We start from the raw sequence: 69366 nt of genomic DNA on the forward strand, positions 1-69366 counted from the left end.
GAGGGACATACGGCCCAGACAGAGTGGAGAGCAGCTGGCGTGGACGCCCCTCTGCAGCCAGCGCAGGGCAGGAAAATCAAAGCTTACACGGAGTGGGGAGGGGAGGGTTACGGCCCAGGCTTGGGTCACCAGGGCCTCCACCACGTGCAGAGCCAGGGTGCCACCTACCTTGATGCCGTCCTGCACCTGGGGGTCCTGGGCCTGCTTGGTGGTCTGGGGACTCCATTCCTCCGCGTCATGAATGTGCAGTCTTGCTGGGGGTCATCTCAGCAATGATTCCGAATCAGTCCGTCCTGAGCCAGTATCGACAGCTGTGGCTTTCCGGGCTGTCCCTGGAAATCGTGTTCCGATGCGAGTGTGATTCGAGCCCCTTGGTTCCAGTCGATTCGCGCTCCATGTGGGCAAAGCGCGACGACGCTTCGCTCCTTGCTTGACGCGCGCGGACACTGGGTCCTGCGAGGGGTCGGCTCTCGGGCCACAGAAGGACCCGCGTCCCCGCAGCCCGGATCCGGGCGAGGATCGGGTACCTCGCGGCCGGGGCGCAAGACCGGAGGAGAGAAGGCAGAGACCCGGGCGGGGTCTCCGCGGCCCGGCTAGGGACGCCCACAGGACCCCAAACGCCAGACGCAGGATCCCTGCCCCCAGGCCGGCCCAACTCGAGTGGGACTGGCTGGTGGAGGTGATGCCCCCAGGGCGCCAGACCTCGGGATGGGCGGCCGCGGCGGGAGGAACGGACGGAACCGACGTCTGGGGAGAGGGGTCGGTGCAGCATCGGGAAGGCGGCCCCTGCGGCAGCGGCGGTAAGAGGGAGAGTGGGCAGGAGAGGGGGAGGGAGGTAAGACCCGGCTCGGCCCCGCGGGATCCCGCGCTGTGCCCTGCGCGCCCGCCGCCCAGCTTCCTCCCCGGGCGGAGCGGCGGGTGGGCCAGGGGAGCCCCCGCCCCAGGCAGATGCGCGGGGCAGCCCCGGGGGGCGCAAGCTCGAGTGGGAAGGAGACGGAAAACCGCCCGTCTCGGTCCTGCGAGGCCTGGGACCCAGAAGGGACCCTGCTGCCACTCGCCCCAGGTTCCGGGACGCGCGAGGCCTCGGACAGAGCGCGCTGCTGGCCGCTGACTGGCGCCGGCGGTCGGGTCCCGGGGGGCGGGGCTCGGGGGCGCGTCCGGGCTCGTCCTCCGCCCACCCGGGGCGGCACGGAGGCGGAGCCAGGGCGGGTGAGCGCCCCCGGTGGCCGGCGGGGCGGGTCCCGGCGACAAGATAAGAGCCCGGAGCGCAGCGGAACCCGAGCGGGAGCTTCCGTGGACGCTCGGTGTCAGGACCCCAGCAGAACCGAGGCTGGGGCGCACAGGTGAGGCCGGGCCGCCCCGTGGCCCGCTCCCCGCACAGGTGCCCCTGCGCATCCTCCGGGCGCTCCGCTCCCGCCTCTGAACCCGAAGGCTGCGGCCGGGGGGCGCCGGGCCGGGGCGAGCACCGTCGGGGAGCGCCGTGTCCCGCAGGCTGCGGCGTCTCCAAAAGTCGCCAACAGTTGGGGTGCACAGCGCCGCGACAGTGCCGTTGGCGATCTTAAGGTGAGGTGGCCGAGAGGTGCGAGCCCCGGAGCGGGCACGGGGCTGATGTGCGCCCCCGTGGCCCCTGGCCCCATCCTGCCCCAGGCTCGGAGAGACGGGGCAGGGGCCGGCTGTCCCGGCTTCCCTGAGGCGCTGACTCCTCCCTGCTGAACCAGACCTGCCCGGGGTTGGGGAGACGTGGGCAAGCGGCCCCCAGAGCCAGTAGTGGTGATTTTCTCAGCCATCGCTTCTTCTCACAGGGCTTAGTCTTTGACTTTTAAGGTGGGGCAGGGGTGCAGGGTTGTGGGGCGCTGAGCGTCCAGGCTGCAGGGTCGGACTGCGGCTCTGTTTCTGTTCTCGGTGCAGAATCACACTTTCTAAGCACCACATTCGCTTTCTGTACCCAAACCTGGCCTCTGAGGCCGGGGCTTCAGGGGTGGGGTGAGCTCACCCCAAATGCAGAGCCGGGGTCTCCCTGGCAGGTGGTCCCCGATGCGCCTGCGAGGGCCGCTGTCAGAGCAAACCGGCCGGGATCTGGAGCCTGCGCAAGCCCGGCCCTCTCCGCTGGACCCCACTGCAGGCCCGTCCCTCCCGCTTCTCCCCACCCCCGAGTCCCTTCTGTCCCTTTTCATTCATCTCAGGAATGTGCTGCTGTGTTTGTCACAGAGACGTGGTGCATACGATGACGTGTTGTGGGTTTCTGTTCAAACTTAGATGCAGAGGAAAATAACCCCTTTACCACTACCATCCTGCTACCTGCTGCTTCAGAGTGTGTGTGTGTGTGTGTGTGTGTGTGTGTGTGTGTGTGTGTGTGTGCGTGTACACGTGCAAGCGTCTGCGGTTGAAACATCCAAATGCCAGAAGAAGTCATATTTGAAGCTGCCCTGGGCCTCGAGGGCCGCGTAATTTTTGTGTTACGCACTGTGTGTAATTCCTTCTGTTCTCCTTGATTATATTGCCCAGAGTTTCAAGAAGGTAACCTGGAGATGATTTCCCTGGTAAAGCTACGTGCAGGAGCTAGTCCTGTAAACCCCCAGGTAAATCCTGACTGGAAGGATTTACCTGACCGGGAGCTCTTGTCCCTGCCCAGCCCTTCCAGGTGTGGCCACAGGTGGACATGGAACGTGCAGCCATTCCTTGAAGGAAACTCTTGTAATCCTTCCTTTGAAACTTTGAACTCCCGTGGCTGACTCTGGTTTTAGAATTTTGCTTTTGCCTTTGGTCTCTGAGTATAAAGAATGTACGTGCACTGTCGTATTTGAAGATTGTCGAGATGCGGCAGGGGTGCAGGGTTGTGGGGTGCTGAGCGTCCAGGCTGTAGGGATGCTGCCAGTTACTCCCTGGCCATGTGGGGAGTGCGGAGGTAGCATCTTGCATTATTACTAGATTAGAGAGGACACAGCCTGGCACTTTGATGGGAGTGGAGAGGGGTGCGTGGGAAGGGGGGAGGGGAGCAGAGTCTGTCCTGAGGTCTCCACGGCCTGTCTCCCAGCCCCACGAGGAAGGCAGCTCATCTCCTACCGTCCTCAGCCCTGGCTGTGTCCTCCTGGGTGCTTGGAGTGCGTTTGCTCTGCCCCCCCAAAATGGCTGGAAATGCCTCAGATCTGTGCTCAGGCCACCGGGTGCACCATGATCCGGCTACTAAATCAGTGCATCCCTGTGTGTTTCTCTTTCACGCTGGCTGTAGACCAAGAGGGAGGAAGCTCTGAGTCCAGGAGGCCATGAGTAAGAGCAGGTGCTCTGTGGCACTGATGTCTTCCGTGGTGGCCACAGCTAAGGAGGCCAATGCCACCGGCCCGAAGGCGGTGGAACTCGTCCTGGTCAAGGAACAAAATGGGATGCAGCTCACGAACTCCACCCTCCTCAACCCCCCGCAGAGCCCCGCGCAGGCCCAGGATCGGGAGACCTGGAGCAAGAAGGCCGACTTCCTCCTCTCGGTGATTGGCTTCGCTGTGGACCTGGCCAACGTCTGGCGGTTCCCTTACCTGTGCTACAAAAATGGCGGGGGTGAGTGCGTCCCCCCTCCCCCGCGCCCTCCTGCCAGCCAGGGCCACACGGCTGGCATCTGGAGGAATGCGGCGTAAGTGGGGCGCAGTTTCCCCAGATGAATGTCCTGGAGCCGATGCTGAGGCCAGGAAGGCAGGTCCCCGAGCGAATGGTCAGAGGCACCGTGGCTCCGCTTTCTGTTTCCAAAGGTGACTCTCACTTTGGAAAAGAAAATTCTCCAAGGCCCAGAGAATGGTATCTTTGGCTGATTTAACCCGTGTTTACAAGCATGCAGAGGCCCTTGGCCGTTGACAGCACCAAAGATGCCCTGGGAGTGTGCCCGTCCCCCTCCCCCTGCACAGCCGGGAGTGTGCCCGTCCCCCTCCCCCTGCACAGCCGGGAGTGTGCCCATCCCCCTCCCCCTGCACAGCCGGTCCCAGAACTCCCGTGTGTGGGCTTGAGGCAGAAAACTAAGAGATGGGCCAGGGTCACCACAAAAATTCGAGCTGAGAAGCAGTTAGGTTGGTGCCTGTTTCCCGTGAGCCCCCCGACTCTGCCAGCCCCTGTCGGGGGTCACTCCATGCCACACACCTGGGGCTTCGGCAGGCTTCCTTGGGGAGGGCCTTCCAGGGTGCCTGGGAGTGGGTCGGCGTTTTGGCACCCCACTGGAGACCTAAGCAGGTACAGAAGTTGCCCCAGGACAGGCATCACTCTGGGGTCTCCCTGTCTCCCCCGCCCTCCCTGGAAGAGAGCCGAGACAAAGCCCTTATCTGAGGGGGAGCCAGACGGCTTCAGGAGGCTGAGCCTGCGGGCCCTGAACTCTGTGCCCTGAGCGAGGCTGCAGGCTCCACATGCCAGGGGCCGGGCAGGGTCACATCCCGAGGATTCACGGCTCAAGAGGGGGCAGGGGGACACAGGGCAGGCCCTGCCGCGCAGGTGGGGAAGGGACGGCGCCCAGGAGCAAAGCCACGACCTGGGCTGACCATGACTTGGGGAGGGAGCTGACCGGAGTCTTGGACAGCGGGGGCCAGGCATGGAGGCAGGAAGCTCACCGCCCCTGCCTGCAGGGAGCTTCAGGGAGAAACAGGGACAGGAGACGGATGACAAGGGTCGTGCCCAGGACACACGTGGTCGGCTGGGACGGCCGGGCCGTCACCCCAATGACAACAGGCCAGCCCGTCCTCGGCCGCAGGCTGAACACGCTGTCGTGTCCCCCAGGTGCCTTCCTGGTCCCCTACCTGCTCTTCATGGTCATTGCCGGTATGCCGCTTTTCTACATGGAGCTGGCCCTCGGGCAGTTCAACAGGGAGGGGGCTGCCGGCGTCTGGAAGATCTGCCCTATCCTGAAAGGTAACGGCGGGGAGGGCCCCTTGCACCCAGCGCGGTGTGGACCAGGGCAAGCCTGGAGCAATTCTGAAGCAAGTCAACCCCAGCTGTGTGCGTTCAGTCCTGCTTTGCTGGGTGTCTAGACACGTGGACACATCCTTTTAATGTTGGTCCTACTTTAAAGCTCTGTAATGACTAAGGATTTGAGTGTGTCTCCTTGTTCCCAGGTGAGGCCAGCCTGCAATGGATGAGTATTGTTGTTTTGTCAAAGTGCTAAAATAGTAGAAAAGATAAAACATACTCCTAGCTCTAGGTCTGTCATCCGTCATCTATAATCTGCCATTCATCTATCTCTCCATCTGTATTAGTTTGCTAGGGCTGCCTTATGAAGTGCTGCAAACTGAGTGGCTTAAATAATAGATGTTTGTTGTCTCAAAGTTCTGAAGTCCAAACTCAAGGCGCTGGTGAGGTTGATTCCTTCTGAGGGCTGGAGCGGGCGGCGCTGCTCCAGGCCTCACTCCTTGGGTCGTGGGCGGCTGTCTTCTCCCTGGGTCTTCACATCCTCCCTGCATGTGTGTCTCTCCATCCAAACTTCCCTTTTTACAGGGACATCAGTCACATGGCACTAGGGCCCACCTCTGTAAAGACCCTTCCTCCAAATAAGGTCACATTCTGAAATACTGGGGGAAAACTTCAACAAATGAACCTTGGAGGCCACGATCCAACCCATAGCACGATCTGTCTACCATCTGTGGTGGAGTTCTTCCTTTTGATGGCCTGCTGGGTGAACCCTAAGGCATGAGCCCCTTTCTCCTAGGCTAGATGATGCGCAGCTCACCCAGCCATGCAGCTGCAGGGAACCCCTGGCCCAGCTCACCCCACACGCCTCTGCAGGGCGAGGCAGCAGCTCTGGGTTCAGGTGCCAGTGCTGGGCGTCCCCTTAGCAGGATTTGCTCACAGCAGTCAAAGCTTAAGTAAGTCACTGGAACGGCCTCTGGTGCGCTCGGGGTTCCCGAGGGTGAAAGTGCAGGAAGCTGAGACTGCGGGCGCCTCTTCAGAGCCGGGCAGGTCGAGGGCACGGCTGGTGTCTGCGGGCAGGGCCGATACCGTCAGGGGCGGCGAGTCCACCCTGACACTTCAGGACGCGTGAGTTCATCCTGTCCTCCGGGCCTGCAGGGCAGCCAGCATCTCCCGCGATGGGCTGCACAGCAGTTGGTAGTTACACAGCACGAAGGTGCCGGGTCGGACGTGAGGCGGGCCTGCCCTCAAGTGACCGTCCTGGGGGCGCCAGGGAAGGACGCCGGCTGTGCGACACGTTTACTTCGGCCTCTTTCCCGAGAAAAAGGACGCTGACCCCAGGGCTGCAGGCCCGCAGACAGAAGCACATTTCCAGCTGTGTGTCCTACCAGAAGAAGCATTGTCTCCAACAAAACTGCCAAAGTGAATCTCTACACTGCAGTTTGTAGAACGTCAATGAGGGGTCTCCAGGGGTCTCGAAGGACTAGTTAAGCCGGAAGCATTTGGTTACTGCAGAACATCCGACTCGAACAGCGAGAGTGTCAGCCCCTCCACGGGGAAGTTACGCGTGCAGCTGCGGGGCAGTCAGCACAGCCTGGCCTCGGAGCCTGGAGACCCGGGCAGACACCAGCTGGCTCCGAGCTCTACTCCAGGTCATGGCCCATCCACGCTCCTGCCTCCCAGGTCTGGAAACTCATCCTCCTGGAGGGCTGTGCGGGGCCAGTGAGGCCACATGGAGAAACACGCTGCAGCGCCCGCGGGCGGAAGCCCAGCCGGAGCCTGTAACTGGCGATTTGGGGAAATCGCACATCACAGAACGTCAGCCGTCGAGCCTTGGAATCTTGGTGTTATCAGCACAGGGCTGTTTGTTGCAGATCAGAGAATCAACGCAAGAACTTCTGTGTGTGAAGAAGAGACACCTTGAATGGTTTGATACTAACGAAGCTACGATCCCTAGCAGGTGATCACCTGCTCATTCAGGTTAAGTTTCTCCATAGGATGCCCGTTGGACGGGAGGTCGGCATCGCTCCTTGAGTGAGGTGAGGCAAACCGTGCTGTCCTGGATACCCTGATACACGTCTTCCTTTCCTTCCTTGTCTTCAAAAAAAGTTTAACTAATAAAATTGCACATACTTTCATGTGTCATCAAATAGACATCAGTTAAAATGCCCCAAACGGTCATCCTGGGGCTGCAGGTCCTCCAATGGGCGATTGGCGCATCCGGGCCCTGCGGAAGGGAACCCAGCTCTCTGGGGAGCCCTCTTCCCCGTCTTTCCCTTCCCTGGACCCGGGAGTCCTTCCATGGGCCTGACAGCACTGAGATCAACCCGAGAAGGCCAGGCAGTGACGCCCACGGTCAGGGCGAGGGCCCTCAGAGGGCCGTGCCGTGTCCTTGGTCCCCGGCACTGTCCCTCCAGAGGCTGTCGGTGATGCTGAGAGCAGCCAGTGTGACCACGGGGCCTGGGACGGGGTCTCTCCAAGCTCTCCCTCCCTCCCTCCCTCTCCTTCCTCTCTCTCTGTCTCCCCTCTCCCTCTCCCTCTCCCTCTCATTCCCTCCCTGCCCCTCCCCTCCCCCTGCCCCCTCTCTCTCATAGACACACACACACACACACACACACACACACACACACACGTGCGCATACATACGTGCACACACACACACACACACACACACGCCAAGTAGATACGAAAGGCACTCAGACCCACAGCGGAGGAACTCTCTCCTGTTTTCTTCAAAGACCTGCCAATGAGTCTTGCAAGGAATGGGAGCTGCCCCATCAGGGCGTGTCCTCCAGCCGGGGTCCTGGAATTACTGTTTGGCCCCGACCCCCTCTTCCTGCGGAAGCCAGCTCCGGGGCACGCTGTGGAGTGACCTGGCTTTAGTGGTGGAGGAGGGGGCTGTTGTCCCCCTTGAGGCCCGAGGATGCCCCGTTTCAGGTTGTCTGGTTAATTGCCTAAGATCACCCCCACTGTGTGTACGGCATGGAAAACACCTATTTTAGCGACTATCAAATAATTTATTATATTTTGTGGTCAATAATATTTTAGTGTGGTTTACCAAACTCTTCCTCTTTCTAAAAAGGAATTTTAAGTGGCTTGAAAGAAAACAAAATGCATGCAGGGTTAATATTAAAAATACTGAACGAACTGAGACTTAAGAAAATTGACCTAAAAGCTGTGATCGAAACTCACACTCGGTCTCGAGCCTCCAGGACAAAAGAGGAACACATCAAGCTTTCATTCATATTTTCACTGGAAGTATTAGAGGGGACCGAGCCTGCCACCTCCTTGGGAGGGACGTTTCCCGTGGCACAGAACGATAGAAGAAGCGTATCAGGTGGGGCTTGATTTAGCGTATGTGATGACGTATGAACCCTGATCGTTCACTGAACAGGAGCGTTCTCAGAGCGAACAGGGCAGTGGATTTCCTGTGGCTGGGTCTTCAGTGACAGAAAGGAAGAACTTGAAGGGAGGGTCGGTGAGGGGCTGCCCTTGGGCGGCCCAGGGCCAGGGCTTCCTGGGGCTCTGTGGTCCTGGAGGACAGAACTCAGAGGGACCGAAAGAATGGCTGGCGCTCACAGCCACATTCCTGGGAAATCGTTCCTTCACGCAGGCCTTTGGGGCAGCTGGACGGCAGCGCCCTTGGATGGGGGACCCTCCGGGGCTGGTGTGCTGCGGCTGATGGGGCAAAGCCCACGTGTCCTAGGGGCCACATCAGCCCGGGGCACCCTTGTCCCTCTGCTGTGACAGCGAGAAACCTGGCCTGCCCCGCGGAGGGCTGTCCACACGGCGGCGGGTTCTGAAGGACCGGAAGCGGAGGCAGCTCTCTCCGACCCCGGATTGCACCTGCTTTAGCGTTTGATCAAAGGCTCCGTTGAGTTCCCCCAACTTCAAGTGCAGGATTTGTCACCTTCCCAAGATTTCCGGGCAGGCACCCACAGCCGCTCACCGCCACGGAACACCTTCCGTGACGCACTTCCCGCCGACGTGGCTGCCGGGGCGAGTTCACGGGCAGCCAGCCTCTCCTAAGGAGCTCAGGGAGCAGAAGTGCAGTAAAGAGTTATTTCACATTGATGAGTCCACTTTGCAGAAGGCCTTCTGAAGGAACAGTTTGGGTTTTGCCATCACTGCTACTGAGCGTGTTTTCCAAGAGGGACCACGTACCAGGGACTGTTTGCTTTTAAATAAATCACTCCTGATACTGTATCTGTTTAATATCTACACATAAGTAAATTGTAGTCCCTCTCTTTTTGCTTTCAGAAGAGGAAAGAGAATTTTAGTGAAGTGTCCTGAGCAGGAAAATAGCTTCTCCTAAGGGCTAGACCCATAAAAAAACAAGCCAAGCCACTCCGCGAAGACGCCAGCTTGAAGGCAAGCTCCTCCCTGGACACAGGCGGGCAGGGCGGGGCAGGGCGCCCCCCAGGTTCTAAGACAGTGAGGTTACAGTCAGAGCCCAAACTAGTCCTAGCAGCAACGCCGGGAAAGAATGCTGAAACGAGAGCTCTGCATGGAGCCTGTTACAGTCAGCCGCAGTCACGGGACCGACAGTGCTCGTCCAACGCTGAATAGGGAAGAGGTCTCACTGCCAGACCACCCGTCCACCACAGCCAGGATGGCGCGTCTCCAAAGACTGCTCACCACTCTGTTCTGCTCCAGGAGCCAGGAGCCCCTCAGGGACCGTCAACAAATTCCAGGGCTTGTGATCCTGGAAAGGGACTCTGACAAGCCCTGGGGGCCCCAGCGTGGTCATAGGGGACCCTTGGAGACCCTGGATGGTCATGCATGGTCCTGGGTGATGTTGGGTAGACCCAGCTGACTCTGTTTGCCCTGAGTGGCCTAGAGGGGCATGGCTAGCTATGGTGGCCAGGCCATGGGTGCCCTGGACAGCTCTAGGTAGCCCAGGTAGGCATGGATTGTCTTGGAGGCCCTGGGTGGTCCTGGATGAGCCTGATGGCTGTGGAAGAGCGTGAAAGACCCTAGTTATCCCTTAGTGACTATTGGTGGCCCTGCATGGCTCTGGGAGGCACTGGGCATCCCTGGGTGACCCTGGATGGCCTTCATGGCCCTATTGGCATGGGTGGCCCTGGATGGCCTTAGGTGACCCTGAGCGGTTTGGGGTGGCCTTTGTCGACGTGATGTTTTGTACCCTTGGGTGTTCCTAGATGGCCCTGGCCGGGCCTGGGTGCCTGCAGACGATTCTGATGGTTTTGTTTGGCCAGCGGCCCTGGATAACCCTGGGTTGAGTTGCCCTGGGTGACCCAGCGTGGCCCTAGATGACCTTAAGTGAGCCTGGATGACCCGGACTGGCTGTGAGTGATGGTGGACAGCCACGGATGGCCCTCAGTTATCCCGTATGTCTGCGGGTGACCTGGCTGTACCAGGGCGTCCCTGGATAGCCCTGCATGTCTGGGTAGACGTCAAGGGCCACGGATGGTTTTGGAAGTGGGCAGCCCCTTCTCTGACCATGACGCGAAGTCTGGGACCCACCCTTTCCCTCGTCTTCTGGCGTGTCTAAAGGCGCTGCCTGGTTTCAGGACAGCCCAGGTGGAGCTGCGACCCGTGAGGGGAGGGGCAAGGGTGAGCTGCTAATGGGGCCATGCTCTCCCCACCAGGCGTGGGCTACACGGTCATCCTCATCTCACTCTACATCGGCTTCTTCTACAACGTCATCATCGCCTGGGCGCTGCACTACCTCTTCTCCTCCTTCACCACGGAGCTGCCCTGGACCCACTGCAACCACACCTGGAACAGCCCCCGCTGCTCCGACGCCCGCGCCCCCAGCTCCAGCCCTGACCCCAATGACACCTTCAGGACCACCCCTGCCGCCGAGTACTTTGAGTAAGTGGGGGCCTAGGGGTCTGATGACACCCCCGGGGGTGGGGAGGGGGACCCGGGCCAGCCACCTGCCCCTGCTGCCTCCCGAGGATGTGGGGAGGACCCCTCCCTGGCCAGTGCCGCGTCCTGTTCCTCTGGGCTCTTGTGGGCTTATTTCTGACCCCACCTCTAGCAGCTCAGCACGGCTCCTGCAGGGAGACCTCGCAGGGAAGGGAAACTGGATGGGCTGCCCCACCTGCTCCCTGCAGCCCTTTGGGGTCTGTTGGGGGGGATGACCTGTGACCCTGCAGATGCCGCAGGGAGGAGGCGTGTGGGGCTGGGCTCCGGGGGCTGCAGCACTGCCTCCAGAGGGGGCCGGGCTCCCCTTTCCCAGTCACCTTCCCCATTCTCCCTCCGCTCATGGCCCAGCCTCCAGCCGGAGGCGGGACCATCAGACAGTTGCCCGAGGTCTTCCCTGAGGGAAGGCACCGTCCCACTCCTGGGGCCTGTGGAGCTGGGTGAGACAGCAGGTGTGCAGGAGAGAAACTGAGCCTTCGGGCACTGGGAGAATCTGTCGTGTGGGGGTAGGAGTGACACCGCCAGAAGGGCAAGGGATGTTCATGGAACCTGCAGACATTCAGCATCTGAAGTTGCGTGTTTCAGATACTCAGGGTCTAAGTCCTTTGCTCTAGAATCCCCGCCACACGTGGGGAACGTATCTCCAGGACTGGCTGCTTCAGAAAGTGGCAGCGATGGGCAGGAACGGAGTGAGGCGGGGTTTGGGGGGCCTGGGGGGACCGCCGGAGGGATGGGGTGCCTTTCTCAGGCATTATTAGGAAGAGCATGGTTAGCGTGGGGACGAGGGTTGTGTGTGATGGGACTTGTTTAATTTTTTGGAAGATACTCTTTCTGGCAGTTTGGGATTAGAGAGCGAAGGGGTCTGGGGAGGGCAGGGAGGGAGGTTCCGCAAAGCGGGGAAGAGAGGGGCCACTGAGAACCCGCCTGCCCGGAGGAGGGAGAGTCCAAAGCTGGGGGGTGAGAACCTGGGTCTCCAGGAGCTCTCAGGAGGGGGCGAGCGGGTTTCAGAGGACGGACTGGAGACGAGAGTCCACCTGGGATGGGTCCCATTAGATTGCCTGAAAGACACCAATGCGGACGTACCCGCGAGAAATGGAAACCCAGGCCCTGTCGCCTGAGTGTGTGGGCAGGACTCAGTGACAAGCAAAGATGATAGATTCGTCCAAGTAAAGGAGAGCAGAGCGTTCATCAGAGTCACCTGTGCTTTCTCAGGGGCTTGTTGCCAGCCGGCTCATTACTGCATTTCCCAAACCTAAGAGCATCTCACGGACAGGTCAAAGCCCGGGCTGCAAGTACTCTCACCAGTGGCCCAGCTCTCAGGTTTCGTGTGTGATGGGAGACGGGGGACCAGAAAAGAGAGAGGGAGGGGTGGGGACCCCTGCACCAGAAAGCAGACATGGCTGTGGGCGAGCGCCTGGGAGCATCCCACCCGTCCCACCACTGACAGACGTGCAGAATCAGCTCTCGCTAGAGTTGGGATTAAGTTATCATTTCACCAACAAAACGATGGCTAAGTTTTCAAGCTAGTGTGTCTTTTACAATTTTAAGATGGATTGTGGTGCAATTTAGAATGTTTAGAAAGCTTTAAGAGATATCAAATGTGTCAGGTGAGGCCATTTGGGGATACTTACCTTTTGTTTGGGAGGTGTGGAAAGAGTTGATTTAACTAAATGATTTTTCAGGTGGGAAAAATAGAGGGAAAAAACTGATTAGTCAATGATTTATTATTAAGAATGCTAGAAAGAAACATATGTGATAGGTGAATTAAAAAAAATTTAAAAACCCAGAGAGCTCACTAGTGAAGTCTGTTTGGAAATTCCAAATCTGGAGGAGAAAGATTGAGCTGGAAAGCTGCCTGAACCCTCCACGTAAAGGGCTGTTAGCAGGAGCAGATGTCCAACCGTATTTGGAGGTGACCCTGGGACAAAGGCGGGGCCTTCAAAGGTTTACGACAAAGTCATAGATCATTAACGACACGATGAGTTATTAAACTGAACTGATGACACGCCAGGTGATTTCACTAATGGTGGTGACTGGGTTTCCCTGAGACAGTCCCCACTGACTGTCAGGTCTGCAAGGGTTTTCTGGAATGTAAACCCACTTTATAAAGCGGATCTTTGTGGAAAGCATTACATGTTCTTGAAGGCACATGTAATTAGGGAGCTCACATCCCAGCATGAAATTCCAGGATAACTATAATCATTGAAGTAGTAAAGCTGTAAGTGCTACAGAGTGCATGTGGGCTTCGGAAACCCCAAAAGATTGGCCCCTGTAACTCCAACTAGTGTTAAATTTCCCTCAACTCCATAAACACTTATTAAAACCACCTTCACCTACTTTCTAATATAAATTAGAACGCGATATATTTAAAGCTACAAACTTGCCTCTAAGAGACTGCTTTAGCTGCCTCCTGCACGTTTAATATGTTGTGTATTCAAGTATTCCCTGATCTGCCTTGTGATTTCTTCTTTGATTCCCAGGAGATTTTTAGAAATTTGTTGTTTGACTTTAAAATATTTGGAGGTTTTCTAGATATATTTCTGTTATTGATTTCTAATTTAATTCAGATTTGGTGAGATAATATATTTTAAAACCTCATTATTCCTAAATATACTGAGATTTGTCATATTGCCCAATATATAGTTTATCCTGGTAAGTATTCCACATGCACTTAGAATGTGTATCCTGCTGCTGTTGGGTAGACATGTTGGCTAGGTCCTGTCAGCTCCTAGTGCTGTTTAAGTTTTCTACATCCTTACTGTTTATTTGTTCTATCAGTTACTGTGAAAGGGGTGTTGAAATCTCAATTATAATTGTGGATTTGCCTATTTCCCTTCACAGTTCTATCAGTTTTTGCTTCATTCATGTATTTTAAAGCTCTGTTCTAAAGTGCACACATGTTTATCAAATCTTTTAATTGAGCCCTTTTCCATTATGAAATGTCCCTCTTGGTACCATTCCTCATTCTTTTTTTTTTTTTTTTCTTTTTTTTGGCTACACTGGGTCTTTGTTGCTGCGCGCGGGCTTTCTCTAGTTGCAGTGAGTGGGGGCTACTCTTTGTTACGACACGTGGGCTTCTCATTGCGGTGGCTTCTCTTGTTGCGGAGCACAGGCTCTAGGCGTGCGGGCTTCAGTAGTTGTGGCACGCGGGCTCAGTAGTTGTGGCTCGTGGGGTCTAGAGCGCAGGCTCAGCAGTTGTGGAGCACAGGCTTAGTGGCTCCGCAGCATGTGGGATCTTCCCAGAGGAGGGCTCGAACCCGTGTCCCCTGCATTGGCAGGCGGATTCTTATCCACTATGCCACCAGGGAAGTCCCTATTCCTCATTCTGATGTCAGCTTTGTCTGATATTAATATGATCGCTCCAGCTTTCCTATGAATAGTGTTTACATGGGATATCTTCTCCATCCTTATGTTTTAAACCTATATGTATCATATTTGAAGTGGGTTTCATGCAGACAGCACAGAGTTGGTTGTTGTTTTTTTATTCACTATGACAATCTCTGTCCTTTAATTAGAGCGTTTCCAATCAATAATTATCAGTATGGTTAGGGTTTAGTCTTTCATCTTGCTTGTCCCACCGGTTCGTTGTTTCTTGTTTCCTCTGTTTATTTTCTTTGGAATTAGTTAATTATTTTGGCTTCCACTTTACCTACTCCATTTGCTAATAAGCTCTAGCTCTTCTTTTCTTGTTTTGTTTTGTTTTCTTGGCCACACCACACGGCATGTGGGATCTTAGCTACCCGACCAGGGATCAAACCCGTGGCTCCTGCATTGGAAGCGTGGAGTCTTAGCCACTGGACCACCAGGGAAGCCCATCTGGCTCTCTGTCTTAACTTTTAGTGGCTCTTACAGGGTTTGCAACCTGCGTCTTTAAGTTATCACAGCCTACTTTCTCCTGACAGTGTGGCCCTGGGCCAGGGCTGGGCTCCTGTGGGCTCCCAGCGTGCGGTGGCCCACCTGCTCTGCTCACCTGGAGGGTGGGCCCTGCATCTCCACTAAGGCTGGGGTCCTGGCCTTTCTGGGGTGGGGGGCGAGGGGTGGGGGTCTCCATCAGGCCAGGTCCCTGCTGCCATGCCGAGTGGGGGAGGGCAGGTCTCTGCACAAGTGCAGCCCCCTGTTCCAGTTCTGGGCAGGGAGGCAGCCCCCCCAGGACCCCCATCTCCTTCCTCTCCAGGCGCGGCGTGCTGCACCTCCACGAGAGCCAGGGCATCGACGACCTGGGCCCTCCCCGGTGGCAGCTCGCATCTTGCCTGATACTGGTCATTGTCCTGCTCTACTTCAGCCTGTGGAAGGGAGTGAAGACTTCTGGGAAGGTGAGGTAGCAAGGCTCGCCAGCTGGGGAGTGGACAGGTGGCCGTGGTGGGTTGGGGAGTGGACAGGTGGCTGTGGTGGGTTGGGAGTGGACAGGTGGCCGTGGTGGGTTGGGGAGTGGCCAGGTGGGCGGTGGTGGGCTGGGGAGTGGACAGGTGGCTGTGGTGGGTTGGGAGTGGACAGGTGGCCGTGGTGGGTTGGGGAGTGGACAGGTGGGCCGTGGTGGGCTGGGGAGTGGACAGGTGGCCGTGGTGGGTTGGGGAGTGGACAGGTGGGCCGTGGTGGGTTTGGGAGTGGACAGGTGGCCGTGGTGGGTTGGGAGTGGACAGGTGGCCGTGGTGGGCTGGGGAGTGGACAGGTGGCCGTGGTGGGTTGGGAGTGGACAGGTGGCCGTGGTGGGCTGGAGAGTGGACAGGTGGCCGTGGTGGGTTGGGGAGTGGACAGGTGGCCGTGGTGGGTTGGGAGTGGACAGGTGGCCGTGGTGGGTTGGGAGTGGACAGGTGGCCGTGGTGGGCTGGGGAGTGGACAGGTGGCCGTGGTGGGTTGGGAGTGGACAGGTGGCCGTGGTGGGTTGGGACAGGTGGCTGTGGTTGAAGAATGATGCCAGGAGAGTGCTTTCAGCGTGAAGACAAGCACAACAAAATATTTTTGCTGATGAAAATACTTTGGTCATCATCTGGGCGCGCAAAGCAGCGACGGCCAGGACGCCCCCGCCACTCGGGCTGACGCCTGCAGTGGCTCCCCACCACCTGAGAGTCTTCCGACGGCCACAGGCTCTCCTCCACTTCCCCCGCAGCCCAGAGTCCATCTTCCACAAGTGATCCAGGTGCCCATTTGCACAATCAGTGCAAATCACTCACATCTGCCTCATCAGGAATTCAGCCAATGCTGCCTCCTGCCAGAGCCCAAGTGCAGAGAAGGAGGGCTCCTTCCTTGCCAAATTGTTTGTCCATTTTAATCCCTGGGAAAGACAACATACAGGATAGAAGGCACTGGACGGTCTCGCTCCAGGAGGCATTTTTTGAGCTGGCGTCCTGTGACTGTTTGGGACGCCGGGCTTCCCAGTCTGAGGTCCCCCTCTCTGAGCACAAACCATGAGGGTGGCCGGGGGCCGGTGCGGCTGGTGACACTGTGCGCTCCCCAGGTCGTGTGGATCACGGCCACCATGCCGTACGTGGTCCTCTTTGCGCTGCTTCTGCGAGGCGTCACCCTCCCTGGGGCCGTGGACGGCATCCGAGCGTACCTGAGCGTGGACTTCCATCGGCTCTGCGAGGCCTCGGTGAGTGCGCCCTCCGCTCGCGGCCCCAGTCCGTGTGGGTCACGGGGCTCTACGTCCCAGGCAGGAGACCCCAAAGGCTCACTCCCCCCGCTGTGTGCTGGGCCCACCGAGCAGAGTTCCCTGTCCAGGTGACAAGGGGCCGTGTGGGCACAGCAAGCAGCTGAATGGACCAGAGTAAGGACATTAGGGGAACAGGCCACCCAGGTGTCTGCAGGGAGAGAGCGGGAGTCGGCTGCCTCTCGACCTCTTCGCCGTGGGCCGTGCTCTCCCTGGAGGAACGCTCCCGGCTCCTGGGATGAGCACCTGTGGGGCCGCCCTGTCTGTGCCCGAGGCTGTTGCCGCTCAGCTGGATCGCAGCCGCAAGCTCTGGCCCCGGATGCATCCTCGGAGCTGGGCTGAGGCTGCGTGAACTAGGGTTCCCCTCGGGGAGCCAGACCTTGATGGTCAAGCACCCGGCGCCCCCGGCATAAAGGCGCGATGTGACCGCGTCGCGGCCAGAACTTACTCCACAGTCAGGCTGCAGGTTTCTTCAGCAAAGGAAGAAGTAATTCTGGGTTGAAATATGAGAAGACAACCTCATGAAGAGAGGAGGCTCTGCCGGGCAATGGCGGGGCGGCGGTGGGTGGCGAGAGAGAGAGGCAGCAGCATCGCAGGGAAACAGGCCGAGAAGCGAGGAGGCTGGGCGGGAGGCGGGGTCACTGGAAAATCAGGTGGACTAGACTGGGCAGAGGGAGGGGCCCCAGTGGCCACCCAGGGAGGCTGAGCTACCGGGAGCAGCACGAGGGCGAGGGCGGTCTCGGCCGAGGCGTGGGGCCCGGGCCTGACGCTGCCAGGTTGTGAGAGGTCGGCTGTGGGGTTCATCGGGCCGGAGGAAGCACCGCCTGGGGCAGCAGTGGGCAGGAAGGGCGAGAAGGGGAGGCAGACGTGGCTCCGACCCCAGGAGCCCTGGGAATGGGGGGCGCTGGCAGGGCGGAGGTCAGGCGCCGAGGGGCAGCGAGAGGAAAGCCCCACGGTCTCGGCCCCACAAGCACACAGGCGAGGGCAGCCGTGAGCAGGGCACCAGCCGGGCAGCCCACCCGAGGACCGAGGCTGTGAGGGCAGCACACGGGTCTCCACGGACGGCTAAAGGCAGAGTCCGTCCAGCAGCGGGTCCGGGGCCCCACAGCTGCAGAGCCGAGCCCGGGGAGCTGAGAGGTCAGCAGGGCATCCGTCCTCGGGAAAGCCCGTGGCAGCTGGGGGGTACTGGCAGGAGGAGGTGACCTTGGGCGTCCAAGGCCAGCTGGGCGTGATCTGGAAGTCAAAGAGAAGTGGGGCGTCAGGCAGGAAGGACAGGCGGCATGAGGGTGCGCAAAACAGATGCCAGGGGTGTGAAGAAATCAGAGAAAAGTAGGAACCGGTGGTTGTCACAAGCGAGGTAGATTGGCAGATGGACGAGACAGATAATAGATTTCAGTGGACGGATGATGGATCATAGGCAGACAGGCAGTGGATGACGGATGGATGACAGAAGGACAGGCGTAGGTGGTAGGCGACGGAGACACAACAGGACTGGACCTGACCTGAGTGTCCCTGCCTCTAACAGTCCCGTCAGCTAGGGAGGGGAAGAGCAGAGACCAGGACAGAGCAGGCCCACAGCACTGGGCTCCTGGGAGACCGCGGTCCCCAAAGGACAGGTCTATGCAGTCCCCAGCGCGGAGGCTGGGGCCGTTCCTGGTGCCCCCGTGGGCTTCTGGCTGACTTTGCACCATGTCCTCCAGGACAGAGCAGGGCCTGGGCCTCACCCGCTGGGCGGCCGTCCTGAGCCGTCCTCCCAGGACTGCTCCGGGCCCAGCGGCTGCCTGTACGCCCTCTTCCAGGCTCAGGACAGCCTCCCTCAGAGACTGAGCGGCCCCGGCACCCTTCCCCTGGGGCTTGGCAGTGGGGGGCCAGGTCCCACAGGCCCCGAGGGGATGTGGTTGGGGACTGGCCCAGATCGGGGTGCAGGGCCCCAGCACCATCCCAGGCTCGTCCCTGCCCACTCCCTGGGGGTTCAGCCATGGTGGCTCAGTCCAGAGGGGCTGAGGGAGGGGCCTGGCCAGGTCCTCACTGGTCCGGGCCGGGTGGGAGCAGAGGTTCCACTGAGGGGCCGGGCCAGCAAGCGGATGGGGCGGAAGTAACCGTCGGCTCCGTCCCTTCTTGTGCCCCTGGCACCGGGGACCCTGTGCTGCTCTGACGTGGAGGCTGCCCTGCGTCCTGGGGCCATTTCTAGACCCCCATGGGGATGAAGGGGACTGCCTTCGGGGTCAGCGCCACTGTCCTCAGTGGCACCCAGAGGCCCGGCCCTTTCAGGCCGTCCAGACTCTCAGTCGTTCATCTGCGGCTCTCGTGGAGCTGCTCCAGCGTCAGGCGGGGTCTGGGCTGGACAGAGTGCTGTCTGGGAGGGCTCCATGCCAGCAGGAGAGTGGAGGACGGGAAGTAAAGGAAGGGCAAGTCCAGGCCAGTTCTGAGAGGCTGCCCAGGCGGGCCCCAGGGTGGACCGTGGCCTGGGTCTGGAGCTGGGTCCTAGGAGCGGCAGTGAGCAAAGGCCTGGACAGATGGCTGGGAGGCGTAACCTGATGGGTGAGCTGCACGTGCAAAGACTCTGGGGTGGCCGCTGCCCACTGTGAGGACCTGGGGTTGAGGGGAGATAGGAGCCCCCCGGTGACACCGCCTCCTGTCCACAGCTACCTGCCCAGACGAGCTGGCTGGTGGCCAGCACGAGGGGACCCCCTGGCCCCCTGCCCAACCGGCCACTCTAGGCCTTGAGCTGGGAAACATGCTGTCCCCAGTGCTGGGGTGACCCCAAGACCGGGCGTGCTGCCCGAAGGACCGAGCACCCTGGTCCTGGCGTGTGGGCTCCACGTCCAGCCCCCTCACTCAGTCACACTCAGGCCAGCTGCCCTGTGTCTCCAGCTGGGGAGCTCTGGAGTCACTGCCTGAGGACCTCGGCCCACAGGCCTGCACCACAGGCTGTGGGGACAGCCCCCAGGACCTTCCGGCACAGCAGGTCTGGCCAGGCCCCCAGGGTGGGCTTCCACTCTCTTCATCCCTGCCCCAGGCTATGCAGGGCCAAGGGGGGCCCACATCGCCATCACCAGCTGGTCTCCACATCACCCTGACCAAGAGGGTCGTGTCTGACTTTTAAAACACCTCCTTGGTCCGGCATCGACTGCAGGCCTTCACTTGTCATGTGTGTCGGCACCCGGATGTCACCTGTGCCACCCCCAGCAAGCGCACAGTGTCAGAGCCACGGTCGGCTCCACAGGGCTTTCTTCACGTCCCGCCGCGTGCTCACCCTGCACTCACCCTGCGCTCACCGTGCGCTCACCGTGCTCTCACTGTGTACTTACCATGCACTCACCAGGCACTCACCCTGCACTCACGATGTGCTTCCATGGGAAGGACAGAAAGCGGGTGTTGGTGGGCACGTGTCTGATGGAGGCACGCACGTCACACAGCATTTTCATAAATTACTGCTGTTACCAGGGTCACGGGCCAGACCAACCCTCACCAGCTGGAGTAATGAGAACCCGCAGGTCCTGCAACAAGACGCAGCCCCCTGTGTTTCAGGCTCTCTCGGGCCAGCAACGCGGGAAAGGTTTATTCCCTGAGATGACATTTGCTTGTTACAATGATGTCGAGTTTAAGTTCGACCCTGTTCCTTGGAGCCCCTGGCAGCGAAGGCGCGGCCGTCTGTGGGTCCACCCCGTGTGGGTCCACCCCATGACCACTCTCTGTCCTCCGGCTGGCCGAGCCCCCCGCAGGGACCTCTCACCGCCGCTCTGTCTGTGTCCCTGCTCCGCGCAGGTCTGGATAGACGCCGCCGTCCAGATATGCTTCTCGCTGGGAGTAGGGCTTGGAGTGCTCATAGCTTTCTCCAGTTACAATAAATTCACCAACAACTGCTACAGGTGAGTCCTGGGCTCCTGTAAGAGGCTCTGCAGAGCCAAGTAGGGGCACAGCTGATGTGGGGGGGCGTCGCTGGCTTTAGGAGATAACGTGTCCCTGGATGAAGGGAGGGGAAATGAGCTGTGCTTGCAACTCTAAGCTGAATGGCTTTTAAAGTGGAAATCGAACAGGGAAGCTCTAGGCACAATGTTGATTGTGGCTTTAAGGGAGCGTCGAAGCAGTGGAGATGCTGATCACCTCGCTGGGAGGAGGCGTCCGGACCCCACCCCCACCCCCGCACCCAGGCCCCTTCCTCCGCCCCCTGCTCCATCCCCTGCCCCACCCAGCCGGTCTCATCCTCCCAGCACTCAGGGTGGGTCTCATCCCCCACGTGCCCCACGAGGAAGGGCCTGCATGTGTCCCCGCCTGGCCCGCACCTAGGGATCCTGGGCCCCAGGGGCATCCCAGACTGTGCAGAGGCCGCCGGGGACCCGGCACCAGGACAAGCCGGAAGGTGGCTTCACTGTGCGCCCAGGGCTCTGGGGCCGCCCCGCCCGGATGACCTGAGTGACCTGCAGCCGCTTGCTGGCCCTGAAATCCTTCTGAAAACAGAGAAAGAATTTCATCCAGGACTGCTTTCTTTGACCTTCATGAGCCTGTATTTATTCTCTTTCATATCATGAGAATAAAAATGCAGTAAAAATACAAAGATGGTGCGCACAGCAAAATGGCCAGGCTGACTGCTACCCAGAGGGCCACACAAAGGTGGGGTCTGCACGGCAGGGCCAGAGCCCACCCTGTGCCCACCTGGGTCTGAGCACCCTGCAAACGTCCTTCCACTCGGGCACCAGGAGGCCTGACCCCACACTCCCCCCTCCCCTGCTCTCTGAATTCTCAGCCGTCAGAGTGGGGTCCACAGGCCGGCAGCACGGGACCCCCAGGAACCAATGGGAAACACAGCATCTGGGGCCCACCAGACCCGCCCCGTCAGAACCTTCATCTTAACAAGCTCCCGGGGAGACATCTCAGAGCCCCGCCTGGCAGCGCCTGGCGAGCAGGGGTCGGGACCCCTGTGGTCGTCTGTGCTGCCCACCTGGAGCCCCAGCTTTGCTGGTGGGACTGTCTCGCCTTCAGCACTGAGTCGGGGTCCCCAGGCAAACATGGACGGGCCGTAGGGCCTGGCCTAGCCAACGTCTGACCGGAGCCCTAATCCGCTCAGTGGGGGCTCCAGGTGGGAGGTCCTGTCACCATCACCCGCAGGGCAGCCCCGGACAGCCTCTGGGGCTGCAGGAGGGGCTGGCCTGCTCGACTGGGGAAGCGCCCCCGGAGCTGCCTGCCCCAGATGCAGTAAATTACGAATAATGACTGGAAATTGCAGCGGCTCCAGGCCGGGTGCTGAGACAGCACGTCTTGTTCCTGCAGAGACGCGATCATCACCACCTCCGTCAACTCGCTGACGAGCTTCTCCTCCGGCTTCGTGGTCTTCTCCTTCCTGGGGTACATGGCCCAGAAGCACAGTGTGCCCATCGGGGACGTGGCCAAGGACGGTGAGTGCCCCGGGGCAGGCAGGTCCCTCCCCCCACCCCGCCCGCTCCCGAGGTTCAGGCTGCCCAGTTCTCCATGAGTGTTTTCCCTGCAAACCTAGAGGGAAATGCACAGGCCTCCAGAGCCCTTCCCACGGAGCTGCTGCTGCTACTGAGAACAGGATCCTGGGTGCAGCGCGCCCTGCGCCTGCCCCCTCGGGCCACCGCATGCAGAGGCTGGGGCGTCTTTGCCCCTCGTCCCAGTGTGCTTTGCAGAGGCCACTCGGCTGCAGGACTAGGGTCTGGTTCCCCTCACTGGGTGGCCCCCGCCGTTGTTTACACCTGGCCAGGGACGTGAAGTTCAGGGCTCTGAGCTGTTCCAAGCGGCACGGACCTCAGTGTGGTCAGCCAGAAGGAAGCTGGACCGGTTTGGACATAGCAGTTACTCTGTTCCAAGCTTTTCCTCCAGATACCCAGTGGCCATGGCACGTGTAGATGGGATTTGGATAATCGCTGAGAATCCCCTGAAGTCTCTGGACACGGTGACAACAGAGACCCATGTTCCCAACCTGCTCACCATGCTGTCACAGACACCGAGTGTCTGCAAACCAGGAAGTTAGCTGAGGGGGAGTGGGCGGGGGGAGGGCATGGGCCCAGGTGACACAGGGACCGAGCTGGGCCCCGCAGGAGAGAGCCCCCGGGGTGCTGGGCAGAAAGTCACGGCTTAGGCAGCCTAAAGCTAGGTCAGCCCAGGACCCCAAGGCCTCCCACGACGGCCGCCACCCTCACCGGCCTGCAGGATCGCTCTGTGCGTGAGCCCGAGACCGTCCTGCTCAGGGGTGGGCCCCTCCCTTCCCCTGGGAAGCCCCTCTTCTCCCCGGGGCTGGGGGACTGATCTCCTCCTGGGTCTAATCACTCTTGAGCGGGAGGGTAGCCTTCAGGGAGGGGCTGAGGGGGACAGAGGGCCAACCCCACCTGCGCCCTGAGCTCTCAGCGGGTCGGCCCGTCAGCCCATCCAGTTCTTGAGAAGTTGAGTGTTGGGAGCCGCACTTTTTTTTTTTTTGAATTTTTGAATTTTATTTTATTTATTTTTTTATACAGCAGGTTCTTATTAGTCATCAATTTTATGCACATCAGTGTATACATGTCAATCCCGATCGCCCAATTCATCACACCCCCACCCCCAGCCCCACCCCCGCTGCTTCCCCCCCTTGGTGTCCATAGGTTTGTTCTCTACGTCTGTGTCTCAATTTCTGCCCTGCAAACCGGTTCATCTGTACCATTTTTCTAGATTCCGCATATATGCGTTAATATACGATATTTGTCTTTCTCTTTCTGCTTACTTCCCTCTGTATGACAGTCTCTAGATCCATCCACGTCTCAACAAATAACCCAATTTCGTTCCTTTTAATGGCTGAGTAATATGCCATTGTATATATGTGCCACATCTTCTTTATCCATTAGTCTGTCGATGGACACTTAGGTTGCTTCCATGTCCTGGCTATTGTAAACAGTGCTGCAGTGAACATTGGGGTGCATGTGTCTTTTTGAATTATGGTTTTCTCTGGGTATATGCCCAGTAGTGGGATTGCTGGGTCATATGGTAGTTCTAGTTTTAGTTTTTAAGGAACCTCCATACTGTTCTCCACAGTGACTGTATCAATTTACATTCCCACCAACAGTGCAAGAGGGCTCCCTTTTCTCCACACCCTCTCCAGCATTTGTTGTTTGTAGATTTTTTGATGATGGCCACTCTGACTGGTGTGAGGTGATATCTCATTGTAGTTTTGATTTGCATTTCTCTAATGATTAGTGATGTTGAGCATCCTTTCATGTGTTTGTTGGCAGTCTGTATATCTTCTTTGGAGAAATGTCTATTTAGGTCTTCTGCCCATTTTTGGATTGGGTTGTTTGTTTCTTTAATATTGAGCTGCATGAGCTGTTTACACATTTTGGAGGTGAATCCTTTGTCAGTTACTTCATTTGCAACTATTTTCTCCCATTCTGAGGGTTGTCTTTTCGTCTTGTTTATGGTTTCCTTTGCTGTGCAAAAGCTTTGCAGTTTCATCAGGTCACATTTGGAGCCACACTTTGAAAGCAGGAAACAGAGGTTTGGAGACGGGGCGGACAGACCCCTCCAAGGCTGCGGTGGGAAAGCTGGGGGCTGGGGTGAAATCTCAGCAAGTGTTTCCAAATCCATACTCTTTCCTGTAGGAAAAAAAAAAAATCCAATATAGGCAGGAGAAAGGGAACATAATGCAAATAAGCGCAGAGCAGTGAAATTTACTCTGTTGCATTTATGCATTTTCACCGCTCTTTTGCCCTTTATTATGGTAAGTAGCAATAGTTTGCAAGAACCTCCATTAACCCCTGAAGTCAGCTGAATGTATTCTATGCATTTCCGTGACAAGCAAAGTAAATGTCATTTATGGCTCTAATTCTCAAGAAAACAGGGTGAAATGTTAACCCGAGAACAGAAATGAAAGGTGAGGATGTTGCGCTTACGTTCGGCCGAGCACATGGTTATATCTTCCCGGGTTTGTGGCATTTAGACTGTAGAGCTTTTCAAACGAGCCACCCCTTGGTTCCGCACCGGAAACCCTGCTCCTTCCGTGGGGTTGGGAATCACAGAGCACAGGTGACACCAGGGCTCCTAAGAGACCCTGGGGGGGTGGGCCCTGGCTCTGGCCTTTGTTTGATTCTCTAGCAGGATCAGTAAGTGCCCTGTTCCTAACAGCTGGCACCCGAACAGGCCCCGCTGAGGACGAGGGAACCAGAAAAGCTGTCACACCTCCGTGATCAAGTGCTCGGCAACCCATGCCCGGGAGCTACGTGGCACATCTTTTTAGGTTACCCGTGAAAATGATCAACTAGCGGTTTCCTGTGGGCATCTTTTTTACTTTGGGAACACTTGCTGAGATTTCACCCCAGCCCCCAGCTTTCCCACCGCAGTCTTGGAGGGATCTGTCCGCCCCGTCTCCAAACCACGTAACAGTACGTGGTTCCTAGACATGATCCTCAGAGTAGTACGTTGGCACAGAAAAATGTCTACAGTGCGGGCTACGTGGACCACAGCATGCCTGAGCGTGTGGGCAGCGCACATGTGTCCACGGCAGGCACAAGAGACAAACCAGGAGGCGCCCCGAGTGCTTGGAGGGATAAAGCGTAGGGCCCCTGGAAGCCACTCCCACCCTCTTCCCGTTGGCTGTGCCCCTCCTCTCCCAGGGCCCGCACAGCCCCGGGAGGCGGTCGGGGGGCTGGAGGGGGCAGAACAGAGGCCCTCCCTCCCACGGATCCAGTCTCCATTCTCCAGAGTCCTGGGCCCTGAATTCCAGGAGGGAGGACTTTCCAAGGAGGGCGGAAGGAAGGCCGTGGGCAGGGCTTTGCGCTCTCCGGCGGGGGTGGAGCTGGGGGTGGCAGGAAGCAACGGCGGGCTCTGCTTTCAGGGCCGGGGCTGATCTTCGTCATCTACCCCGAGGCGCTTGCCACGCTCCCGCTGTCCTCCGTCTGGGCCGTGGTTTTCTTCGTCATGCTACTCACCCTGGGAATCGACAGCGCCGTGAGTGACCTCGGCGCTCCGCGTGCCGTGGGCCCGCCAGTGACAGCCAGCCCTCACAGGGCCGGGCCGGCCCCGGATGCCCTTGCGGGTCTCCCAAACCCCTGTGCCTGCACGGAGCCCCTGCGTGGGAGGCAGGGTCCCACAGTAACTGACAAGGAGGCTTCGGACCAGCTCGCCCCTCTTCTTCCCCTGGGGGTGGGCGGGGCATAGCAAGCCCCCTGAGAGTCCTAAACACACAGGCACAGGGCCGGGGGCAGCAGGGCCGTGCAGGAAGACGAGGCAACGGAGTGATGGGACACACAGGGCCCCGGCAGCCTGACTCACGCCTTCCCTGCCCCTCAGCCGCCAGGAGGAAGGGTGCCCGTGCGGGGTGGGAAGCGGAGGCTGCAGCCAGGCCCTCCGAGCATCCTGTGGCGGCCCTGCGGGCACATGGGCGCTGGCTCGGCAGGCGGACTTCCTCGGGCTACTCCTCCACGTGGCCTGCTGGGACCGCCAGCCGGGACCTCAGGCCCCACGTTCATCCGACTTCCTGGGAAGTGCGGAGGACCGCGGATCCCCACCATGTGACTGCTGGTCACGCGCTGTAGCCCTCCACCTCCGTCTCCCCATCAGCCTTGTCACCTGCCCACTGGGTGGGCACAGCCTTGGCGGTGACTCCCATAGTCAGCACTTCCTGGAGGAGGCGGTCCCAGCAGCGCAGGGCAGAGAGGCTCCCCAGCTGGCCGGGTTTCGTGGGCGACACCCCGTCACGACAGTACTGAGAGTCAGGAGGGCTTAATCAGTGAGGACATGGCCAGTGGCCAGGCCCGGGCCCCCCTGGGAGCGAAACTAAGCTGCGCTTGTGGGACAGACACTAGCTTAGAAAAGCCCAGCAGAGCTGAGCCTTTGTGGCGACGCAGGGGACGGTATTACGAGGGCCACATAGCGCTCCACCCCTGTCTGGCAAATCCTCACCAGGGGACAGGGCATCTACCCAGGTCCTCCCTCTCCAGTGGCCACGTCTCCAGAGCAGCCCGTGCCGAGGGTGCATTCTGCACCCCGGACACCGTGCAGCTCCTGACTGTGCACGTCCGTTGCGTTGCCCGAATGGCGGCCTAGGCGGGGTGCAGAGCGCCGGCCCCGCCCCCAGCGCTCCTCTGCCCTGTGTCGCCTGCAGATGGGCGGGATGGAGTCGGTGATCACCGGGCTCATTGATGAGTTCCAGCTGCTGCACAGGCACCGGGAGCTCTTCACCCTCGTCATCGTCCTGGCAACCTTCCTTCTCTCCCTCTTCTGCGTCACCAACGTACGTACCTGTGCTCGCCCGCCTGACGATGTCTCATTAGCATTTGGTGTTGGGCAGCAATGGTTACTGCTCTCAGACCAGACAGGACCACAGCATTTCCGAGGGCTGCACCCCTCCAAGCAACCCGTGACCTGTAATACGCGGGTGGCTGTGGTCACACTCGGGGTGGCCTTGAACACACGCAGGGAGCCACGGTCACTCAGAGTCGCCATGGTCTCACGCGGTCCCTGGGTGCCTGAGCACTTGGTCTGGAGTGTTTCAGAACCTGGACAGCTCCCTGGGAAGAGCCCGTGGGTTTGTGGGCCTGGAGGGTCAGGGGAGGCCTGTCGGGGGGATGCAGGACCCAGGTCCCCTCCCTCACAGAGGCCCTGCCAACTTTGGCATTTGCTTTGCCTTCATCCCTAATTGCTGGGGAAGAGAGGAGTTTTTCTTTTTCGGAATAGATGGTCCCTAAGTAGCTGCTCGTGGACTGAATTTTAGTGATTCAAATAACACTGTCTAGGGAGTAAACTAGAAGTTGTCTGTCAACTGAAACTGCAGGCCAGGTTTATGCTTTGGAGAGCGCACCTTCGTGGGCGAGGCGTGCCACACCGGGCACCCCGAGTTCAGCAGGCGCTCCCCTCTCTCCTAGGGTGGCATCTACGTCTTCACGCTGCTGGACCACTTTGCGGCCGGCACGTCCATCCTCTTCGGGGTGCTCATGGAGGTCATCGGGGTGGCCTGGTTCTACGGTAAGGACAGAGCTTCCCTCGGGGGGCTGGTGTGCTCCAACCGCAAAGACCCAGCCCCTGTGCCGTCACTGCGACCGGCCGGGCCGGCGTCCTTGGGCTTTGTCGCTGTGCTGCTTCCTTTCTGGCAAAGCTGCCCTGCTCTGTGGTCACCACACATCACAGAGGAGGCTTGGCGGCCAGCTGTTCCATGGATCAGTGAGGACAGCCTGGACGGCAGCCCGAAATCCTTACTGCGGTCAGAGCTCTCGGGGTGGCCACATAATCACGCTGCTGGTTCTTGAGGAGGAAGGATTTGCGAGGACGCTGGGACACTGGCTGGTGCTGGAGGCGAGGTCTCAGCACCGAGGTGGCAGGGGAACAGGCTGAGTGGGCTTCTCTCTGGGGACGTGCCACTAAGGCCCTCAGCTGACGGGAGGGGTGACGGTGGTGTTCAGAGAGCCGCTGTTCAGCGTCAGGCCAGAGCTCCTGACCCTGCGCGGACAGCACCACCTGGACTCCAGACCACCCCCCGCCCTGGTCCAGCGCTCATTCGTGGATCAGGCCTGGGAGCCCCTCGAGGTCAGGGGCCTGCTGGTCAGCAGGCAGCCCCTGGAAGAGGCGCAGCCCCGCCTGCAGCCGTGCTCCCCGGCCCCTCCTGGGGCGCCCGCCATGTTTCCCGGGATGTCCTGCTGTAGGTTTGACAGCTGCAGACGCTGTGCCCTTTCCAGCCTGCTGCCCGGGCCCACCTTGCTCTCTCTCCGTTTCTTTCCTGTGACCTGGGGTCATGGGGCCGCTCAGCTCTCCTGGCCAGGTATCCTTGGGGGAGTTTGCAGTGAAAGCTCGAGATAAAGGGCACACTCCTCTGCACGTGTACGTGCTGCAGCCCAAAGCCAGGTCTGTGCTGTTCAGGAGCCGCAGTGTCGCAGCAGCCCTGCTGTCACACGAGGGGGTCACGGTCTCTGCCTCGGCCCTGGAATTACAACCTGAAAAGCACCCTAGCTTTGAGAGGCTTAACCTGGCAAGTAGTCCATATTCCAAGAACTCTCCCAACTATAGTTACTTTGCTACAGAAAAGGGAAATATCAAGCTCTCTGTGCCTTCATTGGCACCTGGAATCAATACTTGCCTGTAGCTTTAAATCATAATCTCCCCACTTCAAAATAAAACCTCAGAGAAGGAGAGAAAGTGCTTCAAACGTATCCCACAGCCACGAACGTGGGGCTGGCGGAGACGGGAGGGAGGCTGGCCCTGCAGGGACCAGGTGCTCCCGAAAGCCTCCGAAGACAGAGGTCGCGCTGTTTCTCCGGACGGCAACTCACGCCCAGAACGCGCCCACCTCTGTGCCCCCAGGTCCCTGTGGACGGGCTGGCCCGCCCTGGACCTGCCTGAGGGCCCGAGGGGCCTGGTGGACATGCCCATCTTTGCTGGCCTTTGGGGTCAGCCCCCTCCACCCCACTCCTCCAGGGTCCGAGTCCAGGATCTGCTGGTGGAGTTGGAGTGTGAAGAGGGGATTCTGCATGGCGGTGTAGCTCTGCTGTGTCCCCGCATGTGGCACAGACTCGGCCAACCAGCTGCTGTCACATGACCAGAGGCCAGGCCAGGCTCAGGGCAAGAGAAATCACTGTAAGATCTGGAGAGAGCTGTGGCACACGGAGCTTCTAGAAGTAGCTTTCCTTGCAAAAGAACGTTCACATAAACGGAGAGGACATTGTGACACATGCTACTACAACATGGCGGAGCCTTGAGGACACCATGCTCGGTGACATAAGCCAGTTACAGAAGGACAGATCCTGTAGGGGTCCCGTGAGGTCCCCGGAAGAGTCAGGTTCACAGACAGGAAGTAGGATGGGGGCGTGGCATGGGCTGGCTGAGGGGGGGGGAGTGAGCGTTTAATGGGGACAGAATCTCAGTCGGGGAGGATGACAAAGTTCTGGAGGTGATGGTGGTGGTGCTTGCACAACAGTGTGAATGTACTTGATGCCACTGAGCTGTGCACTAAAAATGGCTAAAGTGGTAAGTTTTATGTTGTATATATTTTATTTTATATATGTTATATATATTTTATGATTTTTGTAAATGAAAAAAGTGATTACAGAGGGGAAGCACGGATGGCCGTGGGCCACAGGGAGGAGGACCTGAGATGGGAGGAGGGCGGAGGCCCCACAGGCCCCCTTGGGGTCATCGGTGATCCCAGTGTCACCACGGGGACATGCATCGGGCCCGGGTCAGCAAGACCCCTGGGCGGCTGGGTGGGGCGGCCTGGGCACCAGCGTGCAGCCCGAGCTCCAGGTCTGCTGGGGGTGGCCCGGGGTTGGTAAGGGCCCGGTGGGGCCCGCGTCTCGGGCAGGTGCCGTGCTGACCGCCTGCTTGGCCACCTCCCCACAGGCGTGTGGCAGTTCAGCGACGACATCAAACAGATGACCGGGCAGCGGCCCAGCCTCTACTGGCGGCTGTGCTGGAAGTTCATCAGCCCCTGCTTCCTCCTGGTGAGGCCCCTCTTCCCCGCTCCCCCGCCACCCGGTCCAGCAGGGGCCACACACGCCTGATGCTGGGGGAGGGGCTCGGTGCTGCCCGGGGACCAGGGTCTCCACGGGCGGGAGTCAGCAGGTCACCGGACTCAGGCAGGAGGGCAGGCTGGCCCCCCACATCCTCTGGTCTCCTGAAGATCCCCCCCGACTGGAGCCACTGAGAAACCATTCATGGGAGGCAGGGCTCCCACCCGATTAAGGCCCTGCTCGTCCCCTGTGCTTGGGGGGCGTCAGCTGACCTCTGCCTGGAGGCCCGAGAGAAGGGTTAGAACCTGGGAAGACGGGTGCTCAGATGCGAGGCCGGACGGGAGCCGCTCAGGTTCTGTGACAGCACGGCCCCCAGGGCTCCCCAGTAGCTGCTGTCGTCCAGGCCAGGGGTCTGCAAGCTCGGGCCTGCGGCCAGGTCCACCCACCGCCTGTTGTGTTGGAACACGGCCGTGCTGGTTCATCCACACATCCACACCACAACCTCAGAGCTGGGTGGCTGTGACCGAGCCCCGACGGCTCACGAAGCTGGAACTGCCTGCCCTGTCTGGTGGCCCCAGGCAGCCGTTCAGCGGCCTTCCAGCTCTGAGTGCAGAGCCCAGGCCGGCGAGCACCTCGTGACCTTGGCCCTCCTCCTGCCCAGCCAGCCCAGCGGCCCCCAGGGTGTCCACAGATGGGGCAGGGGCCTCAGGCAGCGCCCCCTCCACCCCAAGGGCCAGTGAGAGAGGAGGCGGAGTGGGGGTGAGGTTCCCAGTTCAAGCCCCAAGCTCCCTGAGCTGCTCCAAACCTGCAGGGGCTGCTGGTCAACCCCAGCCACCCAGCAGCCTGGGGCACGTGACCTCCAGACCAGCCAGGTGTCCTGCTTCTCCCCGCGTGGCAACCTGTGAGGTGTACAAGGGACAGCGAGAGAATCCCCACCCATCAGACTTAAGAACTGGGGGGCTGTGTGCCCCCCAAGCACCCCCGCCCCGTCCCGCAGCAGCCCCGGTCTGCGGAGTGCACACGGACGCCCTAGTCCCGTCGTGCGGGGGACCCTCCACCGGAGCCACCCGCTTGGTACCCCTGCCCCCAGCCGCCCCTGACCCCTGTCCCTCGGTTTCAGTTTGTGGTCGTGGTCAGCATCGCAACCTTCCGGCCCCCGCACTACGGAGGCTACATCTTCCCCGAGTGGGCCAACGCGCTGGGCTGGACCATCGCTGCGTCCTCCATGTCCGTGGTGCCCATCTATGCTGCCTACAAGTTCTGCAGCCTGCCCGGCTCCTCGAGGGAGGTGTGTATCTGGATGGGTCTCCCTCACCTGCCCTTCCCCCCGCCCCCGATTGTGAGGCCACCAACAAGGTCAGGCGGGTGTCCCTGTCCCAGGCCTGCTCCCGCCTGCTCATCTCTGCCCAGCAGGAGGGGCTGGAGCGGCCGGTGATCATGCCAGAGACACGTGGGCTGGTGTGGGGGTGGGCTGTGCCTGTGCGTGCGTGTGTGCGTGTGTGTGTGTGTGCGTGTGCCTGTCTTTGTGTGTGTGTGCGCCTGTGTGTGCCTGTTTTTGTGTGTGTGTGCGCGCCTGTGTGTGCCTGTCTTTGTGTGTGTGTGCGCCTGTGTGTGCCTGTCTTTGTGTGTGTGTGTGCGCACCTGTGTGTGCCTGTCTTGGTGTGTGTGTGCGCGCACCTGTGTGTGCCTGTCTTGGTGTGTGTGTGCGCACCTGTGTGTGCCTGTCTTGGTGTGTGTGTGTCCTCACGTGGGCACATACACGTGTGTACTTGCCTGTGTGTGTCTCCGTGTGTGTGCACACATGCTCTACAGCGTGCAGTGCAGGTGGAAGGGCAGTGGTCTGAGGGTGGGGGTGGAAGCAGGGGACCCACCCTCTCCTGGGGCCGAGTCCACGTGGGGCCGAGCAGGGCCAGCGGGATCCCCAGGCGGGCACCCCCGTGTGGGTTGGGAGTGGCTCTGGGCCTCGCAGTCGCTCGGGCAAGCTTCTGCGTCACCTATGAAGGAGGAGGTGGGTGGGTTGGGCACAGGGGTCCCTCCACCTCACATCTTGATGCCGGGATTCCTGGCAGAGACGGAGGGCGCCTTTGCTCAGGGCCCACCGTGAGCTTGACATGGAGGCGAGCCTCCTGCAGTAGTGGCTACTTCGAGTTGGGCTGGACTTTGCTCCAGGGTCTAAGGAGACCCAAGCCATCAGCTCCCACGTTGACAGCCATTGACCAGGGCCCGTTCACCCCGCTGAGGCTGGGCCGGCGCCCACAGTTGCTCCTTGTCTTCTAGAAGCTGGCCTACGCCATCACGCCCGAGAAGGAGCACGAGCGGGTGGACAGAGGGGAGGTGCGCCAGTTCACGGTGAGTGCCACTCTCCCCGCCGCTGGCTGGGGGCGGAGGCGACCTGGGTGGGTGACCCTCCTCCAACCCCAGAGCGAGGTGCGTGGTCAGGACGCCAGCGTCAGCTGTGAATTCTGCACAGCCAAGCCCTTCCAGGGTGTGGACACTCTGACTCAAAAGCTGCGTAAGGGGCGTGATTTTAGGCAGGGGTGGAGGTGGGGGCCTATTGGGACAGAGAACTTCCCCTTGTGCAGTTCGAAGGGTCGCGACTTGGTTGCAGGGTGCTCTGTTTGTGCTTTGCTTTCTGTCTCGTTCATTTCAGCTCTGTCATTATTTCTCCCTTCTACTTTCATTGGTCTACTCTGTCATACATTTACTAACTTCTTAACTTAGACCATGGATCATTAATTTTCAACCTTTCTTCTTTTCTAACGTAAGCATTCAAGGCTAAGAATTTCCCTCAAAATACCCTGTTGGCTGTGTTCCACAACTTTTTTTTTTCTTATAATTAGACATTTTTGTGAACATCTTTATTGGAGTATAATTGCTTTACAGTGTTGTGTTAGTTTCTGCTGTATAACAAAGTGAATCAGCTATATGTCACAACTTTTAACATAGCACTTTGTGTATCGTTTAGTTCTAAGCGTATTTTAATTTTCATTGTGACTTCTTCCACCCATGCTTAGAAGTCTGCCTTTAAATTCCCCAATATATGGGGATGTTTCATTTATCTTTTTGTTATTGATTTCTAAATTAATTGCATTGTGTTCAGACACCTTTTTACTCATCCTTTGGAGTGTATTGCTACTCCTTTATGGCCAAGTACCTAATCAAATTTTATAAGTGCTACGTGTATCTTTAGGTGAGATGTATTCTCCAATTGTTGATATGCAATTCTCCTTCTGTCCATTAGATTGAGCTTGTAACTGCGTTGTTCAAATCCTTTACAATTTTGCACATTTTAGCTCTGTTTAACCATCAGTAATCAGTAGATATTTATGGGATATCTGACCTTGAAAGCATATCTGTCCAATTTTCCCTTGTGGTTCTGCTGGGTTTTGCTTTATCTACTCTGAGCCTGTTTTCTGGGACGGTTATGGGTTCAGAATGATCACATCTACTTGGCCAATCCTTGCTCCCTTGCTGTGTTTTTGCTCTTACAGTCCTTCTTGTCTGAGGTGACTACAGCTGCACTAGGTTTCTTTTGAGTTTACCTGAAATGTCTTTTGTGATCTTTTAATTTCCAGCTTTGCAATCATCTTAACATTTAGGTGTCTTTTGCAAACCTCGAATACACTGGAATGCTTTAGTCTGGCCACTGGGCAGATTAATCCATTTATATTTGTTGTGATTATTGGTACAGTTGGGCTTCATTCTTCTATTTTTTAACCCTGTTCCATTTTTTAATGTTTATTTTTCCACCTTATTATTGCCTTTTATGATTGATTTCTTGGTCTTTTTTTTTTTTTCTTGTTCTACTCTTTCCTCTCTGTTTGGAATTTATATACTTTATTCTATTCATTTCATAGTTGTTTGTGAAATTGTACCATGCATATTTCACTTTAAGTATAAAGTTAAACATTATCTGAACCCCCATCCTGAATATCACAAGGACTTAAATTTTCCTCCTACAGATTAATAAGCTATTATTGTCCAATATTCCATTTATGTCATTTTTAACCCACAAATTAGTCACTATTATTATTGTTGTTATTTTGTCCAGAAACTTCCCTGGACAAGTGTGCATGTCCAGTGTTTACTTGTTCACTCTACTTTTTGGCATATACGTCTTTCCTTTGAGGACCATTTTCTTGCCTTTCGAAGAAGCATCCTTCAGACATTCCTTTAAGGGGGTGTCTTGATAAACTTCCTCACTGTTGTGTGTCTGTGAATGTCTTTACTTTGCCCTTATTTATGACAGAGTTTCCACAGGCATGTGGCTCTCGATCAAGTTATGGTCTTTCAGCATTTTGAAGATGTTGGTTCTCCACCTGCAGCCCTGCAGTCCTGCTGAGACATGTGGCCCCGTGGGGCGGGGTCCCTGGACCCGTTCCAGCTTCCTTTGCATTTGGTGCTGCAGTTCCCCTGTGATGTGTCTGGGCATAGATTTCTTTTATTTATATTATTGCAAAGCTATTATAAGTAGTTTTATTTACTTATTCCTCCCAGCATCTCTTGTGTGCCCAGGGCCTGTAAATTCATGTTTTTTGTGAGTTCTGGGAATTTTGCAGCCCTACTTGAATCTTGCCCCTTGCCTCTCTGCTTCCGTCCTGGGCTCTGCCACATGAGGCTTCCCTGGCTCCTCCGGGTCTCATACTCTTTCAGGTGTCTTTTCAGGTTTTGTGTCCGGGTGCACCATTGTACATTAGTCCACCCGTGCCTGTGTTTCATTTATTTAACCACAGAACAAAATAAACCCTTGTGAACTACCGTACAAAAGTCCACCTCGATAGTAACTCACATCTGCCTCCGTGCCTGCCACCCTCCTGCCCCTGAAATCAACACCTTCTCAGTCTAGCTGAATATTTCCCATGCATTTTCTGCTGCACAGTTTTGTTGCATCTGTAGGTACTGCTCTATTCCTGAAAAGTAGACTGTTTGGTTTCAGCTGTTTTTAAATTTATTGAAAGGGCATCACGCTGCCTGAGTCTTTGGGTTCATTTCTCCACTGTGCACGGTTACAGCACCGTACTTCATGCTTCTCATACCCACAGTCCACTGAGCCTTTTGGAACTATGGGTTTATAATTTTCAGTGTATTTGGAAATTTGGGGCTATCATTTCTTCCATTTTTTTCTGTCCCACCCCCTTCGTGGGCTCCAGTTACACATATTTTAGGCCACGTTAATTCTCTTCCCTCTGTGTGTTTTATTTTGCATGCTTTCTGTTGCTTTTGTTTAGTCCACTAATTTTTTTCCTCTGCAAAGTCTAATCTGCTAATAATCCCATCCAGCACACCTATCATTTCACACCTTGTAGTTTTCATCTCTAGAAGTTCACGCTGGGTCTTTTGATGTCCTTCGTGCCTCTACTTACCTTTTTGGACATGTGGACTGCAGTTATAATCACTGTGTAATCCCTCATCTGCCAGTGTCAACATCTGTGTCTGTTCCGGGTCAGTGTCAGTTGCCTTTTCTCATAAGGGGCTGAATTCTGCTGCTGCTTCACACATCTGGTCATTGTTGATTGGATTCCGGCTACTGTGAGTTTTACCTTGTGAGAGGCTGGATGTATCTGTGCTCCTTTACATATTCTTAAGCTTTGTTCTGGGTCGTCAGTAAGTTACTCGGAGACAGTTTGACCTTTGGGGGACTTGGCTTTTAAGACTTGTTAGGTGGGACCAGAGCGGCATTTAGTGGGGGGCGGTTTCCAATGCTGGTGCAAGACCTCGGTGAACACTCTACCCGGCGCCCCGAGATCCAGGAGATGCTCCAGCCTGGCTGCGGGGCGGGCACAGCTCCCGTCCTGTGAGTTTCAGAGACATTTCCCGAATCCTGCCGGGAGGGTGTCTCCGGCCTCGAGTGCCCTGAATGCTCAGCTGAACCCGCGGGTCCCTGTGCACGTGCCCAGGGCTCAGGGCCGCACTCGCCCCTCTGCAGCTCCATCCTCTGAACTCCAGCCGCCTTGGGCTCGCCAGCGCTCACCCCACCTCATCAGGCCAGGGGTTCGCTGCCCCACCTGGGCGTCCCCTCCCCCGCTGAAGCCTAGATAGCCCCTCGAGGCCGCAGTGGGGCAGCTGGACAGACCCCCCTGCTTGTCTCCCTCGGGGAATCTGTCCTTTGTCGTCTGGCCTCCTGTGTCTGAAAACCCACTATTGTATATATCTTGTTCACTTTAAGCTGTGTCAGATGGTGAAATATATTCAGTCCCCATTACTCCATCTGGACCAGAAATATCTTTTTTTCTTTTTGGCTGGGCCGCGCATCTAGTTCCCTGACCAGGCGGTGAAAGCACCGAGTCCTAACCACTGGACCACCAGGGGATTCCCTGGACCAGAAGTATCTTTGTCTGTAGCTGTGGCCGTTCCCTTTGACGCTGCACATGGAAGTGTCACGTGTGCAGTCATGGAAAAGCGTCTCCGTCACGTACCCCTTCGTGTGTCCCCCTTCACCGACAGTTACACTGTCCACGAGTCTGGAAGCAGCAGTTGGCCTTGGAGCTGTGCAGCACCGTGCGTGGCATCTGCCGCTTTCTAAACCATTTCTTACGCAGCTGCCCAGTCATCTGAGCATCACACAACCTCTCTGGTCCACGGGGATCTGAACGGGAGTTTCCGGTTCTTGCCGACCCGCCCGGGGTGGCTGCTGCCTGTGCTTCTGCCCTCCTGGTTGCAGCTTCACGGCCTGATCTCCACCTGTGGGGACTCTGAGAGGCCCCGTAAGCACACCTTCCTCTGAGAAGGTCGCCTTCGGCTCATCTGTGGCCAGGACACAGGGCCACTTCACCCCCGGGGGCGGGTCTCAGCTGGGGCCCCAGGTGTGGCCCCCCGGCCTCAGCACTGGTCTGGGGCGTCCCTGGTCAAGCCCTGCCCTCTGGCGGCCCTTTGGCTGCTGTGTGGGTGTGTCCTAAGCAGGTTCTCCCCGTGGTGACGGAGGGCCCTGTGGTGGGACCGGAGGCAGCATCTTCCTACCCCCGGTGTGGCTGTGTCAGAAACAAGCCCTGCCCGTCTTTGTCTGGAAATGTTTACAAAACACAGTTCTTGCCATTTAGTGTGATCGAATGGCCTGTGCTCAAAACTAAGCTGAACTCTAACAGCTGGGTGATAACAGGTGATGACATTTGTGGACAACTAAATAGGGCCCCTGTCCGTCTCACCCTTCCCCGAGCGGTGAACGAGGCCTCATCCCCCACCCACAGGGTCACACAAAGCAGACAGCTCCACGGGGTGCAGGGTTCCACTGGGTCGGGATCAGAGGCCCCAGGGGGCCAGGGGCGTCGCAGGTCACGTGCGAGCCAGTAGGCGAGAGCTCCGGACCAGCCCAAGCACGCTGGCATCCAGTGTCTGCCCAGCAGCTGATGCCACACTGGCCAGGGATGGCGGAGGCCGCTGGTCCCCGCTCTGGCCCCTCGAGGCCACTGTGCCCGCCGACAACATCTCTTTGTGAAGCGATGACTTGTCTCCATAAAATTAAAAAGGGCGTCAGGTCTGTGGTGCCCCAGGAGCAGTGCTGGGCCCCCAGCCGCCCGCTGGGTTCAGGGATCTCCCAGCTACAAGCCGGGCCGCCGGCCCAGGAGCTTTTATCCAAGGAGCTCCTCCCTTCGCGTCTGAATAAGCCCTGTTTTCTTTCCAGCTCCGCCACTGGCTCGTGGTGTAGAGGGGAGCGGAGGAAGGAGACCCGCAGGGCACCATCCACGGCAGGACAGAGGCAACGAAGAAGGGAAATCGGAGTTTTGAGAGAAAGGAGGGCTGCTCCCACGCCGCACCTTCTGCTTCGCTGGACACACTCACGCCCTTCCCCTGACTGGTCACACCCTCTGTGCCACGGAGAGACGACCCTCTGTCCGCCGTGTCACTGTGTAACTTGCCTAGTCTGTGCCCATCCCGCAGGTAGAAACGTCTGAGTCGTGTTCTGTGCGTTAGAGCTGCTCCCTTCTCCCGTGCCCACCCCAGGGCCCCCTGGAGCCACAGCTTGCCGTCACCCACGTGTGCAGGAGAAATACGATAATTATAGATTACGGGTTCTCTGAGAGTCCCAGCGCCCGCAATAGCTTCTGGGATCCTTTGTTTTGCTTGTATTAAAAATACCGAGTGCCGTATTTTGCCTAATTGTGCAGAGGTGAAATGGCGGAAGCCATACGAAAGGTGACGAAGTGGGACCACGTGTCCCCACATCACACAGGTCTGCTCAGAGCCCACGGAGGGCCAGGGCCCGGGTGCTGTTTATTTCCTTGTAGCTACGAGAAAACTCCCTAAAATGCATGTGGGCTGCCACCACTCCTGCCCGACGTGGAGCCCCAGCCACGGAGAAAGTGAGCTTGGCACGAGCAGGAGTGCGTCCCCCGTGGCGGTCCCCGACCACGCAGAGCCCCCGAGGTGGCAGCCTGGAGCCCCGCAGTCTTGGGAGGGAGACCCCGCCGGAATTCTCTCTGAGGCGCGTGTCACGTCAGGAAGAGCACTTGTTTCCTCAGGGAACGGCTTGTAGAATCGTATTGACATGGGAATCAAAGCCAGTTCTCAGAATGCAGGGCTGGTTTCTGAAATCTGTTTGCTGACGTTCCCGTGGTCCTTGGCGAGGGTGTTGGACCCTCAGCTGAGAAATGCTCCCAGCACTGCCGTCCTGGAGGGAGCACGGCCGCAGTCCAAGCACGGGCTGCTGGGCCGCAGGAGAGGCACTGCCAGACAGGCCCACGGCGGCTCCTCGGCCATCCCTGCGAACGGACCTCGGCCCGGGCCTGTGGAACCGGCCGCTCGGGAAACCAGCTGCGGACCGGAGCGCGAGAGGAATCGGGCCCACCCTGTCCTTCCCAGGCGTGTTGAGCACTCGTGTAGAAAACCCACCTTGTCCACGTCCGTCTGTCTCACAGTGGCCTCTTGTGTGGTCGTCACCCACAATAAAAGAAACCCATGGGAAAACGGCCAGGTTCCCGCTCGATGTTGTTTTGTGCCGGAGGCTGCCTCGGGCCCCCCCCCCCCTTGGGAACCTGCCGTCACTCACCTCCCCCTGGCCAAGAGCAGGCACAGCCCCTCCCAGGTCCAGTGGGCTTAACCCAGACCCACCCCAGGGCCCCGCCGGCTGCGCGCCACCCCTCCTGCCCCCATCTGTGCCACCTGTCTCTCAAGCCCTCACCTGCCTGGTCAGCTCCCCTGCAGTCTCCCCAGGTGTCCAGACTCCAGCCATGTGGTCTGACCACTGCTACTGCCCAGCCCAAGAGCCTCTTCTGGGGAGACAACACCAGAGTCCCGAGTGGCTCCCTGCCTTTGGTCCCTAAGGATCTCTCGTCCACCCTGGCCAGAGGGGTCCTTCTGGACACCAGTCAGCTCTGGTCACAGCCCAGAGGAGAGCTCCGTTGTTTATCATTATGCTTGGACGCCACCTCTGGAAGTCTTCTCTGGCCCCGCTTCTGGGTCTGCCCTGCTCAGTGCTTCTTGATCGCCCACTGTCCCCAGGCCTCCCCAGCAGGTGTCCCATGGAATGGAGAGCGCTCACTGCCGCCCCCCCCCCCCCGCAGTTTGAGCAGGAGCTCCCCTGGGAGCAGGGGCTGAGCTGGTCCCATTCGCTTCTGCCATTGTCTTAAACAGACCTGGTACACAGTAGACAGTGGCACTCAATTTATATTTACAGAGGAATTAATGGATGGGTATTTAGGTGGATGGGTAGGTGGACGGATAGATGGGTGGTTGGTGGACGGGTGGATTGATGGATGGATAGAAGGAAATGGAGAAAGGAGTGAGGGAAGAGGGGTAGAAAATGGATGGATGGGTGTGTAGACAATGAATGGACAGATGACGGAGGGAGGGGTGAATGGATGGGTGGAGGGCTGACGAGCAAGTGGTTAGATTGATAGATGGATGATGAATGTATAAGTGGAGGAATGGTGGACGGATGGGTGGGTGAGTGGATGGATGGGTAGATGGATGGGTGGATGGATGGGTAGATGGATGGGTGGATGGGTGGGTGGGTGGATGGGTGGATGGATGGGTGGATGGGTGGATGGATGGGTAGATGGATGGGTAGATGGGTGGGTGGGTGGGTAGATGGATGGATGGGTAGATGGATGGGTGGATGGATGGGTAGATGGATGGGTGGATGGGTGGGTGGGTGGATGGGTGGATGGGTGGGTGGGTGGATGGGTGGATGGATGGGTGGATGGGTGGATGGATGGGTAGATGGATGGGTAGATGGGTGGGTGGGTGGGTAGATGGATGGATGGGTAGATGGATGGGTGGATGGATGGGTAGATGGATGGGTGGATGGGTGGGTGGGTGGATGGATGGATGGATGGGTAGATGGATGGATGGGTAGATGGATGGATGGGTGGATGGGTGGGTGGGTGGATGGATAGATGGATGGAGGGCTGATGAGCAAGTGGTTAGATTGATAGATGGATGATGAATGTATAAGTGGAGGAATGGTGGACGGATGGGTGGGTGGATGGATGGATGGGTGAGTGGATGGATGGGTAGATGGATAGGTAGATGGATGGATGGATGGGTGGATGGATGGGTGGATGGATGGATGGATGGGTAGATGGATGGATGACTGGATGGATGGGTAGATGGATGGGTAGATGGATGGATGGGTGGATGGATGGATGGATGGGTAGATGGATGGATGGGTAGATGGATGGATGGGTGGATGGGTGGGTGGGTGGATGGATAGATGGATGGATGGGTGGATGGATGGATGGGTGGATGGATGGATGGATGGGTAGATGGATGGATGACTGGATGGATGGGTAGATGGATGGGTAGATGGATGGATGGGTGGATGGATGGGTAGATGGATGGATGGGTAGATGGATGGATGGGTGGATGGGTGGGTGGGTGGATGGATAGATGGATGGATGGGTGGATGGATGGATGGGTGGATGGGTAGATGGATGGGTAGATGGGTGGATGGATGGGTGGATGGATGGGTAGATGGATGGATGGGTGGATGGGTGGGTGGGTGGATGGATGGGTGGATGGATGGGTGGGTGGGTGGGTGGATGGGTGGATGGATGGGTGGGTGGGTGGGTGGGTGGGTGGATGGATGGGTGGGTGGGTGGGTGGATGGATGGATAATAGGTGGATGGATAGATGGATTAGACGGATGGATGGATGGGTAGATGGTGTGTACCTGGGTGGATGGACAGGTAGGTGGATGGGTGGAAACACAGCTGGTGGAAGGTCCTGTATTACATGTACAGGTCTATCATTCTGGTCCAGTCTCACACACCCCAGTGGGGCTATAGCCATTTGAATGCTGTGTTTGGCATCTGTTCTCCAAGGGGAGGTCAGTTTCTTTAATACAAGTGAAACATGTCAGTTTTGAAACACCCGAAGAAGTGTTTTCTTTCCACACTAACCTGGTGCAGAAGCCAGCTCCCTGGGCAGCAGGAGGCCGCCTGTACCCTAATTCCATCGATGGGGGGCCTCGGTCCCTCTGTCCACACTGCACTTTGCCGTCAGATTCACACTCTTCACCCAGTGACCTTTAGACCCAAAATCTGGGTGTTAAAGCCCAGAAAAGCCGTGTGATTTTTCCTTTGAGAGAAGCATTTTAATAAAGGTTTGGCAACAGTGAAATAGGTGATTTGAAGGGTAAACAGATTCCTCCGTAGTTGGCTTTCGTTGGGTTTGCCCCACAACTTCTCCCTTAATCTCTATAGATGCACCTGACCAGCATCTTTACCTGTCTCCTGGTCACTGACAGCAGGAAAAGGTCACTTTTTTTGAGACACTTAATTAGCAAGTCCTGTGTTCCACGGTCCCCTGTGGAAGATGCTGCCACGCCCTGACCTCGGGGGACCTTCCTGCTCCCCTTCTCCCCCAAGGACCCCCAGGGCCCCAACGCCACTGACACAGCCTCCTAGCAGATCGGGGGCCTCCCACTGAGCACAGAAGGCCCACCCAGAGCTAGGAAAACAAAACCAAAGACGGTAGTCCACCTGCCCAGCCCCTGGCCTTAGGTAATGGTGCCCCAGGTGATCCCGGCCGCCCCTGCACTGGGCCACGGCAGACAATTTTTGGTGTCATTACACAGAATGGGAAACGTTGGACTATGCCAATTTAGTGAGTCTGCCTTGAGTTTTTTTCAATTTAACAAAATAGAAAATATCAGAGTCAGCGCACCTAAGAAGGGCAAGGTCTGTTTTGTGAAACATGTGTTTCAGGTATGCATCTTACCTGCGCGAGGGAGCGACAGCGAGAGAGACAGAAAGTCAGAGACAGAGAGAGACAACAGGGTGGGGGGAGACAGGCCCTTGCAGGTCAGGGTCAAAGGCCTCGGGGCCCCGCCCTGGGTAGGGCAGCGAGCACCCCAGTCTGCCTGGTACCTCCAGAACGGCCTAGCCTCCAGCCCCCTGGGGCCCCACTGCGTCCCCCAGCGCGGGCTGGCTTCCAGTTACTTAACAAAACTTAAAACCCAAGTCAGTATTGCCTCGGTGCTGAAGATGTTTACCTAGAATTTGAATAATTCTACTTATTCCAAGAACTGAGTTCTTTGCTTCAAGTCACTTGCTGTGTAGACGAAGGATCCTGTGGGACAGGGCGTCGCTCTGGGTTAAAACCCGCCTGGCGTCTGTATTTACGCAGCAGCGCAGTCGGGCAGCTCCTTCCCACCGGGATCAAAGGTTAATATTTGGAACAGTTTTCAATAAATGTTTTCAAAGATGGTGTTGCGAGCCATCAGCTATTAAATGCTCTGATATCTTTAAAGCCTTGTGCACACAGAGAACCTAAATGTAAACTCTAAAATGTTCTATTGCACCAGAAATGACCACCTTGAAAGCTTAGAGCTCCAGCCCCCGAAGGCAGTGAATGAGAAGCCGTCGGAGGGTGACCCTGGGCTCCACCTCTGGCGATGAGGCCGGCCCGGCTCACCCTTTATCTCCCGGCTGGGGACTTCAGCTGTCTGAGGACGAAGCGGGAGAGGGAGGCGAGGGCAGGGCTGGCCCGACTGTCCAGGTGAATAACTGGCCCTGCAGCTGCCTGGGTCCTCACTGCCCACCTGTTTGCCCACCTGTCATAGGTGCCTCCCCCTGCCCACCTGGGTGGCTATTAAAAGCGTTAAAGTGTTAAAATGTGGGAAGTGCTGAGAAGTCCTGGGTGAGTGTGGCTGGCGGTGTTTCCGTCTGCTCTGAGCGGTATCTCAGACAGAGAGCTGACGTTTTCTAATATGCTTCCTGGTTACGGCTGGCATGTAGAAAAGTTGTTTTTAATCCAGTTAATGGTTTGTTTTTATGGCTCTATCTGACTTTGGAAATGCAAATTTATTTGAACCCCTACGCTGTCCGTTCCTTCGCTCTCTGACCACAGCACCATTACCTTGTGGCCGCGTTGGGACGCCCGTCACTCGGACGCGCCCCCTGTGGGCGTGGCCCGGGTACGCCTCCCTGCAGGCATCCACGGCGCCCACGTGGATACAGGGGCCAGGGCTTTGGAGATGTGGGCGCAGCCTTGGCCGGGAGACGCTCTGCCCGTGCAGTGAAGTGTCCTTAGCAGCCAACGAGGACTGGGAAGGAAGTGCTTCTTGGGCAGGAAGGAGGGAGTGGATAACGCCAGCGAGGATGGGTGCCCACGGGTCCAAGGCACCCCCCCGGCTCCCGTGGGCGCCGCTCTGAGAACCTTGTAGATGCAGGGCCCGTTACACTCAGCAGACCGAGTGCAGTGCTCACACTCCCTCCTCCAAGCCCCCATCCCCTTGCACCACTGATGGGTGTGACTCCGGGTGAGATGGGAGGGCTGGCCGAGGTCTCCAGCCCTGCGCTGCCCTGTGACGTCTCTGGGTCCAGGTCTAGAATTCAGCCTTTAAACACCTGCTCTCTGTGCTGAGGCTCTTCAGCTGGGAAAAAGTCTTAGACCTTCTCTTCTCTGATGGAAAAACACATCCCTGCGTTTGGGCTCATATCAGGAAACTCTTCCTTGTTTTAGCAAAACAACAGACTTTCACCAAAAATAAAAAAAAAATGCTTTGAAATTAAAATGGCACAAAATGAGATTCAAGCTCCCAGGCAGGGCTGGGAGATTCCGGCGGGGTGGGGGGGAGCACGAGGGCGAATCAGAGCCTCAGCCAGTCCAAGGCCCCTCCCACAGGCCCGTCGCCGGCGACCAGGCGCAAACAGGGCAGGCGGGGAGGGGCGCTGGGAACGCCCCCTCTCCCCGCCCCCGCCCGCAAACTCCCTGCCTGTCACTGAGCGTCCGACCACCGTCCGGCCCCTTGGGTCCGTGGGCGGCTTCTCCGTCCTACTCACGTCGGCCAGACGCCGATGCACGTGTGCACTGGCCTCGCTGGGGCATCTTCTCTGCCATCCCCGCCCCGGGAGGGTGTGGCTCACGCACCCAAGCCTCCACCTCCACCCCACAGAGCTGTTTGCCCTCCGGGGACACCTCCCGTCTCAGCCACAGGTGCCCCAGGCCCCGCCATCGACCCTGTCTCCAGTCGCCATTGGAGGAAACGAGCCCGAATGGGGCCATGTGACCCTTGCCCCGTGGCCCCTCCCCTGCCCCATGCCGCAGGCCTCCTCTGCTCCCAGGGGTCTGGCTGCCCCGCCTCCCAGAGCTCACGCCCTCGGGTGCCCTGCGCCCGCCGCCCAGCCTGCAGCTCCCATCTAGCTGACAGGACGCAGCAGAAATGAAGGGACAAACCGCGGAGGCCGCACCGGCTTTACTGGAGTCTCCTCCGTGATGAGGACGCAGACGGCCCAGGTCCCGGGGGCAGCGGGAGTAGCCTCCGGCCAGCATTCAGCAAAACCGAGTCCGGGCCCGCGGCCACGAGAGCAGCCTGGGGGCTTAGACACAGTCCTTCCCCGTCGGGCCTCAGACGGGCCGCAGCCCGAGACCCTCTCCTGCCCGGCCCCCAGCCTCCCGTCACGGCAGCAGTGGACAGACTGGCAGACCGGTGGCTGAGCAGGCCAGGGCGTGAGGCCCCCGTAGCTCAGGGGAGGCCAGGAGGGCTCCGAGTCCCGCAGGGCTGGGACAGGCGGGCAAAGCGTTCGAGGGGCCCCTCGACGGCCCACCGCCCTTCCTGCATTCGGGTTTGGGAGCCAGCTGGGTCCTGCGTGCACGTGAGCCCCTGGCCAGGAGGACTCAGCACTCACTGTGGACGCGTTGAGCTGGGGCTGAAGAAACAGAGGCCCTGAGGGAGAGCTGGGGCCCGAAGCCTGGACGCCGGCCCCCGGGATTTCCAGGACTCCACCACACTTCTTGTCCAGTTAGGGCTGCACTTGTGCCCCCAGATTCGTGTTGAAGTCCTAACCCCCAGTACCTGGGAGTGTGACCTTGTTAGAAATGGGGTCTTTGTGAATAGATTTGGTTAAGATGAGGTCACACTGCAGGAGGCCAGGCCCTGATCCAGTAGGACTGGCGTCCCTGTAGAAACAGGACATTCGGAGATAGACACGTTCCCGGGAGACGCCATGTGAAGATGGGGCAGAGATGGGGTGATCTTCTACAGGTCCAGGGCGCCAAGGACGCCAGCAGAGCAGAGAAGCTGGAGGGGGCCTGGACCAGATTCTCCCTCGGCCTTAGAAGGAACCAGCCCCACTGACACCTTGACCTCAGACTTCCGGCCGCTGAACAGCGGTTATGGCAGCCCCGGGACACTCACATCTCCCCTCCCTCATCTTTCTGTCCAGTGAACACACATGACATCCTACTAGTGCCAGGCACCTGGGAGGTGCTGCAGAGACAACGGGGCCCCAGACAGGCCTGGCCACGTCCTGGGGTCCACAGCTCACCGGGGAGACTCTCAGCCTAACAAACACAGCAAATGCACTGACGCTGATGTGCAAAGAGGCCCCAGAGCCCCAGGGTCCCAGCACAGCAGGCGGGATGCAGAAGAGATGCTTCAGTGGCAGCTGCAATGATCTGATGAGCTCATGGGGACGCGGGAGAGGAGAGGGCCGAGGCCCCACGAGGGGGCTGACGTGGGGCGGGTGTGGCCGGCACAGCCCCTCCCTGCCGCTCTGTGAGCCCCACCAGAAACACACAGACGGGGGTGGGAGGGGCGAGGGCCGTGCTTCCCGGCCTGCAGGTCATAACTGTCAGTGGATGGAGGATCCAACACAAGGGTAGCAACTCTTTCTTTTAATGAATTAGAAAACGCCATGTGTGCTGTATGTTACAAGGGTAAGAATTGTTTCCGGAGACTTTTTGTTCAGTTACTTAGACACAGGTTACGCATGCACTGGGGCTGAGGAGTAGACTGCTTCCTGTCTGACGCCGCGAGTGCCCACCAGGAAACAGATGCACACGATTGATCCACACCTCGATGTCCAGCCCAGGACGGAGGAGGCACCTGGGTGCCGAGCAGCCCCAATGCCTTCCACAGCGGGCAGAGCCAGGGTTCTGGAGCCAGACTGCCAGCCTCTTCCTGAGCGACGGCCGCAGGACAGAGCCTGGGTGCCGGACCCCAAAACCTCACGTGCCGACGGATGCCAGCTGTGTGTGCCCTGTGCTGGCGGTCCCCATCTAACGCTGCCCGGGACCCCAAGTCCCACCCGCTGCCCATCCTGGAAAGCGCACGATGGCCCAGGGAAAAGAGGATTCCCACCAACCTCACTGGTGTCGTGGTCGAGAAAGCACGTCACACGCTCGAGGGAGTGATGTAGGTGTGCTCGTGCCAGTGCACGCGTGAGTGTGCACGTGTGTGTAGATGTGTGCTCATGTGAGCATGTGCACGCGTGTGGGGTACGTGTGTGCACTCACCCCCACACACCATCGTGGTGCCGGGCTGGGGGTGGAAGATGCCTGGATCTCTTCCCCAAGTGACTCGGGGGGCAGAAGCCAGAGAGGAGCCCCAGGGATGCACGACGGTCACTGGACGGTGAGATCCGGGGGAAAGCAGGGGTCGCTGAAGGCGAGGGAGGCGTGGCCAGCCCTCCAGGTGTCCCAGCAATCCGGGCCCAGGCCGGGGCAGCCGAGGAGCGGGTGCTGGGAGCACCAAAGGCGCTGCCCTCTGCACCCAGTCCAGCCGGTGCTCCCCTGAGGCCGCATCGGGGCTGTGCTCTGCACCTCCCTTTCTGCCACCCTGCGAGGGGCTCCCCACTGCTCCCTGTGCCCCGCCGGAAGCCGGAGGGCCAGTTGCATGTCCACATGCTCCACAAAGTAGGCGTGTCCCGAGATGTGAGTCTGTACGGGATGTGCTAACGAGGAAGGGGGCCCACGAAGCTACAGATCCCACCCACGGCGCCAGGCCAGGCTCAGCAGCCACAGCGGACACGAGTGCCCCTGCAGAGCTGCCACCAGGGCTGGCCGCGAGTGCCTCTGCAGAGCCGCCACCAGGGCTGGCCGTCCCGATGGTCACTCCTGACCCCTGGCCGGGCTGCTGACCGCTCGTCCCACACAGGAGGGGCTGCTCCGCCGTTGGGCACTACCCCCGTCATCCTCCCCCTGTTTCTCATGGGAGTGATGCTAAGCCGTTGCCTCACTCGTGAGGTTAGTTTAATTAAAACTGAATGAGCTGGGTGACCAGGTGCAGATAAAGCACAAACATGCCAGGCCCGGCCACCGGCCTGGTGCCCAGCTCGTGCTCCCGACCAGCCAGACGGGGGCCAGCCCTTCCCTGGCCCAGGCCTGAGTGTCCCCACGCCCCCCCTCTCCAGCCCTGCACGCCCCTCCTCCCTCAGCCCCCCTCACCGGGCCGGCCAACCGTCCACCGGACCTAGGGTGTGCCAGCCCAGCCTGTGTGGGTGGACAGATGGACACCTGACCCCAGCCCAGCCCGGGTCACTGGAAGACGGTGTTTTGACTGAGAACCGTCAGGCGTAGAGCTGTGCCCTACTTAGGGCGTTTGTTTTGCACAGAGATGAGTGAGCCATCCTGAAATTGCTCTGTATTTATTCTAGAATTAGGCAAGCAGGCAAACGCGTAGGTAATCAGAACGGCTGCACAGTTTGCAAGTTCTGTTCAAAATGAGAACGCGGGGCCCTCGCTCAGAATTTCAGGACGGCAACAGCAGAGCCGCGAACCCTCCAAGCGCGAGGCCCTGGATAATGCGAGTCTGGGCTGGAGGAAGGAGCCGCAGGTCAGCAGGGGAAGCGGGGAGGGGGGCTGCCGCCCCACCTGGGAGTCCGCACGCGCTCAGGACTGTAACACAGATATGGGTGTGGACACGCACGGCCAGGCAGGCGGGCGGAGACCTGGGCACAGGTGTGTGTGGAAGCACGTTCTGAGCTCCGGTCTCAGACACCGCAGCGCCCAGGTGGGCGTGGAGCCCACTCTGAGCCCAGACCGCAGTTCCGAAGATCCTTCTCCCGCCAGAGGCATCAGGGCACCCTGGAGAAACCGCTGATTCCAGAGCTCAGGCCCAGAAGGCGCCAGTGAGCCTGGAGTGTCCTTTGGGGCCACAAAGGGAAGACACAAAGGGGGGCCCATGGGAAGGACAGAGCCACCCCGAAGGGCTCCCGAAGGCCAAACCTGGGACGAGCTGACCAGAGAATAACAATAATGACAGTGACGGGTTACAGACTCCTGCCTCAGCCCAGGCTGCCCCGACAAACACCACAGATGGGTGTTTAAACAACAGGCAGATTTCTCACGGCCCCGGAGGCTGGAGGCCCCAGGCCACGGGGCTGGCAGGGTCCGCACGCAGTAGACACAGACACCAGTCCCACCACGGGCCCCACCTGCATGGGCTCGTCTGAACCTAATCACCTCCAAGGCCCACCTCCCCGTACTTCCCACTGGGGGTCAGGGCTTCAACATACGGATTTGGGGCACACAGATGTGTAGTCCATCACACCAGCTAGGCAAACAAATGCCCAGATAAGGAGGAGAAGCCGAATTATGGTTCATAAACGCAGAAGGGCCAATGGGCTCAGAACGGCCACTCAGCAAACACCACAGTGATCACTGTTAGGCCAGAAGCATCTAGGGATGTAAAAATTGGTGGGAAATTATGATGAGACGTGAGATAGTCTCCCCATGAGGCAGCGAACGGAGACGCAGCAAGTTCACGGTGGAGCAGACCACCGGCCGCGCACACGCGGACAAGAGGCCCCCAGAAGGGCCCAGTGCCGCCCCTGTGGGTTCCTGCCCAGGGGCGCGTCCTCAGCGTGGCCGCAAGGCAGCAGCAGACGAGCCCCAGCTGACAGGCCTAGCCTGGGCCAGTGTCCCCCAAACGTCCAAGAATGAGGTCTCCTTGGAGGAGACCCAGGAGACATGGCGACTAAATGCCGTGCATGTCCTGCAGTGGGTCCTGCTCAGGAAAAGACGCTCAGATGAGGCCACGTTGCACCGGTGTCAACAATGCTCACAGAGCTGGGTCGGTGTTCCCTTCCCCGCCGTGAGCAGGGCATGGTGGCGATAGAGTTGCTGGCTCCAGGGGTGCAGCTGCAGGACACGCCGGAACGCCCTGTGCGGTTTTGGTCCCTTTTTTATGAGTCCAAAGTCATTTCCAAACGAACAGTTAGAACGTGACCCTAAAGTAAACAATGTTCTTTGTCCTTGGCGTATACCTCACTGACACACAGTGTGAGCGCTGCGCTCGAAGGCTTCGACTTGCATGGTTACGTCACCGCCGCTTTGCCCTACGGCTGTGCCCGCGTGGAGTGGCGCCTCCCCAAGTTCATGTCCACCCAGACCCAGAACAGGCCCTTATTTGACGTAGGGTCTCCGCAGAAGTGGGTGGCCAGGACGAGGATGTACTGGGTGGCGCAGGCCCAGTCCAGCACGGGCGTCCCGTAAGAAGAGGGCGGGCACGCAGAGGGGAGCCGCGGGAACAGGAGGGTGGGCCCTGCCCAGGGACCCGGCCCCGAGCTGCCAGGGCGGGGCAGGTTCTCCCCGGGCCTCAGCGGGAACCACCGTCTGGCACCTGCTCCCAGACAAGAGACAATAAACCCCTGTCGCTTTAGACCCTGCAGTTTGCGAGCTCGCTGGGCAGCCCCAGGCGCTTGTGCCCGTCGCCTGTTTCTTTTCTTTTCTTTTTTTCTTTTGGCCACAGCACGCAGCATGAGGGATCTTAGTTCCCTGGCCAGGGATCGAACCCGTGTCCCCTGCAGTCCTGCAGTGGAAGCGCGCAGTCCTAACCACTGGACAGCCAGGGAATTCCCAGCGGTTGCCCGTTTCTTTCTTTCTAACGTCACGATGTTATTCCGTGTGTGGGAACTCCACGCCCTCAAGTGAGAAGACGAGGCCGATTCACCCGAGGCTGGCCGTCCTCAACCCCGACGGCTCGATCAGTGCTTCCATCATTACAGTGTCGTACGGAGCATCCACCGCCCTGGAAGTCCTCTGCACTCTGTCTGCTCATCGCTCCCCACAGTCCCTGGTGACCACTGATGCTTTCACTGTATCTGTAGTTTTATCTTTTCCAGAATATCGTACATTTGGAATCACACAGTCTGTAGCCTTTTCAGATTGGCTTCCTTCACTCGATCATATGTATTTAAGGTTCCCCAGTGTCTCTTAACAGCTTCATAGCTTAGCTCACTTCTTTTCAGCGTCTGATGTACCACAGTTTATTTACCCCGTAACCCACTAAAGGACACCTTGGTGGTTTCCAAGTTTTGGCGGTTATGAATAAAGCTGCTATAGACGTCCATATGCACGTTTTTGTGTGGACATAAGTTTTCACCTCCTTTGGGTGAATAGCACAAAGTCTGATTGCTGGATCGTATGGTAAGAGTAGGTTTACATTTGTAAAAAGCTGCCCAGCTGTCTTCCGAAGCGTCTGTACCACGTTGCATGCCCACCAGAGTGAAGGAGGTTCCCGTTGCTCCACGTCCTTGTGAGCATTCGGTGCTGTCGCGTTCTGGATTAATAGGTACATGACGGTGTCTCATTGTTGCTTTAACTTGCACATAGGATGTGAAGCATCTTTTCATATGTGAATCTGTCATCTGTGTATCCTCTTTGGCAAGGTGTATATTCAGATTTTTTCCAATTTTTAAAATGGGGTTGCTGGTTTCGTTATTACTGAGTGTAAAGAGTTCTTTGTATATGTTGGATAATAGTCCTTTATCAGATGCGTGTTTTGCAAATATTTCCTCCCCATCTGTGACTTTTCTCATTCTCTTAGCTTTCACAGACACTTCATTAATTTTAAGGAACCCCAACTCATCAATTCTTTCTTCCATAGATCATACTTTTGGTGTTGGGTCTAAAAACTCATCTCCAGACCTGAGGTCATCTAGGTTTCTCCCGTCTTATCCTCTGGGAGGTTCATAGTTTTGTAGTTTCATTTTAGGTCCCTGATCCATTTTGAGTTGATTTTTGTGAAGGGTATGAGCTCTCGATTCATCTTCTGTGTGGACATCACTTGTCCCAGCACCATTTGTCGAAGAGACTGTCTCTGCTCCGTTGCGTTGTGTTTGCTCCCTTGTCAAAGATCAGTGACCACATTTATAGGGTCTGTTTCTGGGCTCTGTTCTGTCGGTTGATCTCTCTGTCTTTTCCGTCCCCGACACCGCACTGTCTCGGTTTCTGTAGCTTCACAGTAAGTCCTGGAGTCGGGTGGCGTCCGTCCTCCAACTCGGTCCTTCTCCTTCAGTGTTGCCTTGGCTGTTCTGGGTCTTTTCCCTCCTCTCCATGTAAATTTGAGAATCACTTTCTTGATATTCACTTACAATAACTTGCTGGGATTTTGATTGGGTACATTTCATTTTAAATGGTTAAACTTACTGATTTTTATTTGTTCTACTGAATTGTAAACTGTAACTAGAAAGGCTTTTCTCCCCTGTGTTTTCCTCTAGAACTTAACGTTTCATTTTTTTATATTTATATCTCTAGTCCTTTGGGGGGTTATTCTGGTGTAGAGTATGAGCTAAGGATTCCGTTTTATCCTTTTCTAATGGCTGCCCAGTTGTCCCAAGAGTATTATTTTCAAAAGTCCATCTTCTCCCACCTTTACCATAGGCCAAATGTCTGTGTGCATCTGATTCCATACCTCCTATTCCACTGGTCTGCTGTCCAAGAACTGAAATTTCAAATATTCAGACCAATAGAAGAATTTTCAAGAATTAATGACGAAAACCCTCATCTCCATCCACCTGGGCACGAGAAGGGGCCGAGAGTGGCCTCCAGGGCGTCCTCCGCTGCTGTCGCCTCTCGGGTGGCACACGTTCCGTGGTCACCATTCCCTCGGCCGTCGTAGAGGATGTTCACTGGCCGTCCGTGAGTCCCAATCTTGCCGACCTTGGTGCCTGCCTTTTATAACAAACATTTTCCCGTCACCTCTTGCTCTGCCGAAATGAAAGTCAGGGTCAGTGTTACCTACTTGTACGTATCATTTCAGAAAGATCAATGTAACGGCCTGTCATAAAGGAGCAGAGGGTGACTAAGCTTGCACGTGCAAACAGGTACTTTGGTACCTAGATGCACAGATGCCTCCCCTGGAAGGCAAGGTATTGGACCCAGCGTCCCCATCGTGGTGCTGTGGGGCTGCAGCCGCGGGGAGGGCAGGTGACACGAGTGCCCTGTTGTCCAGAGTGACGGCCACTACCTGCTTGTTCTCCACAGAGCCGAGCACCGTCCTCCCCGACCACCTTATTGCAAATTCCTAGAAAGATCAGACTTGTTAAAATCATGCAAAAATTATGTGTTTATATGTAAATAATCAGAATCTGGGCTCAAGCTTTCCACCGGGTGTCCGGCAAGACCTTGCAAACCTCTCACACAGGGCCAGGGCATCCCAACGACCAGGCGCGGGGCCACCAGCCAAAGGCCCACAGCGTCCAGAGCAGCCCTTGGGCCTGGTCCCCCCCGGCAGGGGACACCGGGTCACAGGGGAAGACAGAGGGAGGACAGTGACAAAGGCGGTGGGGGAATCTACGTAACTGGCTGCCTGGACCCATGGCCACGCGGCACCACCGTGCAGCACCTGCCTGTGCGCGAGGCCCAGCTGCCTCCTTCAGCCCTTGGCCCCCGTCAGAGGCCGTGGTCGTCACCAACGTGCCCATCCAACACCGGCTTTGATGCTGGACAGAGGCGGAAAGAGCCGGCTGGACGTGTTAATTCTTGCCCAGGGTCTGTCTTCCTCAGGCCTCTCCTCACCGAGATGACGACCCAGACAGTGGAGCAAGCTGGGCTTCCACTCTGAAGGGCGATGAACGGACCCTGCCTTCCCCTGGGTAGATAATCCCAGCCCCTACCCTGCCAGCCTCCGCCCCTCCCCCCCTGACTCCCCCCCAATCCCCTGCGGGGTGACTGTAGGTCCTGGCCACGTTGCACCCCAGGGTGGCAGTCTCCTCGCGGCGCTGAGCGGCCGGCCTTCTCTGCCAACTCCCGTGTCCTTCTCTTCCCTCTGCTCTCCTCCCTCGGCCTCAGGACCTTCCACATCCAGACTGCTTGGTCTCGACCTCCTGTCCCCGGAGCCGCCACCTTCCACCCACCTCGCCCCATGTGGCCTCCTCTCTCTGGCTGCCTTTCCAGTCCTCTGGGGTCATTCATCCCATCACTGCCACCCCAGCCATTGGTCGGGCTGGTGTCACGCCCTCTTCCCCCAGTGCAGACCCCACGTTTTGGGCCTGAGCCCCTCCTTCCACGCAGCCGGCCCTCCGTCACCTGGCAGTCCAGCCGCACTGCACTCAAAGCTCCAAACGCGCCCAAACCCGGCGGCAACTGTGCCCCCGACGTCACCCACCTCCCAAACCTGTAAGGGGCTCCCATCCGCCCGCTCCTATTGCCACCTCAGACCGCGGGCCCCCGAGCCCCCGTGCCTGGTGAGAATGGCGTCCTGGAGGGCGCCCTGCCCTCTCCGTCTGCTGCACATGCGCGGCCCTGCTCCGCGGAGGCCTCCGCGCCCTGTGCTCTGCAGCCCTGCTCGGCGGATCCCCAGAGCCTTGGCCTCTGCGTCTCCCTACATGGCGGCACCCCGCCAGCCCTGACTGGCACCTGCAGTTGCCCTGCTGACCACCCGCCCCTGCCGGTCCGCTCCCCCAGCCCCGGGACTCGCCAGGGCTGGCATCCTCCTTCGGGTGCGCATGTCGGGGACCGCACGGCAGCCTGGGGTGACAGCACACCCACCGTCGCCAGGGGCCCAGGAGGATGCAGCCGTGGCCAGGGCTGTGCCCCGCTCCGAGCGACTGCGAGGGCCTCCCCAGGGACCCCTGAGGCCATCCCCCCCGTCCTTCTCAGCACCTCTCTCTGCAGGTGAACCCTGAGCTGCAGGGCATTCGACGTCCACAGCACCACATCTGCCAGAGTCTTGCCGCCACCCCACCCACCCCCCACCCCCGCCCCCCGCAGCCCGCCCTGCCCCCAGGTCATGTGACATCATCCCTGTGCGGGGGAGGGGGAGGGAGGGAGGGAGGCAGGAGGCACCCTCTTGCTGCAAGTCCCCCCCCACCGGCCCCGCCCCAGGTCTGCTCTGTGTCCCGGTGCTGGTGGTGCCGGGTGATGTTCTGCAGCTGCTGGCTGTGCAGTGCGAGGGTCCCAAGACCACCCTGAGGTTCAATGACTCACTAGGACTCAGCTCAGCAAAACTGACTTATGACTTATGACAGTCAAGCGCCCAGATTACAGCCAGCCGGTGGGGGAGGGGTGTGCAGGGGGAAGACACAAAGGCAGGGCCCAGGGGAGCCCGGGCACCCTCCCTCCGAGGAGTCCCGGACGGTGACGCCCGGGGTGCGATGGCCAGGGAGCCCGGCCTGAGCCCTTGAGTCCAGGGTTTTATTTGGTGTGACCACATGGCGTGGCTGACCTGAGTCATGTTCCCTGGGCCAGGGAAGCAAGAATGCTCTCATCAGGCCAGACATTCCAGGGCCTTGGAGTCGGGGGCAAAGGGCCAGACCTCACCTGGGCAGGGCAAACCCTCCGCCGCACAGGCCGGGCCCTGGACGTCGGCTGACAGCCTCAGCGTCTGCCTCACGCTGGTCCTGGAGATGGTGGTGTGTACGGTCCCGGTCAGAGTTTTAGTTAATTCAGGTGGGGACAAGGGACTGGCCAATGGAGCTTCTGCTCTTCTGGAGAAAAGACAGCAAATTCTGAGACACTTAGCTTCACAAGAGAAGGAGGGGCCCTGAGTCAGCTTAAAGGGAAGCAAAACTCGAGATCAAATCAACAGAGACGTGAAAACTGGAGGCCAACAGTGAAGAACTGGAAAACCTCAGATCTTAACTCAGGCTGGAAAGAGAGATGTTGAGAAAAGATGTAAAGGAAGAGAAGGACTACCTGGTGGCCAGAGGAGCATGACCTGGAGCTCCCTGGGGACGTGTCCAGCTGGGAGCAGCTGAACGGAGTGGCCTTGGAAGCCCGTCAGGAGATGTATGGCCGCAGACGGCAAGGAAGGCTCCCTGAGTCGCGGGATCCCTCCTCACCCACGCACCCCAGACAGAACGGGCGACTGGGGAGGCCCAGGGCCCACCTGAGGTCACATGGCTGTGCACCAGCTCGGGTGGACGTGTGACGGGGGTGACTCTCCCGGGGACAGCATCTCACAGATGCACTCTGTTCAGACAGAAATGTAGTTATTTCGTGAGCAGATCATCTCCTGTTCTCTGAGTTCTGGACGCCGTACGGAGGGCTCGCAGTTAACGTTTCTGCCCAACCCCCCGCCACGGTGAACCGCACGGAGTTTGCCTGAGCAGCTGACATCACTGGAGACATTTGGGACCCAACGTCCACCGAGCGAGGGCTGCGCTCACTCTGCAATGAGATGTGAATGCTGAGCTGACCAGTCCAGCCTGGAAGAAAGCCCTGCTCACAGCTCTAACGAGCTCAGTGTAAGCAAGGCCAGGCCCGAGACGGGTCAGCGGGAGAGGCTGGGCGGGGACACTGTGCGGGAGGCCACCCACCCCCAGGAGACCGGCCCCAGCCGTCCAGGTCTTGAGCACGGGGCCCGGCCTCTCTGTGCCCACCCCACTCCCGCTGCTAAAAGGCTCCCTCGCTCCCGCCTGGCCCTCGCCCTGCGCTGGGGCAGCCTCTCTGGACTCAGGCCCAGCTCCCCGTGCACACCTGCGGCAGGTGTGCAGAGCCTCCGTGCCCTCTGGGAGGGATCTGCACCCTCGCAGTGGGGTCTCCACGTGGAAGATCCAGGTCTGTTGATTTTGCTCTCAGTCCTGGGGGGGGGGGGTTGTTACAGCAACAATCAGGGCCCAGAGCTGGAGCTTAGACAGAAACATCAGAGCACAAGGGAAGCAGGACAGAGCCCCAGACGTAGTCATGTCAAATTGGCCTCTTCCTGCCATGAAGGGCTATTTCCTGAAGGTCTGGGGCCTTCAAAAGCTGTTTGGCTCCCCGCATGTTCCAGAGAAGAGAATCTATTATTTGTTCAAAAACACGTTTCCAGTACCGACACGGAGTCATATTAGAAGCTCTGCAGGAAGGTTCGCCCAACTATGTGTGAGATGATGACAGGGCTGAGCGCTCTAAGGCTGAAACCTGTCATCACATTGATCTTCCTCCTGGAAAGCTGGTCCGTCCATGAGGGTACAGCGGGGCGGACCACCAGCACCTCGCTGGGGGCAGAGGGATCTACGGGTCTACCTCCCGAGCCCCTCAGGACACGACCCACACCAGCCCCGCTCGCGCAAGGACGGCGCATGCTGCCCCCGGGGTGGGGACTGCGCCCTGGGGCCAGGGCCAATCCAGCTGTGAGAGAAGCAGAGGGCGTCCAACTCCTGAGAGGGTGAGAGCCGCTGCACCCGCTTGTGTGCACCCCTCCCTTCCCGTGACCTCACACTCCTGCCCGCCATCTCCCCTAAGCCTCGAAACAGCCGATTCTGGTGACATTCCAGGAGGATTCGCAGTGGAATTGGAGGAGGGGCTGAATGGGATGAACTGTTTCCCTCCAAACTTACATGTTGACGCCCTAACCCCCAGGACCCCAGAATGTCACTGAATTCAGACATAAGGTCTTTAAAGAGGTAATCAAGCTGAAAGGGGTCACCAGGGAGGGCGCTAATCCCATCTGAGCGCTGTCACTGTAAGAAGAGATTAGGACACAGACAGGGACAGATATGAGGGCACAGTGAGGAGATGGCCCTCAAAGAGACCTTGATCTTGGGCCCCCAGCCTCCAGAACTCACACAAGGGATGTCAGCTGCTGAAGCCACCACGGCAAACCCACACGGGCCCAGAGCCAGACCCTTCTGACCCTCCCTCCAGGCCGGCCAATGCCTCACAGGGCAGCCGTCCAACAAACTACGGTCCGGCGGCCAGGACAGCCCAGTAGGACCTGGCTGGCCCTTCGTGCTGGGCTCTGGGCCGCGGGTTTCCAACATCTGCTCTCCTCAGCTCTCTGCCAATAGGCGGATTATCCCGATTTCACCAAAGGTAACTCTAGGAGGAGGTACACGTCTCACCTGAAAGCTGAGTCCAGTGTCCAGGACTGACTGGTCACGGCCAACTTCACTCCGCGAGCTGTGAGCACACCTAGGAATACAAGCCAACCCACCCCAGGGGAGAAGGGGCCCAGAGGCCGGCACCCACCCCATTCGGCGCCTCCGATCTGTTCCTGCTGTTTCCACATAGCAGCACCTCCACTGCATTTCTCACAGTTTCTCTTCACAGGGTTTTATTTTTGCTGATAAATAAACCCTGCAGAGTCAGGAAACACCCCAAGTTCAGCACAGAATGGGGCTCAGAGCAGCCACAGCTCTACTCCAACACGGCCAGGCGTCTCTCGTCTTCAGAGAGACACCCACGAAAACTCCCACCACGTAACAGCACCTCACCCGTCAGACTGTTTGACGCTGGACCCTGAACGCAGAGCACCCGAAGAGCACGCACGCTCACACTGGCGGGGAGAACCTGAGCAGTGTGCCAGCCGGGGAAGAACACCTGGTGAGAACACCTGCACCTGCCATCGGAACCTACGCCTCCACCTCTTAGAACCTATCTCAGACACACCGTCAAAAACTATGAGAAACTGTATATTCAAGGGTATGCATTACAGCCCTAGTCTTAATAACTAAAGGCTGGAAACAACCCAGTTGTCTACCAACATGGAGACCATTGAATAAACTGTGGCACATCCACAAAATAGAGACACGTGTGGCTGCAAAGAAATACAAGAAACACCACTATTTACCACAGGGTGTTTCTCCAGATGCAGGCGAACAAGAATTAAAACCTCAATGGAGGGCTGCCCTGGTGGCGCAGTGGTTGGGAGTCCGCCTGCCGATGCAGGGGACACGGGTTCGTGCCCCGGTCCGGGAGGATCCCACATGCTGCGGAGCAACTAAGCCCGTGCACCACAGCTACTGAGCCTTAGCTCTAGAGCTCGTGAGCCACAACTACTGAAGCCCGTGTGCCACAACTACTGAAGCCCGCACTCCTAGAGCCCATGCTCCACAGCAAGAGAAGCCAACGCAATGAGAAGCCCGCTCACTGCAACTAGAGAAAACGCACGCACAGCAACAAAGACCCAACGCAGCCAAAAATAAATAATTTTTTTAAAAAACTCAGTGGAACTTCTAGAGATGAAAACTATAACATCTAAAATGAAAAATTCACAGGATAAGCTTAAGAGCAGTTTGGAAACTGCAAAAATATACCAGGGAGCTTGAATACATAGCTTTAGAAAGTACTCAAACCTAAGCAAGGCGAGGAGATAAAAGCCAAAAATGTCAACAGCCTCACTGACATTGGGAGAGCAGGCTGTCTAACACACACGCCAACGCACACACCCAAAGAAGAGGCAGACGGAAAGTATTTGAAGAAATCCTGGCTGCAACATTTTAAAGTTTGATGAAACTCACAAATTGAATAAGTTCAACTGGCCTCACACAGGACAAACAAGGGAAACCGCTACAGCAAACTGCCGAAAACCAGCGACTTTTTATTAAAATTCTAAAAGCAGCCAGAGAAAACAGACAGCCTGCATAAAGTGAAACAAAGGTAATATAGCTATAACCGCTAACCTCTCATCAGAAACAATGCAAACTGGAAGATAATAAAACAATATTCTTTAACATGCTGGAAGAAAAAATGCCCATCAACCTAGAATTATACACTTAGTGAAAATCTTTCCAAAAAGTGAAGGCACATTAAAAAGAGTCTCATACAAGCAATAGTTGAGAGAATTTACCACCAGCGGATTGGCAGAACAAGAAACGCTAACAGAAGTTACTGAGGCTAAAGGAATAAACACCAGCTAGAAGCCAGGATATGTACACGAGAGCCAAGAGCACAGGTGTATGTACAGAAACAAAATGTATCTTTGCTCATTTTAAATTTACTTAAAATATAGTTGACTGTTTAAAGCAAAAACAACAATGGACTTGATGGCGTACCTGGAAGTGAGGGGGTACAGAGGAGGTTTCTCCCCCCGATGGCAGCCCCCTCCCTTATCCTGGGAACCTGGGTCTGTGGCCTCCATCCAGGGCTGTCCATAGTTATTCATCCTCAGGGGCGTGGTGAGTAGTCCTTGGGCCCAAAAAATAAGATAAAAACTTGGGATCATACCGGGAGTCCACTCCACTTGGGAATTACCATGAATGAAGTAAAGAAAGGCCCTTGGGTGGTGGGGGGGCTCCATGCGGCCCTGGGCACAGCAGCTGCTTCCCCTCTTTCTCCAGGTGACCCCACGCCGTGAGGAAACAGCGCAGAGCACCCGGCTGTGACGGCCTGAGTGGTGTGTGTGTGAGCACTGGAGTTCTGATCTCACACAGCGCCCGGGGCTGACATTCGAGGGGCCCTGAGAACAAGCCTCACTCTGGAGGAAAGGGATTAGCATTCGAGGGACCCCAACCAAATGCCCACCCTCAACAGTAAGTTCTCCAGATATCACCTACAAACCAGCACCAGGAGGGCCGCTCAGAAACAGGAGAGCTGTTATGAGGAACTTTCCAACACTGAGTACTTTTTGTGGGTGGGAAAGAGAACCCCGTGGGAGCCACATCCTCACCAAGAGGGCTGGGCATCGGACACGGGGCGTGACCTGGAGTCTGGAAGCTGTGTGGGCCCCAAGCTCCCACACACCAAGGCCTTTTCATAGCTCCTGGACGCACAAACAGCGGGACACCCAGCTCTGCGGGACGGCTCTCCTCCCTGCAGAACAGTAACTAGCTGCACCTGGAACGGAGTTCAAACTGGATCAAAACTCAGTCTGCAAGATTGGGAGAGGGATGTGAAGCTGCATCCTAGAGGCCCCCACACTGAAGGCGGCTGTATCCTGGCCTCTGGATGACGTGAGATGCCCTGCCCTGGGTACCACACCCATCCCCTTGTAGGCTCACAAAACTGGAGGTGGCCTTTGTTCCCTGCAGACTAAGAGGCCTATAGCATGCCTTCCTCCGCTGCACAGAGTAGAGCACCGAGGGCAAAGCTGCAGGGGGTAGAGCAGCCCAGCCCTGAAGGTGCTCCCCAAGTGTGGCAGGAGCACAGCGCATGACAGCTGAGGGCAAAGGGCTGGTAAGCCTGCTAAGGAGGATGGATTTCATACTCAGGGTAACGGGAGTCAGCAAAGGGTTTCCAACAGGAGGGCAGGTGTGCTGAACAGGGAGCAGGCGGGAGGGGAAGGTGGAGACGGGGGTCCAGCTACATGCTATTCCAATGGCGGAAGCCAACATGGCCACAAGAAGATGCTACAGGGGTGGGTGAGTACGTGAGGGTGCAAGAGGCAGGGAAAAGTCTCCGATGCCCCTAAGTCTCTGAGCCATATCCCGGGGGGTGACCCAGGGCCACCGCTGCACTCCGCCCCTGATGCCTTGCTCCTGGGAGGCCTCCATCCCCCCCCCCCCCCCCCCCGCCGTCTCTGCGGCAGCAAATCACTCTCCCATCTACGCAGCGAGCCCCCACCCCCTTGCTTAGCAATGTTTTTGATTGTGAGACAGAAGGAAAAGAGAAGTGGATGTGAATGCGAATGAGGGTGGCACGCTCTCCATCACAGAGGGCCGGCCGCTGGGCATGGGAGGCTCCAACGAACCAAAGGTCCTGATTCCACGGACTCGTTAATGCAAACAGGAAGAGCACGTGCCCTCCCAGGGGCCAACTGGGCAGCTTTCAACAGCCTGGACAGGGGGAATGAGTTCCCTCACTCCCTGGAGCCCCAGCTGAGCTCTCCCTCTAGCGGGCGGGGGGCTGGCCCTAAGGGGAGCTACTGAGGATCCGGTCCAGCCCTCAGCAGCCTCGGCTCCTGGGAGGCACAGGAGGGTGATTAAAAAAAAAAAAAAAAAAAAAAAAAAAACTGTTCACATATTGAGATATAGGGAAGTCGTTCTGGCTTATATATGAATTAACTTGAATTTGATGCTAACTAAAATAGCCTGTTTGTGGCCTATCAGACATACATTGTACATCTGCTTTAATTATTAGGAAAAAAGGACACATTGACCAGAAGTAAAGAATGTCCATGTTAAAAACAAAAGATTAAATGGCGCTCTTCCTGGGACGCCAATGCTGGTCCTCCTTTGCTAAGAAGCCCTTCCCAGGCGCCAAGGCCATACTGATTCGCTGTGTACGTGCTGATCTGTTCTCTTTATTAAAACCTTGAAGAAATGTTATCTGACTTGTTTAATGTTCTTTGTTCTGACGAAATATAAAACTGTGCTGAAAATCATGCTTATCCGGAGCAGTCTCTCGGGGAAACCTGGTAAGCGGGCTTCTGGGCTAGTCCTCAGCTTGGCTCAAATAAAACTCTTTTCTATTGTTATAGATTGTTTATCGATTACTTTCGTTGACAAGGGCCTCGGCCCTTCATTTAGAAATGCTGTGTTTTTCTTCAAAGGCGCCCCTCTGGGGGTTCATATTTAAAGACGACGGAAATCAACACGAAAGGGTCGCTGACTTTAGTGAGTCTATTTCTTTTCTCTTCCATTTTTCACACTGACATAACGCCAGACTCAGAAAGGCTGAGAACAGCGCACACCCCCGCCGCGTCTCCAGCCCGGCTCCTCCGCGTTCACACGCCGTCCCGCCGTTTGGCCCGGGTGCGAGGGTCCCTCCCGCTTCTCCGGTGGGGTCGGCGTTGGAGAGCCCTGCGCCCCGGCCCTCCCGACGCCCCCGCCCCATAGGTGCCCTGGGACCCGCCGAATTGCCAGCGCCCGGACCCCGCGGGGTACGCCGGGAGGACGGCGCAGGCGGGTGACGATAGCGTCGCGCCACTCACGCAGGCGTGCGCGCGGGCGCGGCGGCAGCGGGACTACGTTTCCCAGGGGGCCGCGCGGCGCGCCCACTTCCGGCGGGCGGCGCGGGCCCGGAAGCGGCGCACCGGCGAATCCCGCAGCGACAGGTCGGCGGCGGCGGCGGAGGCGGCGGCGGGAGCATGCGGGGCGGCTGGCGGCCCGCGGCGCGCAGCGCGTTCTCTCCCCGGCGGTGGCGGCGGCGCGCAGCGGCTCTCGCGTGAGCGGCGGCGGCCGGAGCGGCCGGCAGGGCGCCGGAAGGGCGGGCGGCGGGGCCCGCGGCTGCGAGGCGGGCCGGGCCGGGCGGCGGCGGCGGCGGCGGCGCCATGTGGAGCGGCCGCAGCTCCTTCACCAGCCTGGTCGTGGGCGTGTTCGTGGTGTACGTGGTGCACACCTGCTGGGTCATGTATGGCATTGTCTACACCCGCCCGTGCGCCGGCGACGGCAACTGCATCCAGCCCTACCTGGCGCGGAGGCCCAAGCTGCAGGTGAGCGCCGGCCTTCGCACCTGACCTCTGATCTCGGGCTGGGCGGGGCCGGGCCCTTCGCACCTGAACCTGACCGGGTCTGGGCTGAGTCCTCTCCTCCCCGCCCCCGAATCCTAAAGCTCCTGACCCCACACGCTGGCCCCCGTGCCCCTCTTCACCCCATCACATGGCGTCCAGAGTCCCTGTACCCCTGCCCCGTTCATCAGGCAGCCACACACTTTAGCAGGTTGTTCCTTTGCAGCAGGCGCGGCCCGGAACGTCCTGTCACCGGGCGGAGTGGTGTCCCTTGCGGAGTTAAGATGCACCTTTCCCTGTGTGGCTGGTCAGGTCTCTGTGTGCTTTCTGCCAGGGGCCTTGCCCAGCTGACTTTCTTGACGTCCTTTCCAGCTCAGCGTGTACACCGCCACACGGTCCAACCTGGGTGCCGAGAACAACGTGGACCTGGTCTTGAACGTGGAGGACTTTGACGTGGAGTCCAAATTTGAAAGGTATGGTTGTGGACAGGGTGACAGGCAGGCATCATTGACGTTGAGATTGTTGAGTCAGCGTTCTGCACGTGAGGAGGGTACCACGGAGAAGCAGCGTCACCAGCCGTCTCGTGCACGGTAGAACGTTTTCATTGCAGGTGTGTGTGATACGCGCACAAGCAAACTTTTTTACTTGAAAGTAGCAGACGCCGAGTTTGTCCTTTAGGAAGTAGCTTACCCAGCGTCTGACAGCTGTGGGTTACGGTGCGGCCCTGGGGAGCTTCCAGAGGAGTGGGGATTATGGTGGGGACTACGTGGGGAACAGAGCTTACACACGCAGTTTCCCACAGAAAACAACTTGTGTTTTCCTGGCAGAAGTGGTTCAGTTATGTCATCTAGAAGGGAAAAGGGAAGGGGACGGAGGGAAAAATTTAGCAGAAAATCATAATTAAGTGAAATGTAACTTTGCAACAGAGCAAGCAATATAAACGTTGACGTCTGTAGAGTGACTTTTAGAAGCTGTATTTAAGCTATGGTTCTAGTTTCTTAAATTCCAGCAAGTTTAATTTTAAAGATCATGTGTTTGTCACAAGTTCTTCTCTTCCCTCTTGGTTGTCTGGGAGGCGTCAGAGTGAGCACCGGGGTGCGTGGTGTCTTGCAGGATACACATCCTCTAGCCGCTACGGGGGCGGGGCAGGGGGCGGGGCACACACGTTTGGTGTTGGCCCCCTTAGCCTGTGACCTCAGCGCCCGGAATGCAGGCCTTTCAGCTTTTGGGCAGCTGCCGTGCTTGCAGGGTGTGTTCCATAAATGTGCGCACTCAGGACTTAAGTAACATCCAGGTAGCTGGGTTTCGTTTTTAGTATTTCTCAGCTAAAATCAGTTGGTTCTGGTTTGAAACAACATTTTTTATAGAAATGTTTGCATAGTCTCCACTCTGTGTGCACACACAACGTAATGCGTACGTGATTGAAATCATCATTTGTTTTGTTGCAGGACAGTCAATGTTTCTGTTCCAAAGAAAACCAGGAACAACGGGACGCTGTATGCCTACATCTTCGTCCATCACGCCGGCGTCCTGCCCTGGCACGACGGGAAGCAGGTGCACCTGGTGAGCCCGCTCACCACCTACATGGTACCCAAACCGGAAGAGGTGAACCTGCTCACTGGGGAATCTGCCACGCAGGTGAGCGGTGCCGGCTGAAGGAAACCTGCTGACCCCCTTGTAGTTCACACACACGTGTCTGCACGTACGGTTTGCATCTGGCGCTGGACTGACTGCTGGGAAGTGAAGCGATCAGATGTTACTGGCACATACATTTTCAGCTCAGTAACTTCTCATGGGTTTGCAGATAAATTTATGTCAAATTAGTGACGTGCAGTTTAAGTAGTTCAGTGATTTTTGTTTTTTATTTTTTCTGGCTGTGCCGTGTGGCATGTGGGATCTTAGTTCCCCAACCAGGGGTCGAACCCGTGCCCCTTGTAGTGCAAGCATGGAGTCTTAACCACTGGATCGCCAGGGAAGCCTGTTCAGTGACTTTCTTTACCCAGATGCCTTCTCAGGCCACAGGACCTCTCAGCCCCCAGAGAGCATGTGTGCACCCCAATGGGTCCAGGGCAGCCCCTTCTGCAGAGCTCAGCTGCAGTCAGAACTTAGAGTTGGGAGACACTGCACTGTGTGCAGGACAGGACAACGCTTGAATATTTATTCTAAGGATATAACTCAAAATTATGAAAAAGGTGTGTGTGCAAATTGTATCTTGTACACCCATAGAAAGCTGTACGTACAGGGAAAGGCTGGAGATCACATACGCGGTCATTACCGCAGTGGAGGGTGGGACAGAGCGATCCTGGTATTTGGGTCTGCGTTGAATGCAAGGGAAGTCATCCACGCCAGGGGCGGCAGCTTTCCAGGATGTGTCTGCAGCTGTCTCGTGTGTGTCCTTGGAAAGACCCCTCAGTTCTGTTTCCCTGGGGACCGCACAACACTGCCTCATGGGCCTTTCTGGGGTGCCAGGCGGTGGTGTGAGGGTGGAAGGAGTCTGAATAAACGTTATGCTGAATGAACGTTAGCTATCGCTAACGTTTTTAGTGTAACTGTTAGTGCTAAATTGTAGCTTTAGGGAGGAGATAAATATTAATAGAACGACACGGTTCACAGAGCTTCTCAGTTAGATCTGAAGTCAAGATTTCCTTGGCGGGCAGAGTTTGTTTCTGAGTTCAGTAGCTTTAGGCTTGTTCCCTAGACACGGACATGCCCCTTTCCAGACAGCGGGGTGGAGCTGGTTTAGAAGCGGCTCCCTTCAGCCTCCTTGCAGAGGGCGGGGCTCTCAGCTCCAGCACCTCCTGCAAATGTGCCGGAGCCTCGTCCTTCTCGGAATCCCTGCTCCGGACAAGGGCCCGAAACAGGAGGCAGTGAGATCCAGGACCCCGTGGTGCGAAACAGCACACCCTTGTCTTCTGTTGCGAGAAGGAAGCGCGGGAATGAGAGTCGGGGAGCTGGCAGCCGTGGGTCCTCCCATATGCTCCGCTGGCCCTTCTTACGGTTGTGCTCTCGGCTCGTGGGCTGTTCCCAGGTGACAGTGCCAGCACCCTGCTGCCTCAGCCCCCCCGGGCCCCTCCCACTCCAGCCTTGGTCTTTTCCTCTAAGTCAGTCCTTACGTGTAGCAGCAGATCGAGGCTGAGAAGAGGCCAGCGAGTGCCCTGGACGAACCCGTGTCTCACTGGAGACCAAGGCTGACCCTGAACGTGATGGTGGATGACTTCGTCTTTGACGGGGCCTCCCTGCCCGCCGATGTGCATCGGTACATGAAGATGTAAGTGCTGCTGGTCTGGCCGCTGAGCTGAGGCCCGGACGGTGGGAAGGCCACCGTAGTTCACATTCACCTGCCCAGCTTTGCGCATCGCTCATTCACTCCCTGAGCGGACAGCAAAGGGGTGACCTGGTGGGTGGGGGGTGGAGGGATCGAGGCTGGCCAGAATCCTAAAGCAGATGGGCCGTGCCCACATTCCTGAGCCCTCTCTGTGACGAGGGGCCTGGGGTGCTTCCTGGAGCGCCCCAGCCTGTCCCTGCTCCCCAGAGGTCTTGCTGATCACGGCTGCCACCAGGATATGGAGGGGAAACGATGACACGGCAGGCAGTCATCTTGCCCTTTGCTCTTGGCAGAAGCTGGAAGGGAAAGTGGAGAGCCTTGATGAGACCCTATTCCTCTGCACCGTGCACGGGAGGTTTTGTCCTGTCTGCGTCCTGTTAGCTCTGACTCGATTACCTTTGCTTAAAATTGATTGTTAGGTTGTTCTGTTCCCATCACTTGCTATCGTAAGCAAGACTGTTAAAATTGACTGACTTAGATTATCCCGTGTCTCTACACTTCAGGGAGCCCCCCTGTGAGATCACAGCCTGTCACTGGGTCGTCACATAGCACCTAGAAATGGCTCTGCTCAGGATTGTTTCCTTCTTCAGTTTCCAGTGGGTCCTGTGGTGGTGTCATGAGGTTTTCCCTTTTGTAAAACTAAAATCTAATTTCTGAACACATGATCCATTCACACGGTTGAGTGTGAAAGGCACAGAAGGATCATGGGGTGAAAGCCAGGCGTGGAGGGTCGATGGGTATTGTCTTCTCACCACGTGGCGGGCTGCCCTGTGTCAACGCACACGCGGCCCCTTGCTTCCCCTCGCGTCCTGAGTGGTGTCCCACTGTGCGCATGGTCCCCACGTCCTCCTGGTGGCAGCTCTGCAGGGGAAGAACGTAGTTCGTGGCGCCCCTGCTGCCCTGGGGAGGCGTGTCCTGGGACTCTTGTGACCAGAAGCCACTGAAGATGCAGGGGGGTGAGCTCTGTGAGGTCACCCTGGGGGCCCGGGAGCTCGCTGCGGCCTTGAAACGGCTCCAATCCCCCAGGATCCGGCTGGGGAAGACGGTGCACTACCTGCCCATCCTGTTCATCGATCAGCTCAGCAGCCGGGTCAAGGACCTCACGGTGAGTAGCCAGGGCTCCCTCGGGCCTGTGCGCGGCTCGGCCGCTCGGGCGGGCCCCCAGCTCCTGCCCAGGAGGCGCCAGCGCCCGGGGCTGTGGTCACGAGAGACGCGCAGGACCCGGGTGGTGGGCGGGAGGTCAGGGTGCCAGGGCTTCCTGGGGGAGGCGCCCTGCCGGGGCCGCGAAGACAGCTGGGGCCCCACAGGAGGAGAGGGCAGGGGAGACGCGGCCTTGGGTCCGGGCGGAGCGGCGTGCGTGGGGCTGGGCTCTGACAGCGCGCTCCCCGCAGGTCATCAACCGCTCCACCACCGAGCTGCCCCTCACCGTGTCCTACGACAAGATCTCACTGGGGCGGCTGCGCTTCTGGATCCACATGCAGGACGCCGTGTTCTCACTGCAGCAGTTCGGTGAGGCCGCTGGGCGGGTGCCCCGGGTTCAGGGGTCAGCCCAGCCCGGGAGCCCCGGAGCCCGGCTTCCGCTCCGCCTGTGCGATCGTCCCCCTTGAAAGGGCACGTGTGGCCCGCGGAGCTCTTCCTGCTGATGAGGGGTAGCCCGGCCAGGGCTCTGGTGTGGGGTTGGCGTCGTCCGTCTCATGCAGGGTCTCGGTCCTTTGCAGGGTTTTCAGAGAAGGACGCTGACGAAGTGAAAGGGATTTTCGTCGACACCAACTTGTATTTCTTAGCGCTGACCTTCTTTGTGGCCGCGTTCCACGTGAGTGGTCCCGGGCCCTCAGTGGGGCCTGCCCCCCACCCCGCTCGGGAGAGGGTCTGCACCTCGGGCGCTGACCAGCTGAAGGACCTGGGGCTTCGTCTGCTGCTTTTGGAAGCTGTTTTGAAAACAAATCCAAAACCAGTGAGATCAACGAATGACTTTGTAAAACAGCTTTTGGAAGCTGTTTTGAAAACAAATCCAAAACCAGTGAGATCAACGAATGACTTTGCTCGTGGGAGGTATGGTGTGGCAGTTCAGGGAGTGACGGATCAGCCCTGCCGGCAGAATCCCCGTCAGACACCGCGGCTGGGGGCTCGGGGGCAGGGGCAGGGCTGAGGCCGCGAGGCAGTGGCGCCAAGCCACAGCCGGTCCCCAGGGCCTGGGAACTGGCCGCCAGTGAAGCCGAATCTTCCAGAGCTGTGCTGGGAGACACGGGTGTTACTGAACAGCCAGCATCTCAGGTCGGGCCCGGGCTTGTCTACACAGCTTGAGGGGCTCATCGCTGTCCCGTTTTCTTTCCAGCTGCTTTTTGATTTCCTAGCGTTTAAAAATGACATCAGTTTCTGGAAGAAAAAGAAGAGCATGACCGGAATGTCCACCAAAGCAGGTAGGTGCTCTGAGAACTGCCCCCGCCCTCAGGGCCTGTCCCGCCGCCGCTGATGCAGGCAGGGGATAAAGCTCGTCTGGAAACCTACAGTTTGCGATCGCCCGTGGCTCTCGTTCGGGAGGGGCTTTTAGATCCCCTGTGGCGGCAGCCCGGGAGGGTGCTATGTCCGCTGTCGTGGTGAGCGCCACGGAAGCCTGGGAGCACGGAGGGCAGGCGACACGGGTGCCGGTGCTCAGCGCCCGTCTGTGTCGGTTCACAGTCTCGCTTGTCTCCCGAGCTGGGTCTCCAGCAAGAGACGGTTCTTTTCCTCCTGCGGAAGTGACACCCGAGTGGGTGCTCTGAGATGCTGGGTGGCCCCCGAGTCCAGAGTCCGTGTCTCGGGGTCTTCTGTCATGACCTCTGGCTTCCTTGGGGGGGAGGGTCCCCCGCTGAGCCCTCCTGCGCCCTCCCCTGGCCTTTTCAGCCTGTGGCACGAGCGGGGCTTGTGGGTCCCGGGGCCTGAGCTCCCGGCGGGGAGCTCCCTACTGGGAGTGTCCCCACGGCTGCGGCATCTCCTAAAGCACAACCTGAAAGGACAAAGTGCAGCTTTTAAAGAACAGACGCAGGCTCCGCAGGGCCCGTGTGAAGGCAGGAGAGCCTGGGATTAGAGTGCAGGATCCCCGTCAGGAACCAGTGTTCTTAGCACGCCTCCTGTGCCTTTTGTGTCTGTAAGTGTAACTTACACACGTTCATCTGCTGCGGTTGCCTTCTGCTGGGGCCGTAGCCTTTTGTAATCGTTTTGCATTTCCCGTCGCCGCCTGTGGTCCGCGGTTTCTTTGTAGTGGACAAAGGGGCAGAAGCAGTCAGGGTGCTGGTGTGCGGGGGGCCGCTCCCCGGGCCTCAGCACAGCCCGCTTCTCCCCAGTGCTCTGGCGCTGCTTCAGCACCGTGGTCATCTTCCTGTTCCTGCTGGACGAGCGGACGAGCCTGCTGGTGCTGGTTCCTGCGGGCATCGGGGCTGCCATTGAGGTGAGCTGCCCTCCGGGCCGCCGGGCTGAGCGCCGTGTCTGTGGTTCCGGGGCCCAAGCGCTCGGCGCAGTCGGGACCCGCGTCACTGCCGAAGAAGTGGCTGCCGGCGCGGCAGCAGGGCGAGGGCGCGGCTGCCACGGCTCCTCGGGCACAGCTGCCGATGCCTCCACGTTCCTCGTGGCCCGGAAGCTTCAGCTTGGCCCGTCCGTCCACGGGACGTGCTAACACGGTGGCTGAAGCCCGTGCAGCTCTCGCTGCGCTGGACGCCGTGTGGAGCAGAACGTGTGATGCAGGGGCGGTGGGGGG

General features: G+C 58.0%; 2 protein-coding genes across 3 annotated transcripts in view; both read left to right on the top strand.

Annotated features, from left to right (window-relative positions):
• Positions 1-3263: 3263 nt before the first annotated feature.
• On the top strand, positions 3264-37474 carry SLC6A3 (solute carrier family 6 member 3; the record flags this gene model as incomplete). Its single annotated transcript, XM_082835847.1, has 14 exons — positions 3264-3549; positions 4747-4878; positions 10485-10710; positions 14939-15077; positions 16220-16354; positions 20180-20283; positions 21683-21807; positions 25230-25342; positions 26499-26627; positions 27259-27358; positions 29723-29823; positions 30953-31120; positions 32110-32181; positions 37451-37474. The coding sequence occupies 14 exons, from the start codon at positions 3264-3266 to the stop codon at positions 37472-37474; spliced, it is 1854 nt and encodes a 617-aa protein (XP_082691973.1).
• A 24435-nt stretch (positions 37475-61909) lies between these two features.
• Positions 61910-69366, top strand: part of CLPTM1L (CLPTM1 like) — a 12950-nt gene continuing 5493 nt past the window's right edge. Inside the window, exons 1-9 of one of the 2 annotated variants that reach the window (XM_082837514.1) lie at positions 61910-62293; positions 62681-62781; positions 63757-63946; positions 65428-65576; positions 66660-66738; positions 67025-67142; positions 67352-67446; positions 67969-68053; positions 68957-69060. In XM_082837514.1, coding sequence (XP_082693640.1) covers positions 62132-62293; positions 62681-62781; positions 63757-63946; positions 65428-65576; positions 66660-66738; positions 67025-67142; positions 67352-67446; positions 67969-68053; positions 68957-69060 — 1083 coding nt within the window. In that variant the 5' untranslated portion in view covers positions 61910-62131. The remainder of the gene's footprint in view (positions 62294-62680; positions 62782-63756; positions 63947-65427; positions 65577-66659; positions 66739-67024; positions 67143-67351; positions 67447-67968; positions 68054-68956; positions 69061-69366) is intronic. The other variant, XM_082837515.1, reaches the window with a different exon arrangement.

The sequence above is a fragment of the Leucopleurus acutus genome (genome assembly GCF_964270905.1).
Source record: "Leucopleurus acutus genome assembly, chromosome: 3".
Taxonomy (NCBI): Eukaryota; Metazoa; Chordata; class Mammalia; order Artiodactyla; family Delphinidae; genus Leucopleurus; species Leucopleurus acutus.